General features: G+C 30.2%; 5 protein-coding genes across 6 annotated transcripts; 4 read left to right on the top strand and 1 right to left on the bottom strand.

Annotated features, from left to right (window-relative positions):
• Positions 1-2,397: 2,397 nt before the first annotated feature.
• Positions 2,398-9,345, top strand: LOC100240979 (NADPH--cytochrome P450 reductase). The gene is made up of 18 exons (XM_002270696.5): positions 2,398-3,394; positions 3,578-3,637; positions 3,725-3,801; positions 4,028-4,085; positions 4,175-4,258; positions 4,402-4,438; positions 5,375-5,444; positions 5,547-5,741; positions 5,828-5,920; positions 6,074-6,299; positions 6,406-6,489; positions 6,567-6,718; positions 7,278-7,374; positions 7,763-7,912; positions 8,007-8,084; positions 8,177-8,299; positions 8,422-8,535; positions 8,896-9,345. The coding sequence occupies exons 1-18, from the start codon at positions 3,056-3,058 to the stop codon at positions 8,974-8,976; spliced, it is 2,118 nt and encodes a 705-aa protein (XP_002270732.2). The 5' UTR covers positions 2,398-3,055; the 3' UTR covers positions 8,977-9,345.
• A 10,487-nt stretch (positions 9,346-19,832) lies between these two features.
• On the top strand, positions 19,833-20,773 carry LOC100244496 (auxin-responsive protein IAA33). The gene is made up of 2 exons (XM_002268780.4): positions 19,833-20,305; positions 20,420-20,773. Exons 1-2 carry the CDS (start codon positions 19,878-19,880, stop codon positions 20,496-20,498), a joined length of 507 nt encoding a protein of 168 aa, XP_002268816.1. The 5' UTR covers positions 19,833-19,877; the 3' UTR covers positions 20,499-20,773.
• A 6,558-nt stretch (positions 20,774-27,331) lies between these two features.
• Positions 27,332-37,463, bottom strand: LOC100246255 ((DL)-glycerol-3-phosphatase 2). Its single transcript, XM_002270550.5, has 7 exons — positions 37,263-37,463; positions 35,298-35,522; positions 30,614-30,674; positions 30,270-30,417; positions 30,018-30,097; positions 27,856-28,009; positions 27,332-27,568 (listed from the first exon to the last, which is right to left on the bottom strand). Exons 1-6 carry the CDS (start codon positions 37,408-37,410, stop codon positions 27,877-27,879), a joined length of 795 nt encoding a protein of 264 aa, XP_002270586.1. The 5' UTR covers positions 37,411-37,463; the 3' UTR covers positions 27,332-27,568; positions 27,856-27,876.
• Positions 37,464-43,024: 5,561 nt separating this feature from the next.
• LOC100254758 (replication protein A 32 kDa subunit B) lies at positions 43,025-49,366 on the top strand. Of its 2 annotated transcripts, none has more exons than XM_002268685.5 (10): positions 43,025-43,308; positions 43,898-44,008; positions 44,084-44,181; positions 44,281-44,322; positions 44,465-44,542; positions 46,532-46,610; positions 46,700-46,783; positions 46,868-46,944; positions 48,820-48,888; positions 48,976-49,366. In XM_002268685.5, the coding sequence occupies exons 1-10, from the start codon at positions 43,204-43,206 to the stop codon at positions 49,058-49,060; spliced, it is 828 nt and encodes a 275-aa protein (XP_002268721.2). In that variant the 5' UTR covers positions 43,025-43,203; the 3' UTR covers positions 49,061-49,366. The 2 variants fall into 2 exon arrangements, with proteins under 2 accessions (XP_002268721.2, XP_010656840.1); XM_010658538.3 differs by having other exon boundaries at positions 43,030-43,308; positions 46,694-46,783.
• A 4,445-nt stretch (positions 49,367-53,811) lies between these two features.
• LOC100259877 (AP2-like ethylene-responsive transcription factor AIL5) lies at positions 53,812-56,752 on the top strand. The gene is made up of 9 exons (XM_002268647.5): positions 53,812-54,037; positions 54,129-54,459; positions 54,574-54,656; positions 54,948-54,956; positions 55,094-55,182; positions 55,300-55,373; positions 55,468-55,518; positions 55,601-55,677; positions 55,770-56,752. The coding sequence occupies exons 1-9, from the start codon at positions 53,929-53,931 to the stop codon at positions 56,450-56,452; spliced, it is 1,506 nt and encodes a 501-aa protein (XP_002268683.1). The 5' UTR covers positions 53,812-53,928; the 3' UTR covers positions 56,453-56,752.
• The last annotated feature ends 15,337 nt before the right edge of the window (positions 56,753-72,089 follow it).

The raw sequence follows: 72,089 nt of genomic DNA, 5'->3' as shown, positions 1-72,089 counted from the left end.
TTTTATATTTAATTCCCCAAACAAATTTTTTCCCTAAAAAATAATTAAAATTATTTTTTGAATACCTTAAAATCTTATAATATTTTTAAAATGTAGTTCTTAATTATTTTTAAGAATAAAATTATATTTATGAATTCAAATATGAAAAAATAGTTTGCTTAATTTATTCTTCAAGTGAGTGCAAGTAGCTACCCATGTTTCTTATCCCAAGTTTATTTTAAAATGTCGCCTCATATTCCTTGTTAAATGTATAGGCAAAAATAAATAAGACATAGAAATTAAGATATAAATTAATGGGAGTCGGATACAAAATCATGAGATCCGAAAGTGTATGAGAGTTAGGTATAAAACCATGAGATTCGAAAGTGCATGAGACTCAAGTATAGGAAGTATGAGATTCGAAAGTGTGACAACATATTAAGAATATAAAAAAATGAGATTAAGATATAAAGTCATTTGAAAGTATAACATCGTATTAAAGGTATCAAAGAATGCGATTTAAGTATAAAGTCAAAAAATTTAAGATGTGAGATCCGAAAATGTAATACCATATTAAAGGTATCAAAGAATGAGATTCAAGTATAAAGTGGTAAAATCTCATTTGAATGTTTCTAAGAGTACTTTTTAAGGTAGAAAATTATTATAATCTAAGTAAAGAAAATGGTTTTTAACAACACTTTTCCAAAGAACCCTTTAGCATCTCACCCTTTTATATTATTAATATTTTAATATTTTTTTAAAGAAGCAATTTTCATACGTTTTGTGTTAGGTTGTGTAGTTAGAGCATGGGCATCCGCGGCCTAAAAAGGGACGTGCTCATTGCCCACGTGCGCCACACTTGCCGGTCCAGCGCAGCCAACCGGTTTCACTTCCACCCCACAAACTTTATTTCACACGTCGCCCGTGGTTTCACTTTACTCGGTCAAAAACCGCTTTTCTTTGACCATTTACAATAAAAATAATTAAAAAATATATATTTTCTCAAATTCACTTAAATATTAAATATTTTTCTTTAAGTTATGTTTAGTTTTTAAAAAATATTAAAAAATAATTTTTTCATATTTGATTTCATAGTAAAAAATACAATATATATAATTAATTAATTAAAAATTTATATATTTTAAAATTATTTAACTTTTATATAATAGAAAATAATAAATGAAATAAATTTTAAAAAACATATAAAAATAGTTTAATGATCTTAAATCTATTTTTTATTTTTATTTTTTTGATATGGAATCAAGAATAGTTGAAATCTAAAAAATAATTTGAATCTATCTATTTCAATTATTTATCTTTTTTTTAAGCATAAAATAGATGAGTAATTCTTATTTATTTATTTATTTTACCATATTTTGATCTTAGGGTATTTAAAGAAAAATAAAGAATCATATTATAATTATACCTTTACCACTTTGTAATTTTCTTTAGTGTAATTTTTACTAATTATGGTCATTTATCTAAATATAAAGAGAAAAAAAAAATCTTAATGGAATATCCTGCTAGTCTTAAATGCTTGTTTTATCCTACATGTCATTTTGTTTGATTTTCCTTATTTTATATGACAGCCGACGTGACAATGCCGCCAAATATAAAAGCTACCCATTCAGTGATAAATGATGTCAGTATACTGTATACATCATGACAAGAACAAAAATAAATAAATAATAAAAATAAAATTTAATTTAATTTTAGAATAAATTATAAAAATCACTCATATATTTTCATTGCATGTGACAGTATTTATACTTTTTAGTAAAAGTGTTTTATACGGAAATATTTTGAAGAGAATTACTATCATGAGTTTGAAATGATTCCAAGAAGCATATTTAATTAAAAAAGTGTTTTTAAAAAATAAAATCATGATAAAATTTGGGAAATATATTTAAAATATTAAAAAAATAATTGTAGTATTGAAAAATCAATTTAATGTTTCTGAAAAACATTTTATAGGTAATTATTTTAAAAATATTTTTAGATAAAAAAATATTTCGAACAAAAACATTGTCAAAAATATTATAAATATTTCTCCAAAAAATATTATAAATGAATTTTTTTTTAATACTATAAGTGATTTTTTTATATTTTTACAAATATTTTCTAAATTTTATCAAATATTAAATTTTTTTAGGCAATTATTTTCAATCCCACCTGAATCTTATAGGATACATACATCTATGTGAATCTCATAGGATACATACATCTATCTTTAAGCCGTTGTGAAATCTACAATAGAAAACAATGACTTTAAAACTACTTTATAATAATGATGTAAAAATTTGAAACTCATAAAGTTCCATATCAAAATCCTTGTGTTGAATAACATGTTGGAAAATTTTAGATCCACGTGGGTGGCCCGTGGGCGTGCACGTGGTCTATGCGCTTGTTGGATAAAAAGAAAAATTGATATAATTAAATGAAAAATCTGGAAACAATTTTTATAAAAGGAAAGAAAATCCGGCTAAAATCCTTGGAAAAATTAATGAAAATTAAGATTCTAGAAATCATTAATTACACTCATCTACTCATGCCTTCGCTTTTCTCCACAATTATGATGGCAAAATATTTGGTGGAGGAGAAAGGGGCCGGGGGGCGGGGGCGGCATTTTCCAGAAAAATCCATTTAGAGAGAGGACAGAGGAGGGCAATCTTGGAATTTTGATTTCCGGCAGTGGTACTGGAATTTACCTTTTTAACTCGAGGGAAGTAACCATGGTTAAGGGTGGTGGTAGGTGGTTTTGACCAGTCTGGTTTGGTGGGCGTTGGGTTGGGACAGGCCTGTCCATAAAACGCTTCTCTTTCTGCTTCCTACTTCCTTCTTTGTAGGGAGAGCCTCTCAATTCAACTATCACCCACCTACACACACCCAACTCACCAAATCATTGCTTCAATTTTTGTTGTTCTGTGAGTTGGGGGGGCTCTCTCTTTTGATTCTTCCTCTCGGAAAATATATTTATCTTTTCTACAATTTGGATCTGTTTGGTTTGCTCCGATTCTAGTTTTTCGTTTAATAATTCGGGAGGATTTGGTGTTCCGGCGAAGCGTCCGGAATCATCATGCAATCGAGCTCTGTGAAGGTGTCACCGTTTGATCTGATGTCGGCGATAATCAAGGGAAGCATGGACCAATCGAATGTGTCGTCAGAGTCGGGCGGCGCTGCCGCGATGGTGTTAGAGAACCGGGAGTTTATCATGATCTTGACGACGTCTATCGCGGTGTTGATCGGGTGCGTTGTGGTGTTGATATGGCGGAGATCCGGCCAGAAGCAGTCGAAGACGCCGGAGCCTCCCAAGCCGTTGATTGTGAAGGACCTGGAAGTGGAGGTGGATGACGGCAAGCAGAAGGTCACCATCTTCTTCGGAACACAGACGGGAACTGCGGAAGGCTTCGCTAAGGTGAGCTTTTCTTTACTGATCCATGGAATTTATACACAAAAATTTAGGATTATAGCCATGAAATCGTTTCTTGGATTGGGTTGGATGAAATATTGAGTATTCGAATTAAACTTTTTGTGAGTGTATTCTTCCTTTTTCTTCCTTTTTGTCTTTTTATTGAGTGTGTTGATTCATGATGTGAAGGCCCTTGCTGAAGAAGCCAAAGCTCGGTATGAAAAGGCGATCTTCAAAGTTGTTGATTTGGTAGGTTTGATTAATCTTTGTTGACTTTTTTTTTTTTTTGGAATTTTATGGGGTTTTTAGTAAATAAAATTATTGAATAAATGACAGGATGATTATGCTGGTGATGATGACGAGTATGAAGAGAAATTGAAGAAGGAAACTTTGGCTTTCTTCTTCTTGGCTACGTAAGCTTAATCATCATGTACCTTTTCTTTTAGGGTCCTTTTGGGTGCTTTTCAAAACATGTTCTTTTCTTTCTCTGTAATGATAATTTGATTTGCAATTGGAGAAACCACTGATTGCTGGAAAAAAAAAAAAAAAGGATTTTTGAATGGGAAATATGATCGCAAATGGGCCCTTAATATTATACAATTTCGGGTTTTTGTTCTTATGACTTGGTTAATTGGTTAGGTATGGAGATGGTGAGCCAACCGATAACGCGGCCAGGTTTTATAAGTGGTTTGCAGAGGTAAATATGGTTTGTTTGACTGTGAATTTCTCATGTTTGGTGAATAAAAAATGGTGCAATTTGTTGATGTTTTTCACTCTTGAGTGTAGGGGAAAGAGAGAGGGGAATGGCTTCAAAATCTTAAATACGGAGTGTTTGGCCTTGGAAATAGGCAATATGAGCATTTCAATAAGGTGTGGAATTGCGTTCCGATTTATTATAAGGCTTTTCTTAATCTAGGAGAAGAAACTATGGTTTTAACTTTTATTGTTTCTTTTTCAATTATACATTATTGCGTTGGTTACGCCTGATTTATGATCTTGTCCACGGGAAACAGGTTGCAAAGGTGGTCGATGATATCATTACCGAGCAGGGTATGTTATACTTTTCCCTCCCCTTTGTAACTTGTTTTTCTGCAACTTCTTGTCTGTTTCTTATGTTTTTAAATAGTTTATTTTAATCTGATGTCATAATACTTTCTTGCTTTGGATGTCAAGTTATTATGACTGTAATAAGCTTCTTGGATATGGAAAATGTTGTCAATAGGCTCTCCTATGAGTTTTGTCTGTTTCACACCCAGTAAAAAAAGTTATCATGTGCCTTTTGTTGTCGTCATTCCCAAAATCTTTGCAATGGGATTTCTTGGATGACTAAAGAGTCTGTCACTTATATGGGTTCCTGTGATGTTTTGGAGGTGCAGCTCATCTTAAATTTATCAGCTTTCCAAGTTTACCCGCATATTTCTTCATAAACTTTGTTTTCTGGAATTGATGTTCTGGATTTTCTGGGCCTTGACTTTGGGTGGTCCAGATAATTTATAGAACTTGGAGAATTGTTTATATGAAGAGTTAACAAAAAAATTTAAACTGCCAGTTGTTTAATGGAATAATTTCAATAATGTCTCTGTTTTGGGTACAATTTTTGATTAAGTGTTTGGTGCCCCTGATTTAAAAATGTTCATTGTCAAATTGGTTCAAGAGTTTGAGAATGTTTTGTATTCTACTGGGCTGCTAATTGCTGGCAGTGAAATATCTGGATATCATTTTCCGGTATCAAATGGTAGTTTATTTATGGAATCAGGTGAAAAATAGTGGGTATCTGTCACGCCTCTTCAATTTCCAATAAAAAATGGAATTATATGATCATTTAGTCTAATTGGGTTTTGACCAAATACTAAATTAAAACACTCCTAGAGAATTGTTATCATCTAAGAGATGAAAAGATTTATTGCTATAATTAGCTTGTTGAGTTGTGCTTCTATTTTCATCAAATTCGTTCCCTTGAGCTGACATGATCTTTATTCATTTCAGGTGGAAAGCGCATTGTCCCAGTGGGTCTTGGGGATGATGACCAATGCATTGAGGATGACTTCGCTGCATGGTACAAAAATTGAATCACTACCCGGAATATACAATGTGTTGATGTGCATTCCCTTTTATATTAAAATAATCTTATATCTTATGTCAACTGTTGCTATTCTAGGCGTGAGTTGCTGTGGCCTGAGTTGGATCAGTTGCTTCGGGATGAGGATGATGCAACAACTGTTTCTACCCCTTACACAGCTGCTGTGTTGGAATACAGGGTTGTATTTCATGACCCAGAAGGTGCATCACTGCAGGACAAGAGCTGGGGTAGTGCAAATGGTCATACTGTTCATGATGCTCAACATCCATGCAGGTATCAAAGAAAGCTTTGCCTTGCAACTTAATTCTCAATTTTTTATTGTTTCTGTAATCTAAAATGATTGGCATCTCTGCATGAAGAGCTAATGTGGCTGTGAGGAAGGAGCTTCATACCCCTGCATCCGATCGTTCTTGTACGCATCTGGAATTCGACATATCTGGCACTGGACTTACGTAAGTTGCTTTTCTGAATCATTTCAATCTGAATATGTTCTTGTAATGGGGGTGGTTATGACATTTTTTGCTAATTTATTTTATTTTGTTGTTTATTGAAAACAAATGTGAATTCTTTAGGCATGTATTTACTCTTGGCCTCTTTGACCTCAGATATGAAACAGGAGATCATGTTGGTGTGTACTGTGAGAATCTGCCTGAAACAGTGGAGGAGGCTGAAAGGTTGTTAGGTTTTTCACCAGATGTTTACTTTTCCATTCATACCGAAAGAGAGGATGGCACACCACTTAGTGGAAGCTCTTTGTCACCTCCTTTCCCACCATGCACTTTAAGAACAGCACTAACTCGGTATGCAGATGTTTTGAGTTCTCCCAAAAAGGTTAGTTTCTTTCCTCAAGTCAATATATCAAAATAATTTTTTTATTGATGAAATTTGAGTTCGCTAATTTTTTAGTACTAATTGTTTGAATGCGTTTATTTTCCAGTCTGCTTTGGTTGCTCTAGCCGCCCATGCTTCTGATCCCAGTGAAGCTGATAGGTTGAAATATCTTGCATCTCCTTCTGGAAAGGTTGGGAATTTTCATGCAGATCTTTGATATGAAAACTGGTTCCCTTGTTATGCCTCTCATGAGAATATGTTTTACAGGATGAATATGCACAATGGGTAGTTGCAAGTCAGAGAAGTCTCCTTGAGATAATGGCTGAATTCCCATCAGCCAAGCCTCCACTTGGAGTTTTCTTTGCAGCAGTTGCTCCACGCTTGCAGCCCAGATATTATTCCATATCATCTTCCCCAAAGTGAGTATTTCTGTCCTTTCAAATATTAGATCGCATCTTTTTGCTGTTAATACCTCTAGATGTCAACTGTGTAATACACTATGATTCCGTAAAACTGTAAATTGAATTCATGACACATATTTGGCCATGGGCAGCAAGAAAAAGATCTCTTGGGCTGCCATATTTGGTTATATGAAAAAACCAACTTAGCTTGACAGATGATCAGATGTTGATCCTTGTCACATAGTAGTTGGTTGCAGTCATTCAATTAGGCCAGTTTTAGATGAAAAGATTTCTAGAGTTGGACAGTTCCTTTGAATTAGGGCACGATGTGTGGCTACCCAATGATCCTTGTAGTAAATAAGAGAATATTTTTTTTCCCAAGAAAATATGGGTGTTCTTGAGGAGGATATGCTATAAAATTTTGATCTTCATCCTTTGAATAGGAGAAGGAACTGTCATATGAAGACTTTGGCACTTTTGTGGAAGGAAAAACTTCTTTTGGTGACAAAGAAAGCCACCAATATATCCTGTAAATGGATGTTATGTATTAATTACCTGTGATGATGTACTTTTACAGGATGGTGCCATCTAGAATTCATGTCACTTGTGCCTTGGTTTGTGATAAGATGCCCACAGGACGGATTCACAAGGGTATTTGTTCAACTTGGATGAAGGTACTGCATTTTATTTCTTTATTTTAGTTCTTTTAACTTATTGATGATAGTGTTCACATTTTAAAGAGCTAGGCAAGGTAACAGAAAATGATGAAGGAAAAAGAGAGGAAATAGGAAAGGTATCAGACTATTATGAATGAGGAAGTTACTTGAGCTCCATAAAGGTGGACATATGTTCTCAAATCTTACTGGCCTATATTGGGGTCATTCCATGACATACCAGGAATATCTATCCACATTACTGGAATCAAGAGCTCTTCTCGAAATTTATTTTTCACTGTTAATCTGATTGAACACTGTCTGGTTCAGTTATATGGCCATATCTCTCATGTCTCAGATATGTGGACTTTAACTTTCCTTTTCTAAAAACTTCCAATTTTTTTCGCAGTATGCTGTGCCCTTGGAGGAAAGCCAAGATTGCAGCTGGGCGCCAATTTTTGTTAGGCAATCCAACTTCAAACTTCCTGCTGATACTTCAGTGCCGATTATCATGATTGGCCCTGGCACCGGATTAGCTCCTTTTAGGGGTTTCCTGCAGGTTTTAATTGACAGACTTGACCATTTAGCGACTTCGGCCTTCTTACTTATTATTGCTTCAACCGACTGACCTGATTTATGTTTTCATTTCACAGGAAAGATTTGCTCTTAAAGAAGCTGGAGCAGAACTAGGATCATCCATATTATTCTTTGGATGCAGGAACCGAAAAATGGTAAGTCAGACCCTAATCTATTTTATGAACAAATGTGGCTATATTTTGTGTCAAATGTGAAACTTTAATTTTGTGTGCTTCTATCTTTGCAGGACTACATTTATGAAGATGAGCTGAATGGCTTTGTTGAATCTGGTGCGCTCTCAGAGCTGATTGTTGCTTTCTCACGTGAAGGACCCACCAAGGAATATGTACAGCATAAGATGATGGAGAAGGTACGGGACTCTCATTTCTCAGAAGGGCCATTCATCTGAAGTTTTTGTTTTTGATATATATATATATATGTATTATTGTCCATTTGTTTGAGATGCTAAGTGCATGTTTGCTTTATATCTAGGCGTCGGATATTTGGAATGTAATTTCTCAGGGAGGCTACATTTATGTCTGTGGTGATGCCAAAGGCATGGCAAGGGATGTCCACAGAACTCTTCATACCATCTTGCAAGAGCAGGTACGTTCATACAAATAAAATCAACATCCCTGAATCGACAAATGGCTGCCTCTACCTACCTTGATGAAATCATCATACCTAATGTTTACCACCACCCATTACAATATTTTTTATGGTTAGAAACAAAGAACAGACGTGCCAGGAGCGCCCTGCCCATGGTCCCAATCCTTCACCTCCAAAAATGTGATTGTGATGTTTCACATTTGTTGACAACTGGCACAAAAAGCCATTGGGTGTGTCTGGCAGAAACGCGTGAACACACATTTAATTTCTATCCAATGCTTTTTCCAACCGTTATTTTATGTTTTCGGAATGGAATTTAATCTAACTGATCACATTTACCAACTTGGTTGATTTCAGGGATCTCTAGACAGCTCCAAGGCTGAGAGCATGGTGAAGAATCTGCAAATGACTGGGAGGTATCTACGTGATGTGTGGTGATTACTCTTCTATGCAGGCTTCGGTAGAAAAAGGAAAATGAAGGGAAAAAAAATAAAATTGCGTAAAACATTATTTTACCGAGGCCAAATTGTCGGGATAAACCGAGTACATGGGAAGGCCTTGAAATCCTTCAGGCAGAAATTGCAGTTTGTCCCTATAGTGATTGGTTCTGTGATTCTTTTTACTCTTTCCTTAAGAGGAATTTTTTTGTTCATGTAATTTATATATATATTATTATTGATAATAATTTCTAGGCATAGTTACTGGACTTTGTAATTTTCCTTATATGAACCAACAAGAAGGTTCAAATGACAAACAAAGACTTCGATTTTCGGGTTCCTAATGTAATTCTCTTCTTGGGTTGATTTATTTTTGCTTGGGACAAACTATATTCACTTGTCTTGTGCAAAACTATTGAAATTAAGGGTCTTTTTGGATAGGAATAGGCTGTAATGAAAAATGAGATGTTAATGGAGAATTTTCCATTCACAGAATAAAATGTAGGTTTCAGTAGATTTCTATATCATTTCAATCATTGTGGTGATGGGTTTTTAAGTTTTTACTTCAGATTTGAGTACATGACTTGTTTGGTGACGGGGTAAATGCCTGCATATGATTTTTTTTCTTTCTTTGGTTTGTGTGTCTTTTAACGAGGTATTTAATTTTCTGTTTGGACGCTGAGAAAGTTTGAGGAAATGGAAAGAAAATGAAATCTTCAGTTCTTGAGACAACCTCACTGAGTTGAATTCAAGGGTTTTGAATGCTATAAGTGCTCCTTGCCAGCCACTAGAAGTTACTTCAGTAGTATTTCACAGATTAAAAACAGATAAAGGGATATTTGACCAGAAAGGATAAAAATACTTCCTAAATCAATCCTTATTCTTTGAGAAGTATGGACGATGGATCATTTATTAATTTTTTTAAATGGGAAGTCATTTTCCCCCTTTCTCTGATGATATAATCTTATGATCATATGTGTTCCTCATGAATCCATGTTCATAGCCAACCCACCAAAAATAATAATAAAAAAAAAAAAATCTATATTTATTATCATGAGCATGAATGAACCAAACCTACTTTGGTAGGTGGGAAGTGGATGTTGGCTTAGCCATTTTTCATCCTTCTATCAACAACCACCCCCTTCATAAATTGGTGGCAATGGATCAAGGTCCACCCATCTAATATTTTTGCAAATAAAAAGTTCATACAAATTTAGGTTTTTCATTAGTTAGAATGATTCTTTATTCAAAACCCATTTGATTAAAATTTCTTAATTATAATCATTGTTTTTCCTTTTTCTTTTATGTACTTGATTCGAATAATAAAGAGATTAAGACATGAATTTCGAATGAAAAAAAATATTATATTTATATGATATGCATAATTGAGGATATAATTAGGGTAAAATAATTTTAAGTAAAAATAATGAAGAAAAGAAAGGCTAGAAAGGGGGAAATACTGACCTTTGGAGAGGATTTGGTTGGTTTTCTATCTAATAGTTTTTTTTTTAAAAAAAATAAATAAATTAGTGTACAATAAAAAATGGGCAATTTGGACAAATCCAAAAAGTGGCCAAATCCATGGGGCCAACCGCCAACCACACTTTATTTATCAATTATGAACCTCATGCTGTGAAAGGACACAATCCCATCAGCCAAAAGAAGAAAGACAGGTGGGGTGGGAACCCTCCAAACACCACAAATATTTCAATAATAGGTTGTGTTGGGGGACAACTAAGACACCCCAAATATTTGGCAGCTCATCAGCCACTCAGATTTTTTAAAAATATTTTTATTTTTTGTCACCATTATCACACCCACTTGTACAGATTTTTTTTTTTTTTTTGAAAAATTTAAATTTTATTCCAATCAATATAATATAGTCTGTTTCGTATATGCTTTTTAAAAATATTTTTAGTTATAAATATCTTAAGTATAGTTTGAATCAGTATGGTATGGATCCACTTAACATGTGTCATTAAAAATATTTTTATTGATTTATTTATTTAGAATGTATTTTCCACATTTAGCATGAGATGTTACAATCTTATTTTCATCTATTAATAGTTGTTTTCAATATATAAATGGGAGTGGGTAGGTAATCCATTTGAGAGAAGTAGGTGTGCAGGAGCTTGAGTGTTCAGTTGGAATATATTATATCAAAGGATGTCCCTTACATTGATGTTTCATAAGGGTCCTTACATTGATGTTTCATATGGGTCTTAAAAGGGTATTTTGGGTCAAAATGGTCTTTCTTTCCTTGGCTAAATAATGCAAAATCTTGATAAAATTTAAAACATTTGTTCATTTTAGGCACCTAAGTATCATGTTGGTATGGTGTTTTTTTTTTTTTTTTTAATTTTAATTTTACTTTTTATCTTCTTTTTTTAAGTGAAACCATGTTTTCAAAATGCAGGTTTATAAAAAATTCATTTTAGCTCACTTATTTTTCACTGAAGTTGTAATTTTAAGTACAATTCTTAATTTTATCAAATGCATTATAAATCCATTTAAAAAATAATTAGAAGTTAGTTTTATATATATATATATATATATAGATATGACCAACGAGAAAAATAAATACAATAGCTAAATGATAATGAGTAATATCAATCGGTCATAAATTTTGTGTTTGTGGATGGAATCTATCAAGAAAGGTTAGAATGATAGTTTTTGTTCCTGACGCACCAAATAAATTATTACTTACACAAGATTTTGAATATAAGGACTCTAGTGGCCTATAAGTTTATTTAAGAAACAATTTCAAATTAAATTATTTAAGTTTAAATCATTCATTAACTTTGTATTTGGCAGGTACCCTTCTAAATTGTTCAAAATTTAGGAGTAAATTTCTCACTTGCAGAAAAAATATTTTATAATTTTTTTTATTTGGTTAAAAATTCCTTAAATTGCTTAGGAATTAGAGTAATGTTTTGCACAATAATCATTCAAATAATATTTATCAAAAATTGATTTAGCTATATAATAAATAGATCATTTTCCTTTTATAATGGACCGACATACTAAATTTAGTGCAAAAATGTAAATTTTTAAGGAAAAAGTATGTTCCACACACTCATATGAAAAAATCTATAAAATATCATATTTTATTTCTTAAAATACTGCATAAAAAAAACATATGAGAACACTTTAATTTTATTCTAGAAAACAATATATTTTAAAAATAAATTCTGAAAAATTATTTCGAGGCAATCAAAATGTTTTTTTAAAAGAAAAAACTGTTTTTGGCAACCATGAAAATTAACCTAGTCAATAAAGCCTGAAAAGAGTAACAACTAGTAATTCAATATGAATTAATTTAATTCAAAATTTGTAAACATAAATAAATAGAATTAATTTAAAGAGACACTAATAGCTTAGGAAAATATCAAGAAAAATGATTTTTTATATTTAATTTTGTTATAAAAAAATATGGAAAAAAAACCAAATATAACTGAAATTAATTTAAAATTTATGGATTTTTAAAATATTTAATTTTTATGTAAAAAGGTTTAAATAAATTAAATGAATTTAAAGTAATATATAAGAAAAAAATATTTATTTTTTATTTTTCTTTTATTGTACTTTTCATTTATTCGCCCTACTATTGTTGAAGCATGTAAGAAAAAGGGAAAAGAAATACAGATCGTTTGGGTTAGTCAAGAAAGTTGATTCGTTTAATCCACCGCCTAATCTTAACACTAAGAATCATAAAAATAGGGTATTATGATTGAAAAGAATACTTAAAAATTTAATGAGAAATAATAAAATGATGTATAAATTAACATTACTATAGAAAATAATGAAATGTTATGAAGAAAGAAAATAATATATATATATATTAATTATTTAATCTTCATATAAAATGAAAAAAAATGAAGTGAAATGAGTTCTAAAAAGTATGTAAAAGTAATTTATTAATTTTAAATATATATATTTTTTATTTTTTTCTTTGTTTCATATTCCTTGTAACTATGTTTGGTTTCCGAAAAATTTGAGGAAAATGTGAATGAAAGAAAATAAAGTGAAAAATTGGAAGAAAAGAAAAAATGAAAGAAAATAAAAAATAGATTTAAAATTAATAAATTACTTTTATATGTTTCTTCAAATTTATTTAACTTAATTTCCTCCAATATATAAAGATTAAATAATTTTAAAATGTATAAATTTCAAACTAATTTTAATTATATTTATTTTTTTTTTAAAAAAAATTTATAGTGAAATAAAAAATGAAAAAACTATTTTTCTTTACATGTTTTTTTTTCTTTCTTTGGTACTTTCCAAGAACATAACCTATATTTTCTCTTAAATGTTTAGAACAAATTTTTAAAAGCTTAACCTAATTCCCCCCATTTGTCCATCTATGTTCTAAGCCAAAGTTCACTTGCGGCCCTAAAGTCCAAAACAACAAATTGGCCCAATAGGCCAAACCAAAAAATTAACATTCCAAAGGCCCAAACCATAATTTGTTCCTTCTCTTTCAAAGTCGTGATAAATTCCCTAGACCTTTGTTTGGGGAACGGATTTAAAAATAAAAAATAAAAAATAAATAAAAAATTCCTTGAAAAGTTTTTGTTTTATTACAAGAATATAATTTCAATCCAAATTATTAACTTGAAATTATAATATTTAAAGTTCTAAAACAATCTAATTCATTCATCGATGACTATGTTTTGATTATTATTCTTTGATTGATCGAAGACCAAAATACATTGCGTAGAAAGTAAAAATATTGAAAATACCCAAGAAAGGATCACAAACCCAATTGAATTCCACCTTAGAAAATTCAAAGAAAACAAGCTCCTAATGTTGTCAAATCTCCTAGAATATTCCTCTATAAATCCTAAAGCAAAACAAACTTGTATTCTTGCTCTTCTTAGTAAGACGTACAAGGAAGTAACCAAGTCTCTCCCCATCTTTTTCTTCTTGCTTGGTGGCATATTCAATAGAATCATATGCGAAAAATGAGAAGTTTTAATGATATTCAAAACTCTTTCCTCCGTCTTAAAAACCCGCTAATGTCATGGACTTAAGCATTTTCTAAGCACCAATTTGTGTAAGATATGGTATAAGTCTCCCATGATAAATCGAAATTTGATCGCAAAGAAAAATTGGAAAACAATGAGAAATATTTTAATTGCCAAACTAACTGTTATTATAAGGCTCATAGATCTAAAAAGAGAGGCTTGTGCAATAATCTATCTTGGCTTCTTTCTTTTGGTTATTACCATTACCAATATTAAAAAAATAATAATTTTTATTAAATTCGAATGCAAATTAAATATAAGATGAGAATATGCATGTATTAGAACAAATTAATAAATGAAATTCATATATAGAAATTGTAATGTGCCTTGCCTATTAAAATTTTCTACCAACCATAGACATTTTTTCCTTTTTTTTTTTGGTTTCTATTTGTATTTAAGTAAAGTGGGATAGCTGAGTAGAAAATTAAGAATCCGTTTGATAGTACTTTTAATGTAAGAAAATGTTTTTGAAAAAAAATTGAGGTTATGTTTGGTTCTTGAAAATTTTAAGAGAAAATGTAAGTGGAAGAAAATAAAGAGGAAACATATAAGAAAATAAAAAGTAAAAGAAAATAAAAAGTAAATTCAGAGTCATTAAATTATTTTTATTTACTATTTTAAACTCATTTCACTTATCTTAACTCATCGATATAAAAATTAAATAATTTAAATATATATAAAATTTTAATTAATTTTAATTATATTTGATTTTATTTGGCATTTTTCATAAGACAACTAAACATGAAAAAAATAATTTTTTTTTAGTATTTTTTTTTCTTTCCTTAAGCTTTGTTTGGTTCCCAAAAAAATTGAGGAAAAATATAAAGAAAAGTAAAAGGAAAAAAAGAGTAAAGGAAAAAAAAATTAAATTAATTTGATTAAAGATTGTCAAGTATATTTCGGTGTTTCACCTCAATTAGTGTCAACAAGCTTAATACCTATTAAGCGATTGTGATGGTTTATATATTAATTTTTATTCATCGATTGATATATATGAATAACGTAAACTAAATATACCTAACCACCAATAAAATCTTTGAAATTGTATTCTATCATTTTTGTACCATATTTCTAAAATGTCATTATCAAATTTCAAAATAAAAAGTAAAAATGTCAAAAAAATCTTTGAAAAATTAGAAACAAAACAAAACCAACAATAGTTATACCTACCATGAAATACAAATAAATACTTGAATAAAAATAAATAAGGTAAGATGATTGAGATGCCTCATTAGACAAAAATAGTTAAAATAATAATTAAGATGAGACCTTGATTATTTAAATCAACGAGAAATCAACATCAAATCCTCTAAAATCAATCAATACTTGTATGCACAACAAATAAAATCAATCAAGATGATGTAAGTTGTCCAATTAGTGGACTTTTGACAATTGTTTCATAAAAACACACACAAGTGACAAATTAATCATTCTCATCCGCCAATGACATGATTTTCCAACAATATTTTGCTCGATTTATGCTCTAAAGTAGTCTCCAGCTATTTTAAGAATAACCTTGATTGTGATTTGGTTAATTTACTTAGGATTGATTCTCATAAAAGTATTTTTAATATCTAGTGGTAATGAAAAAAATGGTTTTTGGTTACTTTTTGAAATGCCCAAAATCACGATAAATTTTGATTGATTGTTTTACTAACAAATTCTTTGTTTCAAGTTGTGAATGAAACTATAAAAATGATAATTACTTTATTTTTAGAGTACAAATATCTTAATTTTTATTTTTACGAAGAAAATAGGAAAAATTCAAGAGAAAAATCTTTTTTCAAAAACAAGTTTTTTTAGGTTTTTCTCAAATAGAGAGAGTAAGAGATTATTATTATTATTATTTAATGTTTTATAAAACAAAATTCTATTTGGAAACCTGAAATGTTTTTAAATTGTTTTCTATATTTTTAAAATAACTTTTATATATAATGCTTTATTTTTAATTATTTTTTATATTTTTGTATAATTATTTTTTAAAATAACTCTTAGTAAACAACTAAAAGATGTCATTAGAAAACACCATGTTTTCTATTTTTAAGAATATAAAATTAGTTTTTTGGTTATTAAACGTATTTTCTTGTTTTTCTTTTTTTAGAAAACAAAAAACTCTTTTCAAAACAATTACCAAACATCACCTATATTTTTCACAAATTTAATAACTAAAATTGATCCATCTACAAAATAATAATACCATTAGACAAGCAACACCTTAAAAGAAATTAATACATTACTTTCCCTTTCTTAATTGCATGTGTTATAAGGGTTGATGTTGTCATATTCAGATTTAAGTTAATATTTTTTGAAAATAATTTGTTTGGCTAGCTCTAAAAGTATGAAATATATGGTTAGTATACAATTTGTGATTAGATAAAAAGTAACAAATAAATTGTGAAAAAGATTTAGTAGAAATGTTAATTTTGATACCATATTTTTTATACTATGGTTTTTAAAGTGTAATTCATTTTATATTTATAAAAATATTTTCTAAAAAATGCTTGAATTTTTTTTTTATAAATAATTAGTCAAATAAAAATCTACTCCTTTATATGATCTAATTCGCAGTTGAGGAGAGTAAAACCAGTTTCATTTGATTTGAAGCCGAGGAGAGTAAAACTAGCTCCACCCCTCATTAATATTGTTTGCTTTAAACCTAATGCATTTTCATAACTTAAAAATTTCTTCACTTAGTTAAGAGGAATCTACTACAAATATATTCTAAGAAACTTCTTGCTCTAACTGATATGGGATATTATAAGAACTCCCTATGCTAACTCAACATTATTTTCTTGTTCCTAATACTATATATGTTATGAACATTTTTTAGCTATATAAACACTTTTTAAAATTGTGATGTTCTGAGATTCAAAGTATCTATATGAGAGGGAGTGAGTTATTACAAATGATGTCAAAATCAATCATCAACCTCTGTATGAGACTCTAAATGAGTGTTTTGAGTAGTCTCAGAATCATTTGTGATATTACTGTGACATTATGTCTGTATGGGGTTAGTGAAAGGAATGAATGTAATATCCTGTATTGGTTTAGGGAAGAAATTTGTGATATTACATGTGTAATGAACTTGTATTAATCCCACAATTAAAATCATAAGGGTCCTTGAACTTAGAGTAGACATTAGTGCACGAGAGGAAACGAGTTAAGAAAAGACGCTTTCAATCTGGGTTTTTTTTAATATGTTACACACTATTTCATGCATAATTTTATAATCAATTTTAACAAATAAGGGAGTTGTTCTCCCAACATCTTTAACCTTGGATCGCTTGAAACACCCTTTACTATTAATTGGACAATGATACCTTCTTTGTCACTCAAAATAATACTTCTTAATGTAGACAACTAGCCACTTGCCAAAGCAATTTAAGTCACCCATGATTTATGAACTTATTCAATTTGGTGAAAAGTCCTATCAATTTATCTCAAACCACTCAATGTTGCTAACCCAAAAGTTGCTCCCATATTTATGATATTGATTTTGTCACCCAATTTTTAGTAGTTAGTATCATATTGAACTTTGAGATTTGAACCGTTCAAATGTACGAAAAAATTTGAATCTTCAACAAGAGTATAAATATACGAAAACAAGATACAAACATATAAGATTATGATAAATAAAACTATAATTCAAGATAATAAGACTCAAAGGTATAAAATATCGAGATCTTATAACATATTTGATATTTTCTTACACAATGCGACTTTTTTAATAATAGTTAAAAACATTCAACAACTTCACATGCATGCGAGCTAATGCCAACCTGCACAATCTTGCGTTTATGGTACCAATTTTGCCAAGACTCAAATCTATAGGTTAGGGTTAGGTTATTAGGTTATTAGGTTTGAGCCGATCATGTACTCCTCCTATGTGAAAGCTATTTATTACTTGTAATATATGTTCATTAATAGCGATGTTAAAGACACAATACAACCGAAGTCAATTTGAGAAAGGGGAAGATAAATATTAAAAGATTACTTCTAGGTAAGTGTGAAAAAAATAGTCCTATTAATTTAATTTTCCTTTTTTTTATCTTTTTGTATTTTTTAAACTTTGGGAGAATCATATAAAAAATTATAAAGGGTAAGAAAAATATATTGATTGAAAATGTAACGAAAATAAAATGTAGGGTAATTTACAATCAGTTTGATAGTGATTTTGGAAAATAGTTATCGGAATTTAGGTTTTGACAACATATCTTAAAAACATTTTTTAATAATAAAATTTTTAGAATTTAAATATGAAAACTTACTATTTATAAATTATTATACAACTATGAAAAAATATGATTTTTTTTTTAAAATATTCTTTATAATACTCCAAAAATAACAAAAATATTGACTTATTTGGAAATAGTTTTTTAAAGCACATTTATATTCTCTAAATCAAAAAATACAGAAAATATATTTAATAACAAAAAATATAATATTTTTAGATAATATCTTTTAATTTTTTTTATTATTTTCACTTATTTTATAAGAATTGTTTAAAGAAATAATTATACAAACATGTGAAATAATTAAAAATAAAATATTAAATTTAAAATTTATTTTTAAAATATATTTAAAAATATTAAAATATGTTAAAATATTTTAGGTTTTATATAAAAATAGGAGAACAATTTTTAAAAATTCTTTTAAAAAACAGTTACCAATATGGGCATTGAAATTTGTTTTAAAAAAAATCACCTAATGATATATTTTAACGTTTTTAAAATAATTTTTTTGGGAAATATTAATAATAAATTGAAATTGGAAAGAACCCAAAGAGTAGGGCAGGGTTTAACGCATGAATAAATGCAAATGGTGTGACGGTTGTATACAGTTGGGAGGTTCATCATCCTCCATAGGACGGCAACTTTGCTACCGCTGGATCAAAATAAAAAAAAAATTCAGCGTTGACCTTGAAGTAATCTAGAACCTTTAGTGACGCAGCACCATGGCCGATCATGCTGTGTCAAAGCCGGTGATACCACCTCATGCGAGATACCAAGCAAAAAGACCAAAATAACCATACACATGGGGGTGTGATTGTAATTTCAAAATATATAGATAAAAAATTGGAGACGATGACGTGGCGCACCCGACCGAGTGAGGGTCAAACTCGCGAGGCGTTCGGCGACCGCAGCGCCCATGCATTTCAATTTACAATGTTTTTTTTTATTTTTATTTTAATTTTTTAAACTTTCAATTTTTTTTTTAATACTTTAAAATTTTAATTTATATTTTCAGCTTCCTTTTCCTTCACGCAATTACTCACCATCCCCATAAATATTATTAAAAAATATAATAAAAATAATACAAATTCAAAATAAATAAATAAATAAGAGGCTCTTTTGCTGTTGCAAGAAAACATACTCAGTTGCTTGTAGCCAGTTGTTGACTCTGTCTCTGTGTTTTTATTTAAAGGTAAATAAAAACAGTTTCATATAATATTTTAATTGATTATTAGCTATTAAATAAAAGTATTTTCTATATTTTTTAATATATTTCAAATAATAAGGAAGCTGAAAATATAAATTAAAATTTAAAAGGGGAAAAATGTGTTTCAATACCAAAAAATTGAGTTATTATCTTATTAAAAGTATTTAAAATAATTAACATTTCATGTATTTTTTTTATTAAAAGTATTTTACGAAATTATCTTTTGAATTATTTTCAAAGGTTATTATTATTTTGAAAGAGTTATTATTTAAAAATAAGTGCGTGGAAAGTGGGTATTTTCCAAAATTGTGATTCCCATTTCCCACACATGTTTGGTGAACCCCACCAAAAGGACCAAACTAGCTATGAGTATTTTCAGTGCTTATAAGTCGAAGCAAATCCTTTTTCACTTTCCTCAGCCAAATTCTCCTCCGCAATGAACACCTTTCGCTTCCAACATCAAACCCAGGACTCCTTCGATTCAAGAAGATGGTCTCAAAACCACCGTCCCTCTTCCGCCGGCTTCTACGCCAGGCGGGCCGCAGCGCCTCCGCAGCCCTCTTCTTCTTCCATCCAAACCTTCCCAGGCCTCGCGGACGATGACCTCGTCGCCGCCGTGGTGCCGCCGGTTACCGTCGTGCTCGAGGGCCGCTCGATCTGCCACCGCATCAGCCTCCACAGCCACGCCAGCTACCAGAGCCTCGCCAGGGCTCTCCGCCAGATGTTCGTCGACGGCAGCAGCGCCGACGTCGGCGCTGCTGGAGGCGACCACGAGCTCGATCTGTCCAACGCTGTTCCCGGCCACCTCATTGCCTACGAGGACATGGAAAACGATCTTCTCCTCGCCGGCGACCTTAATTGGAAGTACGTAACAATAACAGTCACCTTTTCCTAAACCCTCTAAGACTTCAAACAAGAAAACTAATTTTCCCGATTATAAAATCCATTATCTAACAACTTTACGTTTTTATGATTCAGAGATTTTGTGCGCGTTGCCAAAAGAATTCGGATTTTGCCGGCGAAGAGGAATTCAAGGAAGGGAAGAGGAGGGGTATAGGCAGCTGCCTGAGCTAGGAAGGTGATGGTGGTGGTGGAAGAAGAGGAAGTTATAAACTTACAACGAATCTAAATCAAGAAAAGTGGGCATTTATTTGTGTAAAGTTTTTGGTTGTATCACTATTCCTTGTACGATGAAGAAAGATGAAACATTTCTTGGCTTCTGTTTTTTATTATTTCTATCTAATCATCCTCTACTAGTGTTGATGTAAGATGATTTTTTGTGAAGACAATATGAAGATCAAGATTATTGCAAAAGTTGAGGTGATGAATAGAGCTATGAAAAGTACTGAAAGTATTATATATATATATTGAATATCATCAATCTTATTATGTATCATGTTATTTTCTCAATATCTTAATAAAAAGCAGATGAGTGATAGGTACTTTTTTTTTTTTTTTCTTTTTCATGCATGCATGCTCTAATTTTTGCATTTTTATATATGGGAAACTTTCAATTACTTGATAACTTTTGATGTTTGGAAATTTTCTCCAAGCACTAATTGATTGGAGAGAAATCAAACGATATGTTGGAGAGTCTTAGGAAGAGATTGATTCTTGAATGGTCTAATGATGCAACAAGATGTATTTGTAGCAAGAATCCAAGAATCTAAGACAGCAAAATAATCATTTTGTAGATCCTTTGAAAAGTTTTATCAATTGTCTTATTGTTGGAATATCCATCTAGGTTTGTTAGGTTCTTGTGTAGACTTAGATAAAACGTATAATGTACGCAACAATGGTAAAGAAAACATATTAATTGTTTTTTGTTTTAGGTATAGACGATTATTTGATATGAAAGATCTAAAAGAAGGAAACCACATTTAAAGTCGATTTTTTGCCAAATTGCAAGAATAGAATGATAACGTGTAAGTGAGACTTGTAATACATATTTTGAAAAGAAAGGACTTTTGATCACCATAAAACATGAAATTCTTTCTTTCTCTTTTAAGGATCAATATGCTATAAAACACTTGATGGAAGGAGGAGATGCGGGAAATCCCTCGATGTTGGGCTAATCGGAAAACCTGGTCTATATAACCTAATTTATGCACTAGACCAATATATTTATCATGTAGTTGGCATGACAATTAGATATCAATTTAATTTAGACCTAGATCATGGATTCTTGGAAAACATACTTTGAAATATTTGAGAAAAACTAGAAATCATATGTTTATTTAAGAGATGAGATCAAGAACTTGGTTAGAGGTAGAGACATGGTATGGCTCAAGAAATTTGCTTTCAAGCTTGGAATGATCTCATATTGAACTTAATGGCCATCTTATCATGGAGATAACATAATTTAAAGATACGAAATAATTATGCTAAGATGGTATTGGTGAAAATCTTATTGATGATTTCAATAAGGAAATTTTTTATATCAATCACGTATCATATATAAAGTCAAAATCAAACCTTGAAAAATATAACTAAATGTGAACGATTGACTAAAGGTAACAAAAAAATAAAATTTTTTTGCTAGGTGACCTTCTATGATTGAGTGACATTATTTGTGTGGTACCAATAATAAGATATAAATTTAAAATCAAAGTTAAAATTTAGAAATATGCATCAAATTTTTGTTTTATAAAACATGAGATGATATATGAATGAAGACCGACCTCTTGTATGTTAAAAGGACTATTAATTAATAAGATGTCGAAGTTCGTGATGAATGACAACTAAGGGAAGAATAGACATGAAAACTCATAGGTTTGTGGACCCTTTGGTAAATGGTATTGGTTTAAGGGCATGGGCCCTATCTTAGGTGGTGTTGGCTAAGGCATGAGTTTATTGTCTCTTAATGTGCATACCTTGCAACTAAGTCAAGTGACAAAGAAATGTGGTCCTCCTTTTCTTCCTTGCTAGACTCTACTCTTAATTACAATCATTTATTGTTTGACATTTAATCTCTTTTCTTCTATGCTATATCATAGAAAAGAATGGTGGGTCCTTTGAGGTCATTTTGAATCAATCTTTTTGCAAGAAAATATGGTTTTAAAGTTCAATAACAACTTTTATTTATATATATAATAACAGTGATTAACTATTTTCAAATTTATAGTAATTTATGAGATGTTAAGTAGAAAAATTATCTTTTAAAGAGATGATCTAAAATACAATAATTAAAAAATTATTTTCGAATTTATAATAGTTTATTAGATATAGAACAAAAAAGCGTTTTTTAAAACAAATAACTTTAGAGGGTGTTTAGTATATGAGAATAGGGAATGAAAAATGAATATTTTGTTTTTATTTCTATTTTTTTAATGAAAATAAATTTAATGATTCTATTTCTCTTATTTGGATAAACCTAGGAATTCAAAATTAGAATTATTATTTGTTTCTATTAAAATATTTGATAATAATAATAGGAATGCGAATGAAAAATAAATAAATTGACAATAATATTTTTTTTACTAAATAATAAGATTAAAAAAATAATCTTATTATAGGATGAAGAGGCACCAAAGTTTAATGAATGAAATCTAAGGATAAAATAATAATTTTAGTTTTTTTTTTTTTTTTATGGAATGAATGAATCAAAATACTACCTACTTGCGATGAATTAAAATCTCATTTATAAATGAAATTTGATTTCTATCATAATCATTTTTTATTTTATTTTTATATTCATAAAATTCATCCAAACATCATAATAAAGGAGAAAAAGAATGATATATTTATTCTCACTTCTCGTTCCTACGTAACAAACACCTTTTTAGTATAATATAATTATACTTATGGAGTCTTTTAGAGATATTTTCTACAGGGTGTTTCACAAGCTATCATAAATTTGAAAATAATTATGTAAGTCTTGTACATCCCAAATTATTATTGTAAATATTTCATTCAATAAGACCAATAAGACCAGTGTACAACCAAGAAATGCCTCTTAAGGGAAAGCAGCTCCAACAGCCAAGTGGGTGGGTGTACACCCTCTGAATGTGCCCACTTCATCCACTCATCATTAATACAAGTCTACCAACCTCTCTTTTTAGAACCCTATAGCATCAATGTTGTACAAGAAAATTTAAAAATTCTACTATGTAGTCACTCTCTTTGTACATATATATGATGTCATTAGGTGGAAAATAATGCAAACCATTGAAAATTTCATTCACAAATTGGCCACCACTTCACATTAAAAAAAACAATTGCGTAGGGTTGTTAATCAACAGTTCAAGATGTGGACATATGATATAACTCCTAGATATTGATGGTGTGGGAAGTGATCCAACCACCATTTGAGACCAATTCCATGCATTGAGGACATGATCCAAGTAGAATTGATGAAGAACCCTCACTTGGTTTAATTTTTTTTTTTAAATGTATAGAATGTTAAATCTATATTGGATAACTGGTTTGGAGAATAGTTTTTGAAAAACTATTTTTTAATGTTTTTTAAAATAAAAGTCTGTTTGAAAATTTAAAATATTTTTAATATGTTTTAAATACAACTAAAAGATGTTTTGTGGTTACTAAACGTATTTTTCTATTTTTTTTTTATTCTTAAGAACAAAAAATTGTTATAAAAAGTAGTTGTCAAATATATCCTAAATTTTCTATTTGGTTTTTTATTTTTATTTTACATAATTAATCCATTGATCCATATTCATGCAGCTTTTTTTATTTAATTTTTAATTTTTAATTTTTTATGTTATGAGCATTGAACTTATCATGGGAAGTAAACTAACTCTTAATTAAATGAAATGAGAATCATTTATTTATTTGGGTTTAGAATAAGGACTAATTATAATGTAAAAACTCACTTAAGAAATGTTATAATGAACTAATCACGATATTTTCTTAATTGTCAAAATGATTGTTGTTTGTACAAATTTCAACTCATGTCATTAATAGCTCATTTGAGAATGATTATGAAAAAGTTTTTCTTATAAAAATTTAAAATTATTTTTAAAATTATAGATAATTACTAAAACTAATTCTTGGATTAACACTTGATGGGATGCTTATTTAAAAAAAATAAATAAATAAAAATTTGTTACATAACTAGTTATTAAAAATAATATGAAAATACTTTTTATTTATTCTTATTCAAACATCTAAATATTAATTAATTCTCTATAAATATATTTTTGATAAAAAATTATTAATTATTAATAAAAATATTATATACTAAAAACACTTTTTCTCAACCCATGCTCCTAAAATAATCATTAAAAAAAATATCAGGGTTGCTCTCATTAGATTCTAGCATCCAACATGTCAAAAGGTTCTAATTATGCTATCATTCTCCTAAGCTTAGAAAATTACGGAACCCATTTTTAGGATATGGTTGCAGTAGTGGTACTACTATATATATATGATAGTAATAATAATAATAATTTGACAACTTTGGAGGATAGGATAAGGATACATAATAGTATTAAATGGCTAATCAATCCCCATCACTCATGGTTGTAAATGTCCTTTCCCACGTCCGCAACAGCTACACATTTTCACTCCTAAAGTCAATCCAATCAACCATTATTATTATTATTATTATTATTACCTTCATCTTATCATACATGTTGTTGGATTTTTTATTCAATAAAAAAAATTATAATATTTGATTTTTTTATTTAATTAAAATTAATATATTGATATCAATCGATATAATTAAATTTACTTTAATTATATTATTTTATATCGATTAAATCACTATCTTTCAGCTATTCTCGGAATGTCATAAATTTTATTATATATTTTGATGGATTTATGTCAAAAGTTTGAAATGATATCCAATCAATACCATAATTTTTTTTTATTGTTATATAATTGATCACTATTTGTACTATAGTAATGTCACTCTTTGAGAAATGATGGCTCAAAAAATAAATCCCGTGATATGAGTCCATATGTCTTTACATGAGATATATCGAGATTGCGCGTCACTTCAAAATGAGAAAAATATCGACTTTGGTTACGCTTGCATAATTGGAAGCCAATTATTTGTGGAATGAGATATCTAAAAACTTTAAATTAGAAAGAATCATTTAAATGACAAAGCAAGAATGAGTATCAAAGAAAATATTATAATTTTTAACCTTCTAAATTATTATTATTATTAACTCTATTATTCCTCAAAATGAAGTGCAATATTCTTGAAATGAAATAAAAACAAAAGAGGTTATATTAAAATTAAGAATGAAATTAAATTAAATCTCCATGAAATTTGGTAAATTATATTAAAATTAGTAGCAAATGTTTGATTAAATTCATCCATTATTGATTGATATTATAAAAAAGAATAAATACTCTTTTATATTTTAATTTAGATCGACAAGATTCAAACAAGATTCAATTCAATTATTGGGTGATATTATTAAAAAAAAATCAATAATTTTATATTCAATAAAATAAATATAAATTATAGACTCAAGTGGTTGGTGGTATATTTATTGTTGTATCTTTTATACAACGTGGTATGGTGGCGTTTTAGTAATTATGAGGAACTTGTATGGTTATTATTGGAAAACAGATGACGACCGGGATCTGATGCGTCACGTTAGTGGTATCAGATCCGCGACTCACGTGAGGTTGCCCTCAACAGCCGCCACCCTTTTTTTTTTCTTTTTTCTGTGGTGGCTCTATAAAAGGTTTTAAAAAATTCCCTCTTTGTCACTATGGGAATGATATTATTTTTATAATTTTGTGGTTAAAAGTATTTAAAATATTTTGAATATTAACTTGACCCTTAGAATATTTAGAAATCAATTCAATTAAATTTTAATTAAAATATTGATTTTTTTATTATATCATAAATTGATTTTTAAAAATATTAATTGATTTAGAGGCTTATTTGATGTGATCGTTGACTATTAATGACAAAAAATTATTAAGAAAATATGACAAAATATAATAATTATATTTTATTTTATCAGCGGTATTAGAATTCGATCCAAACAAAAAATTATCAAAAAACCACTAACTTTTTCATGATTGAAATTTATATATTATTAAAATTAATAATAATAATAATAAAATATATTATAAATTTAAAAATTATTTCATTTTTTTAATCATTTAATAGATTAGATTATTTTATAAATAAATAAATTATAAATATTTTAATTTTCTTAATTTTATTGACATTTCTATAAGTCCTTATGGCTAGTTTAATTGATTTGATAAGATATGATGTTGTATTTTTTAAAATATCATTTGCAATGAAATATTAAATCCAATGATATCATGGATGTGTTATTTTATACTTATAATCAGTAAGTAAAAATAATAAAAATATTATTTTTCATTAAAAAAAATCATGAAATCTCCCATGTATTTAGTATTATTTGATAATTATTCTATAATTTATAATTTAATAAATAAAAATATTACATAGTGTAATTAAATATACAAAACAATATGTATAATTTTACTATATATTTTATACATGTTATTTTACTTTTTTTTCTAATTACAAATTTGATTTTTCTAACAAAAAATCAATTTGGCTCTGAAGTTAAGGACCGGGTAAACCTCTGGGGAGCAAACCCAAGACCGGACCAACTGAGCTACCCCTCAAGATTATATTTCTATCATATACTTGTCTAAAATCAAGTGGGATAGCATCTATCACAACTTGACCTTCTATATAGATATTGTCTATTTGGAGTGATTAAACTTACTAGCCTTAAATTATAGCTCATGAGATAATCAATATATACATATTATCATATATTTTTTCATTACTAACAATTATCTGACATAGATATTGTTAGTTTTGAACGTACTAGCTTTAAGTAGCCTTGAATTAGAGTTCATGAGAGAATCAAATTATACATATTTTTTGCTAAAATTGATCATAGCATCTATCACAGCCAATTATCAAATATAAATATTGTTCGCTTTGAATTTATTAGCCTTCATAAATAATAAAAATGTCCTCATTTTAGAAAAGTCACCCAGCATTAAGATCAAACTGATACGAAATCTCACATAAGTTGAATTCTCAACAATTCAGGAATCATCAATTTGTTTGTGTTAATCAATGCATAGGATAGCAGGACTGTCCTCTCTTCTACAGCAATCCCAAATCCAGAACTTCTTTGAATCAATTGTCTGATAAAGAGTGGAAATGAAGTTAAAATGAAATCTGTTCTCATCATTAAAGAATCTTAAATTACATTCTCATGGTCATTGACAAAGAATCTACGACTCTTTCCAAATAAAAGTTTTTTTTTTTTTTTTTTAAATATTTCAAGAATGTTAATTCACATAGGCCACAGCAGAATGTTAGAAGAATGCAATTCTGGAAAAATTCTAATCAGGGTTTTGCTTTGAGTTTTAATAAGCTTAATAATCAATAGTTGCAAGTAGTTTTCTAATCTGCAGTACTTAAGACATACCGTGTTGATGGATCTGCAAGTTTAGATTGTGGTGTCTGGGAATGGAGGCAAACCCCAATCATTTGGATTGAAATCCAGTAGGGAGCTCAGAACTTGGTCTGCAGCTTCGTGAAAAGAGATATCAAGCCTTGGATCTGGAACCATAACTGCATACCTGTATGAAGAGGGATCAAAAATGAGAAACCAAGACTGCCCTTTAGAAGAAACTGCAGTCATAAACATTTGTCAAGTTAGCCTCTTCCAGCATAGAGGCAACCAGGATAACAAATAATGAGACAGAAACTTCCACTAATCTTTGGTCAGCCAAATTTTTGGAAAATGGCAAAAGCATTATAATAGCCTACCAATCTTCAGGATAACAAAATCAATATTTCTACCGTTTGAAGGCCTGGAAATATTTGTGATAACACATTTGAAAGCTACATCAGTTGGTATGACCATCAGAGCAATAAAGAATGTAAAAGCTCCTATGACATTTTCACCTTTTAATAAATGAAAAAGGCATGGAAATGTGAATAATTGATTATTAAAAGTTATGACTTTAAAGTTTTAAGATTTTAGGAATGCAATGCTGCATGCCAGTCCCCAGGCTGGATTCGGAAGAGAGAGGAAAGCCAGTTTAAAACCTTAAATGAAATCCCAAACAAAAGTCTTAAGCAATTATAACCCATCAATTGCCCATGATTCATGGATTGTAACTTATCAGAGTGTAGCAAATGAAGAAAAATCTAGCACTTCTTAAATATTGTAAACAACTGATGTGGCTCAGAAGCATACTATCATAAGATAGAGCCCACAGACCTTATGTAAATGGGAAGAAATTGTGTGTGTGGGGGGGAGGTTTGGTTTGTTGGGGTTGTGGCATTTTTTTTTCTTTTGTATATGGAGGGAAAGAAAATAAGGAAATGAAAAAAAAAAAAAAAAAAGGTGAAATACAGAATTAACTTAATGTTCAAAATTTTCTCATTATTCTCCAATTTTATTGTTCTCGTATGTTTTTCATGGCAAACAAGATAATTACAGGTTCTGTCACTTTTTCCCTTTTCCTTCTACTGACTAAATCCTAATGGTGCATTCTGGTTTCCAGAGATCAAAATAAGAGAAAGAGACAAGAACTCCATGACAAATTTTCTTCAAGAATTTCAGAGGATGTTTTTGCTTTTCCAATCAAATCTAATAATAACTAGCACAATGCAACAGAACACACCCCACACCCGCAAATCTAAACCGCCCAGCTCAGGAAGGATATGAAAATCAAACCATTTCTTTTAAGAGAGTAGCTAGGGATTTTACAAAAATAAAAAATAACATTCAAAAACAGAAATAAAGACTGCAATGTACCAAAAATAAATAAATAAATAAAAACATGATAATAAGATCTTACAAGAAAAAATACACAAGATAAGAAAAGGAAAAGAAAATTTTATCTGTCATAGTTTTGGGGGGAATTTTCAAGCAACCTAAACAAGGGTTTTTAGAGGAATACGTGATCAGGTGTTTAGAATTTGAAGGAGCACTAAATTAAGAGTTCAGAATGCAACAGAGCAGTATATAATATTCTCTCTAAAACTTTGGGAGGGTCACCTATATATATATATATATGTGTGTGTGGGTGGGTGGGTGCTTAGAAGGAATTTTTGAGCTACAGTACATTTCCAATAGAAATCAAAACTTTTTCTGTTGTATAATATGTCCAGCTCAACACCTGCAAATCCTCCCACACTTAAGATATGGGAGCTATGCAAATATTTACCTGATATGGGAGCTATACATCAAAAATCCTAACAATCAATACAATTAAGAAATGGAGCTATGCAAATATTTACCTGATTCCTTTGAAAATTATTCTGAAAGGACAATTTCTTCTGAGTTATATCCATGAATTGAGGACATGACACCCTAGTTACACTAAAAAATAAGACTGAAACCATACCCCCTGGTTCCTATTTCCTGTGTCTTAAATAACATCAATTACAGAATAGTTTTGATTGTAATACTAAGCTACTATGACACAAAGTTAATTCCTTAATCAGAGTGAAGATTTTTTTCAAATTTGTGCCATTAATTGACTAAATAAACAGTTCAAGTATATCTCTAAATTTCTAATAACACAATAAACAATGTATATGCATATAAAAGAATGGTCTAAAATAATTACTAACATCCCAGCATTCTTAGCAGCACCAACTCCAGAAGGTGCGTCTTCAAACACAAGAATTTTTTGTGAATCTACCGGACCACCCTGTTCATCCACAAATTTTCATGAGCTACTTACAACATCATTTGATATTGATATTAAAGAGCCAAGTAAGAACATAAAAGTAACAGAACCAACAAAAGATAGCATGAATAACCCAAGAAAAGTTACTATCATCAGTTAAACATAACAGAGAGCATCCACTAGACAATCCTACCTCAAATCTTCTGGCAGCTGCAAGGAATATATCTGGAGATGGTTTTCCCTGTTTAACTTCTGGATCATCACCAAGAACTACATGATGCATCAATGAAAAAACTTCACCATGTCTTTGTGTTTTCAATTCAAAATGCCGTCTGTGAGAACTGGAAATACAATTTTTCAGGTAAATAATGCTGGTCAAATTGTTTAACTTTACAGTTTCACCAGTAACATTTCAAAACTGGCAGGGGCAATAGTACTTATCTTTCTAGAAACAGGGGCAATAGTACTTATCTTTCTAGAAATAGGGGCAATAGTAAAGAAAAAAAAAGTAAGATATAAAATAACGATTAATTGTACCCTGTTGCCACACAAATCGGTATTCCACTTGCATGAAGATGTTTCACCAAACGGCTGGCCCCTATATTACAACAGAATCAATTACAGAAATGTGTTAAAAAAATAGTTTCAGAATATTAGAAACAAATAGTAATAATTAAGATAGCAATGATTGCTCTTAAGATTGTCGTGGGACCAAATAACTTGAAACATCAACTACAAGCCAATGAAGCCTCCATTTGTATCATTCAATTTATTCCTAGAGATTATACATAGTTTTAAATAATGCAGTGTTTTAAAATGCCAAAAGACATGCGTAGCAAAATTTTTCATCGCAAATCACCCAAGTAGAACCATCTCTTTTAGTATTTTATTGGCAAGAAAACCTTTTAAGATAAACACATTAATTACATCTCTTTTCGCTAGAGCAGACCCTTCCAACCCAACATTAGGGCATATTCAGATTTCTTTCAATACACACAAGCTCATGAATGCCATGCATGACCAACTAGTGGTATGCTTAATATCAAAGGCTGTCAATGCTGATCAAGGCAAACCAAATAACCCAATAAGGCCGGCTTGAGAGTTTCTTGAAAATTCAAGATTGAAAGGACATCCATCACACCCAATTCCTCTGCAAGGAGAACTCCCTTATTGCTTCAGGAAACTAAAGTTATTCCTTATGGATTACTGATCCGACATATGGATAATAGTCAAATTTGGGTAAAGTGGCCATTGATTTTTGCTGTTCCACATTTCGGTTTCTAGTTTTACTAACCCTTCATTGCTTGTGACAACACTTATAGAAGGCATCTACAGAACTTTAGCATTGCTGTCCAAATGCCTAAATTTAAACCCACCCCATCATGGGCTTGGATCATGGTTTCTCCATGCCATGAGGAGTGGATGATGCTAAGACACAAACTCAGATATGAGGAAGCCTCTATCCAAAGGCTCCAATTGAAATTAGTAGTTTATTTGATAAGGGGCAGTTTTTTGTAAGAGTCTATATATTTTTTTTTTATCAGAAACGAAGAAAAATATATTAATAAAAGATACTAAGAGTCTATATATATGCTTTGTACTCTTTTCTTGAGGAATGAGACACCCCTTTCTTGGGTGCATATAGATGAAATCAACCTGGTATCTAAGCAAGTTAGATCCGGAACCCCAACCTTAACCCTATATCCACTACCATGACACACTACAGTAATTTGCTACATTGCCTATTATAATGGTCTCCAGTACTAGAGCCTATGTGATTGGTTGTATCTTGTGATGCAAGTATAGTACAAGTATGTGTTAGCGCTGAAGGTATCCTAAGTTCCTAACACCCCTTTGTTTCAATGTTAAGTGCTATAGTCCCTATTTCTTTCTAAGTGCAAGTATGGTGTCTAGTAGCAATCATAAATTTGGAGATAGTGTTGGTATTTAGATTACTTAAATAAATCTTAGGAGACCTAATTATTTATTATAGACTACAGCCATGAGGATGTATATTGGGGCAAAAGGAAAACTAAAACATCTCATGGAAGATCCTCCTCCCCATGAATCTTAAAGTTTTGATGAGTGGCAACACGATGATGCCATGATAATAACATGGTTGTGGAATGGTATGGAACCCTATGTTCATGTCAATTTCATCTTTTTACAAACTGCAAAGCAAATATGGTATGTAGTTAAGGAGGCATGCTCTCAAGAAAAAAATATTTTGAGAATCTATCAACTGTATGAAGATATTTCTGGGGCAAAGCTGAAAGGGAAACCTTTGAGTGAGCACTATACATGCCTCAAAGGGATGTGGGAGGAATTGAATGCTATCAACCATTGTCTATTGATATTGAAGTTCAAAGAAGGCAAAGAGAAGAGTTTCAGGTTGCCAAATTTATTTCGAGCCTTGATTATGAATATGCTCAGAACAAACATAGTATACTTGCTAGTGATAAGTTACCATCTCTCAGCAATGTTTATTCTCATCTTCAACACATGGAACTACAGTCCTTTCCATCGGGGAATGGTATTAAGGATACTCCCGTACTTGCATCTATAGGACAAGGTAGAGGTGGTCCTCCTATTCAAGGTTAAGGACAAGGTTTAGGAGAAGGCAAAGGTAGAGGTAGAGGTAGAGGTAGAGGTAGAGGTAGAAGTGATAGGCAATGCTCACATAGTGGTAGGACTAATCATACCTCTAATAAATGTTGGGATAAGTTTGGTTGTCCTACATGGACTAATCAGGTTGTCTCCTCTTCCACTGATGTTGTTGATGTTCCTACTCTTATTCAACCTGCAAGTAGTAGTAGGGAGTCTATTACCTTATCTTTTGATGATTATAACAAATTGGTGCAATAGTCATCAAAGATTTCCTTGTGATCCAACATTAGTGGTCCTATTGCTACCTTAGCACATTCAGATACACATGCTCTTTTTACTTTTGGTTACTCTTCTTCTCCTTAGGTTATAGATTTGGAGCTTCTTGTCATATGACTAGAGAGTCCTCCCAACTTTCTCACTTAACTAAGGCTTCTAATTCATACTCAGTCCTTCTCATTGATGGATCTGCTTCTTCCATCCTTGGTCAAGGAGTGGTCTATCCCATTCCCTTGTCTTCTTTTAAAGTTAATTTTGTTCACTATGTACCTAAATTTCCTATTAATTTATTATCTATTAGTCAACTTACTAAACAATTTAAGTGTGTTGCTATCTTTTTTTTTCCTTCTCATTGTGTTTTTCAAGATCTCCACATGAAGTGGATGATTGGTGTAGGACTTGAACAAGATGAGCTTTATTATCTCAATAGTCAGTCTATATTCTAATCTAATGGTAGAAAGATGTCCAATGTTACTGCTCTCCCTTCGTCTATTACTCCTCTCCAGTAGCATTATAGATTAGGTCATGCTCCTTTTGAGCAATCACATTCCTTGGAATTGTCTCTAAAGTTGTCAAATGAGCCAAGTCAGTCGTGTGAACTTGGCAACCATCATAGATTATCTTTTCATCCAGGGTTAATAATAGGAGTCCTAGTCCTTTCACATTCCTTGGGCGGATCCAATTTCAATGGGAACTTGATGAGTCAATCCAGCAACAGGTCTTGCTTTTACTGCTACATCGGGAAGCAACTCCATTCTATTGTGGTATATAAACACACAAAATTGGAGGAAAAATCATTACTTATGAAATGTTGCTCATCCTATTATGTTTCATATGAAAGTCCCAAAATCTTATTAGGGGATGCTATTTTGATTGCATTTTATTTGATAAATCAGTTACCCTCCTCTATATGCATCAGAAGACTCCATCATAAAACAGGGGGATGCTATACTAAGCTGATGGATTTAAAAATTTTCAAATCTTTGCACCTTTTTTTCGAGATCAAAACTAAGAAAGTGGCATTTAAGCTTCTATGAAACGTGCCTTGGTTGAAAAATTCCCTAAAAAAACTCATCACCTCGAGCTTAACATAATCCCGATATGATTACCAAAAGGCCATAGTGAAACCATCTAATTCCCACACGGATTGGAAAGGGCAACAAAAACCTCCTTCTTTGAAAAAGGCTCCTTGAAAGTGGTCTTTCTAATCCTCACACATCCATTTCAAAGAAAATCCATATGAAATTGTTATATCCTATCCAAAACTTTAATTGGGACTTTCAACAAGGAGAAAGAATTAACTGGATGTTGCTAAGTGAAGCTTGAAAAGGTCTAGGAGACAGGCTTTATTTGATAAATCAAGGCACTCAGCAATTTCCAGCAATTTCTTTTCCATAATAGGTCCCAAAACTCAATCACACTAGGATTGCCTCCCTACAGAAGAGTAAGTTATACATACATAAAAGTTCCATGCCTTTAATTGCTTTTGTTGATTGGTTGGATTCTCATTGGGGGAGAGTAGCTTTTTGAGTTCCCTCTTGTTTGTTTGTGCCTTTTGGCAACTGTTGTATATGTCACACGCACTTTGGTGCATTATCTCTTTGGGCGTTCTTATATAATATACTCACTTTATTTACCTATCCAACTAAATAAATAAATAAAGCCCTAAATGAGATATAGATTGCTAGATACATTATTTTCTAAGAAAATACCCAAAAGCAGACTGTTGGACAAATTAATCTTCATACCCAACATTCTCTCAAAGAATTAAAGAATAAGCCCAAGATTTCTTCAAAATTGAATTATCATCAGAAGTTATTTCCTACATGGTTCATACTTGAAGATAATTTAGCCTCTTCATAAAATAAACTTCTTTTATAGGCATCTTTAGGAAAATAACTGTTGCAATTTAATTATCCAATGAGCAAAAATGGATGAAAACTTCTAGATATATTAATGCAATCAATAATAATTAATTGTGATATTGTCTTTTTACCATTTTTGTTATGTATTTTGCAAAATTTACCACACTAAAAATCATGATACACAAGATTGTTTGGCTTGTTGCTTAACAACAGTGTTATTTTTGTTTCCCTAGATGATCAACATTACAGGGAATAAAAAGGCATCATTTCTTTACATGTAGGTTAGAGAAGCAATTTTACAATGTCACTAAAGATAAAATAACAAAAACCTAGCATTGCCTTAATCATAATCTCTTGAAAGTTGCAAGACTTATCTTAAGCAGAGTGAGAAGTGAAAGCACAAAGTGAAATGAACTACAAAGCAGAGCTAATAGAGAAGTAAACATGGGATGTAATGCTCTAAAATCCAATACCTGGCATGAGCTCACTTGTTGGAAACAATTTCCGTAGCATCTCCTCTCTTTCCACAAGAAAGTCCTCAGCTGAAAGAGAGTCACTAATTCCAGTCTCTTCAACAAAGACCCGAGCAGCTTCTATTGCCTTCTTTCCCATCATCTTTGCCTTGAGGGACCAATCAAAAGTTTTATTATACCTAGCAAGTATAATTTCCTGGACCTCAGTATAAAACTTCTCTGTGTCTGCAGAAATAAAAACCAAATCAGCTCTTTAGTTTCTTTGCTAGAAATTTGGCATAAGCAATTAGTCTGTAGACAATTAATTAAACAAATCTCAGTCATAAAAGCAACATAAAACTAATTTCCAGATTTTTTTTTTCTTTGTAATGATTTAGACATGTTCATAACTGGAATTAATTGTATATTGGCATTATAGGGTTTGAATTGGTAGGTTTTAAGGATAAAAAATTGCTAGAATTCTGGAAATTAGTTGTTGGAAACGTGTGCAATAAGAAAAACTGAGCTTTGGGCTGAAGATAGGGATACTGTTGCGACTTGAGGAATATGCTAATTTCCCTTTTTCCTTATATAACAATTATGCCTTTTAGAAATTCTCTAAAACCAATGTGAAGTGATCAACATATTGATTCCCCAACTAAGAATCCTCTAAAAGCAAATTCTGTATTCACCTCCAATGCTTTGAATCAAATATCAAGAAAAAATTTATAAAGTTTTTGAAAGATGGATTTCCAAGGGGACCAATGAGTTTCCCTCACTAAGACATCAGCAACACACCCGTTTTCGGCTAACAGTAATTTGCTTTTTATCACAAAGTACTAAACCTTACCTTTGCCTCCTTTTTTCTTTTATGTATTTTTCTTTCTTTGGGAATTAAACCTAGAATCCCCACCCCAATCCATTGCCACTTGACATACCTTCATCTCTTGGAAACCTCCACAACTATTTAGCCTCTCTTTGTATGATTTGCATTAACAAACACTAGATCCCCTAGGACCCCACAAGTACATCAACAAACGATGTTGGACCTAAGTAGCCAATCAAAAAAAAATTGCACCTAAGTAATTGGCCTCTCCTGAATGCATCCCCTGATCATCTCAATTGTTGAGGTTAACTTCAACTGGAATTCAAAAGATGGACATGAAAAAAAAAATAAGGATGTGAACAAATGGGGCTAGATAGGGGAATTGTACCACCTAAAAAGAGAACTCCACGAACTCAGGGCCTTTTTTACTCAACCTAATGGAAGACCATGAAACATCAAAGATCACTCACTAACTCCTGGATCTAGGGACAAGACTAAACTGAAAAGAAGATAAGGTTTGCACATCAGTACCATCCACCATTGTAACATTGTTATTTGGCCAATGGATAAAAATTCCCCAAAAGTGCTTTCGAAATGCCTCAAAATTGCAGACTTAGATTCCCAGTGAACCAGCATAAATTTATCCATAAATCACTAAAACTTCTACAACAAAAGTAAGATGACTAGGGCAACGATCAGTATTATCTATCACTCCTATCCAGCAACACCATAAATCCAATGCAGCAATGCTGATTGCTTATTCGGATCCTATGTGGAAATCCCAATTGCTACCGTTGTGGTGACAGGAGACAAAATATTGGGAAACGGATTTGGTAATAGCATCTTCCAAAACAAATGTAACAAGTAAAACAACCGAACCATTTCTACCAATCACATTCCACCATAGGCCCAGCTAAATCCCACATAGGTGACGCAATCGACGCTCCTTCAACAATGAAACCTCACCATTCCTCTTCGAATATCTCATCACTCCTCAAATTGAATCCGGACAAAGGAAATCAAATTAAAGACTTCCAAATTTTATCTTCTTTACTTTCCTCTGTTTTCTCCGCAACCAAACGGAGCTTAAAAATAGAATATATAAAAATATATATATAAAAAAAAAAAAGGACACAGACTGCAAGAATGAGAAATGTTACCGAGCAAGAGGCCGTCCATGTCGAAGATGACATGAGAGATTGAAGTTTTGGGTGCCATGGAGAAAGCGATCGCCCGGAATCTGAGGGTTGGAGGACGAAAAGGTGTAGCGTTTCTCCAAACTCCAATTGGGATTCTGATCCCAAGCATCCACGATTTCCTCGACAGTATGACAAGCGCTTTCAGATGTTTTTAAATTATTAAAACCAAATACAAATAAAATACTTAGGGCATGTTTGGTTACCATTTGGAAAACAGTTCTTAACAGCAGTTATATCCGTTTGAAAATTCGAAATATTTTAATATGTTTTATAAATAAATTTTATGGCTAGTTTTTTTATTTTTAATCATTCTATATATTTATATAATTATTTTTTAAAACAACTATTAAAGGCAAGTAAAAACAACTAAACAATAAAATCTTTGTTTGATAATTGTTTTTTAAAACCGTTTTCTAAAGTTTTGTAAAATAAAAACCTGTTTAGAAATTTTACATGTTTTTAATTTTTTTCTTTTAAAAAATTAAATATATTTTAAAAATAATTTTTATATTCAATATTTTATTTTTAATCATTATACATGTTTATATAACTATTTTTTTAAATAACCATAAAAAAAACAGAAAAAAAAAAACACAACTTTAAAAACATCATAGCTATTTTTGGTTGCTACTTCTAAAATCTATCATGAAAAACAATTTTTAAGGACAGTTGTAGACACCCCCCCCCCCCCCCCCCCCAGAGGAGAGAAAGCTTGATTATTATCATTATTTTTTGTTGCTTTTCTGACTGCTCTCGGGCGGCTAGATGGGACGGGACGGACATGGCTTGGTGAGGAAGACACAAAGAGGAGAAGAAGAGAAAAGGAAGAGAAAAAAGGGAGATCTGCAGAGGAGGCTTTTCTGGAGACAGAGGACAAGGAACAGAGGAATAGGAGGAGAGGTGAAGGAGGGCAAGGCTGCTGGGAGAGGGGGCGGGAAAAAACACAGCAGTTTCCTTGCTCATTTTCAGCTGGAGGGAAGCCTTTCAGGTGCACTTTCTGGACCACATATCTATTGCAGTTGTTTTACTTGATATTGCTGTGACTGTGTTATCAATAATATGTGCCTTGTTCTTCATATGAAATTCATTTAAGAGTGACCTGATTCCTTTTTATCTCTCCATTGGATGCCTGAGTCATATCTTCGGGTCCTGTTTCAACCTGGTTTTCCCACCTGTACGTGAACCTTCTGACTTCAATATAAGATGAGGCTCATGCAATTGTTTTCTTGAGTTCATTTGGATCTGTTTTAGTGTTTGCTCATTTGTTGTTGATGCTCTGTTTTTTTTTATGGCCGTGCATACCCATTATGCCCAACACCACTCACGTCTCACATCTTTGATTCCTGCCACTATCCATTTCATGTATTCCCTACCCATTTATTGCTAATTTTCCCTTGCACCTGAAGCCCCACGTGCGCGTGCCAGTCTTACTCATCCAAATACCCATTAAGCTCATTGTTCATGTTCCCATTCCACCTTAACACCACACCCATATCAGTCTATACCATTCCTACCCGTATATATGTCCCCTAAACCCACTATCTTTAACCCGTTCATTACACTAGTGCGGTACCCGGCATTGCACCCCCACTTACATATTCGCCTCATTGCCAATGTTGGTTCCGGTGGAGGTGGCGCTCCCGTCTCTACTGCCGCTCTGCTGGTGGTGCTCCTGCTGCTGCTGTCGCCCCTGTAGTTGAGGAAAAGAAGGAGAGCACGTGGACGCGCCAGGAAGAGGATACGCGTCGGCTGCCGTTCTCTGGCAATTTTTCCGACATGGTGGCATCGCCGTTGCTGCCGTGGGGAGGTGGCGAAGGTGCTGAAGCCAGGCGCGGGGGAGGGAGCCAAGCTGTGAAGAAGATTGAAGCTTGGGCTCGGGCTGGAGTTGGGGCACCAGGCCCAATGTTGTAATGGAAATGGCTGTTTTGGGGCTTGCCCATTGGTGGCAGATATTGGGCTTGAGAAGCAGCCCAGCCCTAGCAAGCTGATGGAGGGCCTTATGCTCTCCATGCCAGCCACCTCCAGGCCCAATCCCAATTAGCACCTCCAGGCCCAATCCCAATTTGCACTTCCAGGCCCGTTTTTGAAGTACAAGGCCCATTTTTGAAAGTCCAAGGCCTATCATTGTTATTATTATTATTATTATTATTGTTATTATTATTGTTACTATTATTATTATTATTATTAATTATTATTATCATTGTTATTATTATTATTATTAATTATTATTATCATTGTTATTATCATTATCATTGTTATTATCATTATTATTATTATTATTATTATTAATTCAACTCTCAAAATCTCATTATTATTATTATTATTATTAACTCAACTTTCAAAATCTATTTATTATTATTATTATTATCATTAATCCAAACTTTCAAATTCCTATTATTATTATTATTAACCCAACTTTCAAAAATCTCATTACTATTATTATTATTAATCCAACTTTCAAAATCTCATTATTATCATTATTATTAATTCACACTTTCAACATCTATTTATTATTATTATTATCATCATTAATCCAAACTTTCAAGAATCTCATTATTATTATTATTATTACCTCAACTTTCAAAATTTGTTTATTATTATTATTATTATCATTAATCCAAACTTTCAAAGTCCTATTATTATTATTATTAACCCAACTTTCAAAAATCTCATTATTATTATCATCATTAATCCAAACTTTCAAGAATCTCATTATTATTATTATTATTACCTCAACTTTCAAAATCTGTTTATTATTATTATTATTATCATTAATCCAAACTTTCAAAGTCCTATTATTATTATTATTAACCCAACTTTCAAAAATCTCATCACTATTATTATGATTAACCCAACTTTCAAAATCTCATTATTATCATCATTATTATTTCACACTTTCAACGTCTATTTATTATTATTATTATTATTATCAATAATTCAAACTCTCAAAATCTTATTATTATTATTATTAATTTAAACTTTCAAAACCTTATTATTATTATTATTATTAATTCAAACTTTCAAAATCCTATTATTACTATTATTATTATTAGTTCAAACTCTCAAAATTTTATTATTATTATTATTACTATTAATTCAAACTTTCAAAACCTTATTATTATTATTACTATTAATTCAAACTTTCGAAATCTTATTGTTATTATGATTATTGTTATTATTATTATTATTAATTCAAACTTTCAAAACCTTATTATTATTATTACTATTAATTCAAACTTTCGAAATCTTATTGTTATTATGATTATTATTATTATTATTATTATTAATTCAAACTTTCAAAATCCTATTATTACTATTATTATTATTAATTCAAACTCTCAAAATCTTATTATTATTATTATTACTATTAATTCAAACTTTCAAAACCTTATTATTATTATTACTATTAATTCAAACTTTCGAAATCTTATTGTTATTATTATTATTATTATTATTATTATCATTAATTCAAACTTTCAAAATCTTATTATTATTATTATTACAAATTCAACTTTCAAAAGTCTATGGTCTCGCAGTTCAATTTCCTAAAGTCCGTTTCTCATTTTCTTTAACAAATTTCGATTTAATCACCGGAGCTCTAATCTTCAAAATTTAATTCCAAATACTCAAATTTTCAAATAAGCTCCAATAATTCAGTTTTCACTCGAATAGTTTTTAATCACACTTTAGTTCCTAAATAATCTTCTGATCTTCTTGATTTTACATAAGCAATAGTGATTCCTTCATAATTCTAAAACACGGGATTTGTGAGATTAGCTCATGAGCAATAAATCGGGCTTTGTTGGGGGCCCTATGTTTGGCCCATTTTGATTGTCAATTATCGTGCTTACTGTATTTTGCTTGAGCTTCGTTTTGCACTCCGATATGTATGAGCTATAATTTGTATTTGATAATTTACTAATCTCATTTCTTGAAAGCGCATTGTGGCTCGTGGCCAAGGTACGCATATACTCTCCTCCTGATACTTCACTATACATGTTTCGATTCTCATATGTGCATGATCATTCAGGATATTCATTGATTTCCTCATCAATTGCCATGATTGTTTCATTTTATTAGTAGAGACCCGTTTTTAGGGACTTAGAGGGGTGCTACGGTCTCTACCGTACCTTCCTGATAAGTAACCTGACCCCCGAACTCGATCCGGTTTTTCACAGACCACCTTTTTCAAAACAAGGAGTCACACTTAGGGTTTTTCTTTCTTATTTTGTTTACCCTTTAAAAATAAAACAAAAATAAGTGGCGACTCTAAGTCATTTTTCTTAATCAATATAAAATCAATCTTTCAAAATTAAAATCGATTTCGCCATCGAGTGGGAAACGCATTGAGCCGAAATGCGGGGTCCACAACAGTATTTTATGTTTTCAGACAAAAAAAAAAAAAGTGTTTGTAAACTGAATTTGGAAAACAATTTTTGTTGAAGAAGTTTTTTAAAACAAGTAAAATAAAAAACCATTTTTTTTATTTTTAATTAATAAGTGTTTTATATTATAAATATATAAATAATTTTTGAATTAACACTTCATTTAAATTAAAAAATTATTCTATTTTAAAATTTTTATGGATATAATTTTTTTTTAAATTATTATTTTTTAAATATGTGTAATTATATTTAATTTCAATAACATTTTTATTGGTACAAATGGTAAACCCTTAATCATTTTGAAAACATTTATTTTAATCATAGATACATCATGTTAATACATGTTTTCATTTAAAAAAAATAATCCAAATTATATGGATACTAACACAATCAATATCAACACAAATAGATAGTTTGTTTGGGAAGTGTTTTTTAAAAACAGTCATAAAAAATAGCTTTTGAGAATAATTTAAAACAACAATATTTTGTATTTTTAGAAACGAGGGATTTAATTTTTAAAAATAGTTTTTTGTTCTTTAAAACAAATAAAAAAATGAAAACATGTTTTATTGAGTTAATAAAAATAAATTGATAAAACAACTAAAAATAAAAAACTTTTAAAAAGATTTTTTTTTAAAACGATTGTTTTCTACTATTAACTTGACGTTGTAAATAAAAAAATTTAAAATAGATTTACATTTCATTAAATTTTAAAAAATTATGTATTCATTTTTATTATATATTTACACCTCAATAATTAGCCTAAAATGCAAATCATGGTAGCATAAATAAACTACTACTCCACGGAGCCCCATTCAATTAATTCTTTTATTCTTAAAAAAATTGATGCAATAGTGATGGCTTCACACACTACCCAGAACATAAGTATATTTTCATCAAAAAATATAAAAATAAAAAATAAAAATTTAATTAAAAATATAAAAAATTATAAAATAATAACAATATAATATTAAATTATATATGTATATATAAATATTTTGATTTTTTTTTTTAATAATTTATCAGGAATTATAGATTTATAGGATACCTACCAAGTACAATAGTGATATATTAAAGAATTCCCTCTTTCAATATAATAGATATTTTAATAAAAACATTAAAAATATAACATGAATATTTTCTTCATTTTCTGAAAATAAATTTATTATTGTTTAATTTTAGTTCTTGAAAAATTAATTTTTCAATTTAATCTAAAATCAATTTTACATTTGAGTAGTCTTGTGTTAACATTTATCATGTTTACAAAGCATTGTTTAATATTAAAAATATTAAAGGTTATTTAATATTTATAAGGCATATTTCCGAAAATGCCCTTCTAAGGTTCTAGGTTCGAAGTTCTAACTCATATTTCTCCGAATCCCCGCTGGCGGTTCATTTTCCTTTTTCTAATTTTCCTAGGCGCCAAACAGGAGGAAAGGGAATTTGGCGGGAACCGTTCTTTTATGCAAACAGAGCGACTCCGATCCATCGGAATCTGATCTCACACTTCATTACAGATGTATTCCCACAGTCAATTCGACGGCAACGCCGCCTTCTCTGGCGGGGGATTCATGCCCTCACAGGCCACTCAGGCCGCCGAACCTGGTTTTTCTCCTGCCAGAGTATGGTTTCCTATCATCATCGTTCTCCATTTAGGGTTTTGTTTATTTTACTCTCTGTTTGGTTCCTGGAAAAACTGCGGAGTAGAAAGGAAACGACAATTTAAAACCTAGAATGGAGAAAGGGGGGAAAAATACTGGAGTGCATGAGGTCAGATAGTTGTACTAGGCTCGGTTATGTTGATGTTTATTCTCGTAAAATTTCTCATCAACCAGACAGCGTTGCAGCGGGCTTTTTTTTTTTTTTCATTTGTCTTTTACCCTCTGTTAGGTTCCCGAGAAAAAAACGAGGAGCTGAAAAGATAACGAGTTCTGAAAATCTATGTTCTCTGTCGTTTATGTTTATAATAAATGAAAAAGAACTGGAGCGAATAAGGTTAGGTAGTTGTATTATGCTTGGTTGAGTTCGTGCGTTTATTGTCTTTCATTTTTCTCATAGACCAAATGGAGTTCACGGAATACAGAGGAAAAGAAATAGAAAATTAAATTCTGGCAATTTTAGCTCATTTTGTTGTTCAGGCTGGTTAGATTGTGTTTTGCCTACAGTTTCTCTCCAACCAGTGTTTTAGGGTTTTCTTGTATTTGATTGCAGAATCGGGATACACAAGCGTTGCTTCCCTTGACCGTGAAGCAGATAAGTGAAGCTTTTCTCTCAAGCGATGATAAATCCAATTTTCTCATTGATGGTGTCGAAGTGAACAATGTAGAGTTCTTGCAATTTGATTTTTCTGGTCCTTGTTTGCTTCAATTTTGGTTTTTGAGTTTGGAAAGTGTTTAGGTCACACTTGTGGGGATGGTATTCAACAAAGCTGAAAGGGTTACTGATGTTGGTTTTATGCTGGATGATGGAACAGGGCGTATTGACTGTAACAGATGGTAAATTTCCTCTATTGGTCGCTTAATTATGACTCAAGTAGGTATCTGTTATTTTAATTGCTGATTCCACTCTAATTTTGCACATTCCTGTGTATTTAGGGTCAATGAAGCTGTAGACACAAAGGAAATGGAAGGAATTCTGTATGTTCCCAATATGCTTTAGTCACAGCTCTTTGCTCGTTATTGTAACCTAAATATCATGTTCCCTAAATTTTGTTTTAAGGAAACCTTTTTATTTTTATCATGGTTCTCATTTGTCTATTTGTTTTTTCCTTTATCTTAGAGATGGCATGTATGTTCGAGTTCATGGACACTTGAAGGGTTTTCAGGGTAAAAGGCATTTAAATGTCTTCTCTATTAGGTATTAATTAATATAATCTTTTAAATTTGAATTATTGTTGGATCATTTTGAGATTGGGTGCTTTCTATGTCCTTGAAATGAATTTTTCTACTTTATATAATCCTTAACATGGGTTCACCTTTTTCTTTCTTTATTATTTTTGCAATCTTTTTGTCTTGTGATTTGTGGGGCAGTTTGGTTTTATTTGATAGGTTCATGATATTGATTAGGAAATTTTGGATCAAATATTTTTCATACTTGCAATGATGCAATTCTCCAAACCACTTCCAGGTTGTAATTGTTTTTCTTTGAATTCATTTATGGTTTTAGGTGGTGTTTGTTTTTTTGGCTTTTTGCTGAAAACCATTTAGTTTTAGAATTTAGATTGTTTGTTTTTTTACTTTTTCATGACTTATTATAAACTTTTTACTAAATAGAAAAAGTCAGAATATATGACTTTTTCTAAATAGAAAAAATAATACAATGGTTTTTTTTACTTTTTAATACTTAATAGAAATAAAATACTACAAAAACAAATAACCTAATATTTAATACTATTAAGTATTAAGGTTCTATTTAGAATTAAGTAAAAAAACAAACGCCATCTTAGTGTGCCATGGGAAGACATATAACAAGTTTCATTATAAACCATTACTGAAGCATGAATAAGCCTCACACGATGCTTTTACTAGTGTTCTGTATCTCGTGGTTGCTTTTCTAAATTTTCATTTATAGTTTGAATCAATACAGCTGGGTAGCAAGTCAATTTGATATGGATTATGATATTGGGTCTTCCAAATATTACATCAATCAAACCACTTTTGTTAGAATCATTGTGTTTCATTTGAACTGCTGAGAAAGTGTGCCGTTGAATTTTGAAGTGATCATATAGGTGAATGATGATGTGTTATTTGTCTCTATAGGGAAGTTTCAAACCAATATCTAGATACAATTGAGAGCATTTTTCATAGCATCTTCAATGTAGAATGACTTTTGAATGCTGTGAAGTGGCATTTAGTTGCATATGTCAGGTGTGGCCCTACTCATTTAATTTTTCTTCAGAGGTGGAAGTGTTAGGGTTCTTAAGGAAGCACCTTCCTTTCTTCAATGTACGAACTCTAAACTTTCAATTGATGATTTTCTTGGGGCATTTTGTATTAGACGATGTTTGCTGCCAAAGAAAGATTAGATCAGGTTAATTGGTGTGCCTGTTCATCAGGGTTGCAAAGACATTTTTAAGGTTGTGGCAGATTTATTTGGGGTATCTGTGGTGTTAGTGAACCCATGACAGCTCTGAAGCGCTGCACAAGGTTGCCCATTAAAAGGTTCCTAGATTTCTTGTTGGCTACATTACATGAATATGATAAGACAAGAGTTTGGCTATAGCCCACCCTGTTTGATTGTAGACAACGACCATAGGGCAGTCCTACGTCACAATTCATCTCATTGAGCTAAGTTTCTAGGTTGGAAAATCCAAGGAACTGCTTTGGTGAAGTTCTGCTTCTAAATCAAATCAAGTTACATCCCAGTTCTGGATTGCATGTATGAAGTTGAACCATGAAGCTAGAATTAAAACTTCTGTGCTGCATGCATTACTGCAATATATATTCTGGGTGATGATAACGTATACTTGTTTCTTTGGCAATCTATATCTCCTTAATTGCATTAGTCAGTTATGAAACTGGCAATCTTGGAGAATTTTCACAATGTCGTCATGCAACAACCACCAGGATGTGAAGGTGGTAATTTAATACCATGTCATGTGAAGATGTAGAGGTTCCTGGTGTGAATTTATTTTATTTATTACAAACTTTAGCTGAATTTATCTGCATGATGGTGAAAGATTTGTAATGTTGACACCAATTAGAAATGTATATGGTGGATGCTGTGCTGGATATATTACCCTGTTCTATATTTGCTCTCTCAAAAGTATGCTGACAACTCATGTGAGTTTTTTGTGATGATTCTAAATCATAGTATCAAAACCTCAAACTTGGCTGTGGTTTTCAGGCCTGTGACTGACTTTAATGAGATTGCCAGCCACTTCATTGAGTGTATCTATGTGCATATCTACAACACTAAATCACGGGTAGCATTCTAAAACTATTGCCAGTGTGCTCTAATATGCATATTCATATACTCTTTTCTGGTTTGTGTTTATGCTGATAAAAGGTACAGGCTGGTGGCCCTACTCAGTCCCATGTTACAAATCCGGCCATTGGTACCCCTTTAAAGGGTTACCAAGCTTCTCAACCAAATCAAGTAAGAAACTTTACTGTTGGAATTCAATACCCGGTAATCTCTTGATTGATTTGTTTGCTGGCCTTCTGAGTTTTACCTTTCCAGTTCTCTGGGCAATATGGTGCTGGACTTAAGGGCGTTGATCAACTGGTCATAGATTATTTGCAGCAACCTCAGTCCCTGTGAGTTATCATAACTTCAACCCTTTAAAATATTTAGTGTGTTTTTCTCGTCCATCTCTTTTATTTCCTTCTAACCAGTATGACCCAACATGGAACACTGATAGCAAACTTCTAAGAAAGATGAAGAGATGTTGCCAAGAAGCACCCATAGATATATATTGATATCTATGTAATATGGATGTGAAAAGAGAGAAAAGGGAGAATCCCTAATTTTTGTTATTGAAAAACTGTTAATAATACACATTGGACTTGGGTATATATATACATGTTAGTGGGACCCACAATACAATAAGGAAAGAAAAGGAAAAGTAAATAACTGAAATAACTATACACTATCTAACAATGGACACTCCAAAATATGATATGTACGTGTGTCAGACATGATATAGCAAGAGTTTGTGTTATATATATGTCTGGCATGCCTATTGGTCTGGCAGATGTGTGATCAATAAAGGGAATGGACAAGTTGCTAGTTTATTTCTAAGTTACCTGAGACTTAGAATCTGTTTCTTTGTTGCATGGATGAGTGAAGAACCTATATTTGGCTTTGTATTTTAGATGTATGCTTCAATTTCGTTTAAGGTATGGCATGAGAAAAAAAAAATTAGGTTATTTAGACTGTGTTCTAGTGTCCTAAGGTCTGAGGATGAAATGATGTGACCTAGATGTACACTAGCACCCAATAATTTTGCTCAAGTTCATATAACATAGATACTTTATAATCATGCATTTTATATAAATATTCATATTTTCTTCTTCCATTTCTTTTTTCCTTTTCCTCTCTTGCTATATTTTCCCTTTTCAATTATATTCCTTTTTATGCTTGCAGAGGGCCAAGTTCTTTGCCTGTGGACATTGTGGATGACAAAATATAAAAAACAGAAAAAAAAAAAAAAAAAAAAAAAAGGAAAGACAAAATCATGTGGAATTAGAAAGATTCCTGCTTTTGAACTTCACGTTTTGGGATATGGCACCATTGTTGCCGAAGGACAAGAAATATTGGACCTTGGATGGACATATAAGAGTTCCGAATCAAATCATTTATTTATGAACAGTTTACAGGTTAATATGAGAGTCGAAGTACAAGACTGTCTTGTCTCATTGAGGAACTCATTTTAGAAAAGGGATTGATTTTCATGACTTTGGGACTTAATGTTTACAGGAAAATATGATCTTCCTGTGGGTGGGTGGGTGGGTGATGTTGATAATCTTTTTCTGCAATGACGATTTAGATCACATATATATTGTCTAATCAAATAGATGTTACCAAGAAAATGGATGAATGATGTGAAATATCTTTTTCCACAATGAAAATGTCCAGTGTCAATATTAGTTTATCTAGCTATTTTATCAAAGCAAGTAGGATCTAAATTGTATACACTGTTCCCACAATGACATATAGCTGATCAGAACCTTTGTTCATGGAGAAGTATGCTGAGACACCTATCATACTATCATAGCCATGTATGCATGCTGGCTATATTCTTTTCATCAAGTTCTAGATTTTTTCTATTATTTTTAGGAAGTTGTAATAATTTGGTCAGGGTGTTTCATCTTTAGCTGATAATCCTATATTCATTCAGCAATATCAGAAGATTCGTCTTTATATAAAGTTCAAGAATATCTGAATTGTGGCATTTGCCCAAAATTGTTAGATTTTGTCTATTTGTTTATTTTATTTTTAAAATGGTGAAACTTTTGATGCAATCATTATGAACACAAGAAAATCTATGATCGGTTTTAATTATTCCTGCTTTACATTTAGGCACGTTCCATTCTTACCTCTTTTGGCCCCTTCGTCTTTGTTTTGTTTCTGACTGAACTTTTAACTTCATGCCCTGCTTAGTGATATCTTGAGATTATCTCGTGTTTCAGGGCTCGAGACCAGGGGGTAGGCCGGGATGAGCTTGCCCAACAGCTAAATGTTCCAGTCGATAAAATCATGTATCTCCTTTACTAGCAATCTAGTCAGATTTATATTTACATCCACGACTTATTACTTATTATTATTATTTGATCTGGGTTTGACAGGGAATCTATTAGATCACTCGAAGAGGAAGGCCTGATTTACTCAACAATTGATGAATGGCATTACAAGTCAACTGGCAATGGTTGACGTCTCCATTAAAATGGGTTCAATATTTCCGATGCTCAAGGTGACATCAACCTGGTACATGGAATTCTACTCAGCAACCAGGTCATCGTGTATATTCCTTTTCTCGGTGCCTCCCAATATTGATCTTTTTTCATCTGTTTTCTTGCCTTAGATCAAAACTTTTTTTGCATGAATTCACATTATACTAGTTACTTGCTCTATGGATCTGTTTTTTGCAGATGGTATTAAGTCTGAAAACTAGTTTAGGTTCATAACTGATTTAAGGCATTTAAAATTTTAAATTCAATCTATGATTGTTAAGAGTCAGATTTGATACCGAGATTTTCATTCGAATGTTTGACCATGCCCATAAATAGTATACAGTTCCATTGAAAAATGGATCAAATTTGGACTTGATCTGATAGATAGCATAAAGAGTCCCATCGATTCACCAAACAAGTCATTGATTGAGTGAAATTGTAAAGCCAACCACTCTTTGTTTTTCAACTTGTTAGAATGTGGTTTTAATTTGTTTGAAAATTGCCTTAAAACCACCATCATAAAATTATTTTGAACCACATCGACTGATTATAGTTTTAAGGCAATTTTTGAAAACAATTCAATTCTTTAAATTTGTAATTTTTGATAATTTAGGGTTTAGGTCTAATTAAATCATTTTGACTTTGATGTTTGATTTAAGTCATCAAATAGAAAATATGTTTGGTAAAATAATTTAATATTATAATTTAAAATAAAAAAATAACTCTAAATATTAAGTTGAAATAATTATTTTATTGTTAATATCAAATCTTTTTAACCCATTTACCCATGTTTAATAAAAGTACATTAACAACTCTATTTAAGAAATTTATTATATGAATATTTAACAAATAAATTTAATATTTAAATAAAAATTAAGTAATTAATTTTAACTCAATAATTTAATTTAAAGTTTACTTAAATAATTAAGGAATAAATATTAAGTTTTAGCAAATGTTAACTAAGAAATAAATTTTTTAAATAAAATTATTCAAATAAATATAAATTTTTTTATTCAACTTAAAAATAACTTATTAGAAAAGTGGATGTATAGAAATAGAAGGAAGCAAGCAAAGAGAACATGTTAGGTCAGAGAAGATCACATTCAAGTTTTCAACACAATTCACATACACAGAATGTGGATAAATTTTAAAATATATATATAAATAAATAAAAGAGGTGGTCATGTGAGGGAGGAAAGGATGATGGAGTAATAATAATTAATAATTAATAAGTAATAATAATAATAATAATAATAATAATAATAAATAAAGGAGAAAAAAGACAAGAGAGATGAACGTGAGGAATGATTCCTTTCACTGACTGCAAATCCCCCCATTGCTTTTAAACCATGGTTTGACCGTGGAATGCCCACACAAAAAGCCACCCATTTTCCAACTTTATTTTATTTATTTATTTATTTTTAACTATAAAGCAAGCAAGAGAGAAAGAAAAGTGAGGGAATCAAATGCAAACACACTCCCGCCGATTTCTCTGCCAATCTCTTTTATCCAAATTTCTTTTGGGTTTCAGGCTTTTGAGGTCGCTTGGTGTAAAAGGGTTTTTAGCCCTATCCGCCTCTCAAGCCTCTGCCTGCTGCCTAACTCTTTTATTTTATTTATTTTTTATTTTTGTTGTTATTTTCATGTGCACTTTGCTTTGATATTGGGACTACTTCTGAGTCACTGAGTCACTGTACCTAACTTTTCTCATCTCCCTTTCTTGTCGGTGAAGTTGGGTTTCTTATTTCCCCAGTTTTGAGCAAAAACAATTTATTTTAAAGAAAATATTCATAAAATAAATTCTCTTCTAAAATTATTTTTTAGTTTGAAAATAATTTTTAAAAACAAGTTTAAGAAAACATAGCTAATGAGTCTATGTTTTTCTTTTTTTTAAAAAAAGAAATGGTAAAAATAACTTTTATTTATTTTATTTTGTTTTTAAAAACTATTTATAAAGAATTACGATAAAATAATATTAAAAAAAATTAAAAACAGTTTTCTATTATTAAATCACATGCATGAACAAACTCTTTTCTTCCTATCTTTGTTTTCTAACATTATATTTGATTTTCAGCGCATTTGAGAAAAATAAAAAATTTTAAAGTTAAGATAGATTTAAAATCAATATTTTTGTACTATTTCAAATTTATTTTATTTCATTTTTTCGATTAAATAATTTGAAGATAAATGAGTTTTTAATAATTTTAGTTTTACTTATTTATTTTTACATTTTTTAGGATAACCCTTTTTTTTTTTTTTTTTTGGGGTTACTTTCCTACGATTCAACATAACTAGATTAATTTAATGGGAAATCATGTTGTACAAAAAGATACTCTACATAACCATTGTACGGACAATATTTAAAAAAAATATCTTGTAGTACACGTGGCATGGACGGGGTGGGGAAAGAATAATATATTTATGAAGGGGTTGTGACAGCACAACATGGTATCCACAGCATCTACTGCCACGTGGGCATGGGTTTACTAATAATTATTAAAAAAAGTACAATTATACTGCATGGTGCACGTGTCTTCTATGCACGTGGGTGCCCATTACTCTTACCAAATCTAATGCAGCACCCTCTCTCCATGCCTCCTACTCTAATCTCACCCCTGGGTTCATCAACTTCTCTACCTCTGTGTTTATCTTCCTCATATAAGAAAATATATTCATCACTCATGTCAAATCACACAATTTGTTTATATTATTTTCTATGTAATTAGAGTCATGATTTTTTCAAAATTTTTTTATTAAGGTTTAAATTGAATAAATTATATGTATGATTGATTGGATGTAAATTAATTTAAATCTTAAATCTAATTTATTTTTTAAGACAATAAAATCAATTTAAATTTAAGTTTTAAAATACATTTAAAATTTTTAGTTTGAAATAAATGTGTTCAAAAATTAATTTGACCATGGTTTGATAATAATAAATTATTTTAATATGTTTTATATAATGCATGTAATATTGAATATACAAAAAAAATTATTAAAATCAAATAAAAAATATAAACATTTTAGAATTCAAGTTTAATTCAATTTTAATAGGTTACAAAGCATAGACCAAGAAATGAAAAATGTACTCACAAAATTGATTATCAAAATTTTCAAACCACAATCCTTCTTTATATATACTCGTTAAAAATCAACCCTATGTGATGGACTACCCTTCTGTAAAATAAAAATATAAAAAAAAAGACAAAATTTTTAATACGGTTCGATGATTAATATGGTCCTTATATTCACAAGGTACATCAACACTCAACAATGTACTAATAAAAAAAACAATGAGAAAAACCTCTCAATTACGATTGCTCACTGAATAAAAAATAAAACCCTAAATATAAAATAATTAAATATATAATATGGATAAACTTGTCAATCATCACATAAAAAAAACAGGGATTATTCCTTTTAACTCCTACAAGTTTACTAGATAATTGGACCCAACATCCTGAGTGAAGTGCAATCATACTGATTCAAACTTCATAATTCAATAAATACAAGAGTTTGACTCTAATATAAAAATATATTATTTTAATACATATAAAAAATATAGCCATTAATTAAATGATATCAAGTATATATTTTCAAGTTTTATTATCCGTATATTTATACTTTTATCACATTTGTTCTAAGGTTTTTAACCGGTTGGATGATCAATGTGATCATATTGATATTTATGTTCACATAGTATACCAATACTTAACAATTGATTAATCAAAAGGAATAATAAAAGTAACAATAATGAAACTTTTGAGAAAAATCTCTCAATTATGGTCGCTCACTCTATAAAAAATAAAACCCTAATCATAAAAATGGTTAAATATATTATATGGACAAATTATCAATTATCACATAAAATAAAATTAAAATAAAATTTTCGGGACGTTATCCCTTTTAACTCCCACAACTTGACCCCAACATCTTAAATGAAGCGCAATCATACTGATTCAAGTTTCACAATCCAATAAATACAAGAGTTTGACTTTGATTAAAAATATATTTTTTTCAATACATATAAAAAATATAGCCATTAATCAAATCATATCAAATATATATTTTCAAGTTTTGTTATTCGTGTATTTATACTTTTATCACATTTGTTATAAGGTTTGCATAATGACATTCAAATTACTCTTTTTCTATTAAAAACAAAGTTTGAACTATAATATAAAAAAAAATATATTTTTATATTTATAAAAGAAGAACCATTAATCAAATGATTTTAGGATATCCATTAATAATATTTTTATAGTTTCGTTTCGATCATCTCATTTAAACGTCATAATAAATATTTTTGGGAATTTTATTTTGTAGTACATTGGTAAACTTAGCATTTTCTAAAAATATAAAATAAAATAAAAACGTAGAATTGGGGCAAAAGAAATGACACGCGGCAGATGGATGGGCCAGCAGAATGATTTCAAAGTCCTCTAAGTGGGTCAGGGTGTCTCCTCCGCCACCCTCCTGCTTCCCCACAAACATACACCCAAACTCAATTCACACGCTCACACCATCTCTCTCTCTGTCTCCTCTCTTTCTCTACCCATTTTGGTCAAGGATTTCAACCCACGACCGCCCACTCATCCCATCAAAACCTTCCACTTGCCTCTCTCCCTCCTTCTCTTCAATTAATATATTTTGAATTTTTTTTTTAAAGTAGTATTTTCCCATGCTAGCTAGCTATCACCACCTTGGCCCTTGTGCACAACACCTCTCCTCTCTCTCTCTCTCTCTCTCTCCCTGCCTCTATATTTGTGTCATCTTCACATCTCCTTTTCTTCTCATTGTTTCTCAGCACTACTTCCCAAGTAGGAATCACCTCTCTTGCTTTTCACCATGGCTTCTAATCACAATTGGCTCGCCTTCTCTCTCTCCAACAACTCTCTCCCTTCCGACTCCTCCCAACTCTGCCTTTTCGAAGCCCTCTCCGCCTCAACCCATCACAGTACGATCTTCTTCTACACCTAAATAAGCTCAACAGCTTGAATTCCATCGTCTTTTTTTATCTTATTGTTTTATTTTTTTGGGTTTTTTAGATGGGGGTGTTGATAGAGAGCAGGGTTTTCCGGATCGTGGTGGCAGTGACCTCATCGGCGGCCCCAAGCTGGAGGACTTCCTCGGTGGAGGTGGAGGTGGAGGTGGAGCGGGTGCAGGTCTCGATCAGTTCTCGGCTAAAACTCCGGCGGGTTTGTCTGATGCTGAGATATACGAGTCCGAGCTGAAGACCATAGCTGCGAGCTTCTTACGTGGGTTTTCTTCAGAGCAAAGCGAGGCTCAGAAGCAGCTGGCGCTGACGCCGGAGCCGTCGCCGAAGAAGTCCGTCGACACCTTCGGCCAACGGACCTCCATTTACAGAGGAGTTACACGGTGATGTGAAAAATGATGATCTCCTTCCCTGAAAACCTCGGGGAAAATTTTTTATTATTATTTTTCTTCTGAAAATAATAATAATAATAAATTATCTCAAATTTATATTTTCAGACATAGATGGACAGGGAGATATGAAGCCCATCTCTGGGACAACAGCTGCAGAAGAGAAGGACAGAGCCGGAAGGGACGACAAGGTAAGAGAGACGACAGATTTCTAACGTGTGCACCCACGGCGTTGTGGCTTAACCTGCACCAGAATATCCGGGTTTCTGTCCTTCTCCATGAGAATCTCAGCGCCTTGGATCTTCTGGTCACTTACGCCACCAGCGCGATTTAGATTTCGCCCACTCTTTTTGCTACCATGCGCATTTTATCAGCTTAAGAGGAAGATTCTAATTTTTTTTGGGTGGTTTCTTTTTGTGGCATGTACGTGGGAATGATTGCTGCCATGGATAAACAAATGATCACCATTGTTTTCTTTTCAGTTTATTTGGGTGAGTAGGATCTCATCTCGTGGTCTTGTCCTGAATCATGATTTTTCACTGTTGAATAAAAGATTCTGATATTCCTTCAAGTTTTAGATTCTCATTTTGGATCAATTTTTATTTATTTATTTATTTTTTGTTTGCAGGTGGGTATGATAAGGAAGAGAAGGCAGCTAGAGCTTATGATCTCGCCGCTCTTAAGTACTGGGGTCCGACCACCACCACTAACTTCCCTGTAAGTTTGGATTGTTCTATGAAATTTAGACGCTAATGCTTCATTTTCGTCAAAGTTTTAGAGACATTAACCTTTTTTTCTTTTGGGTTTTTTTTTTTAAATTTTTTTTTGAAAAAGGTTTCTAACTATGAGAAAGAACTTGAGAATATGAAGAACATGACTAGGCAAGAGTTTGTTGCTTCACTCAGAAGGTAAACAATCACTCAATTCAAATTTTTGCATTCTCTTCCTTTTTATGTCAAGCCATGCATTCAAAATTTTTTCTGCTTTTTTTTTTCTCTCCAGGAAAAGCTCTGGATTCTCGAGAGGAGCCTCTATTTACAGAGGAGTCACCAGGTAGGTTTCTAACCTCCAACCCACAAATATCCCGAGACGCCATGAATAAATACTCTTAATATTTTTATTTTTGCTGTACCAGACACCATCAGCATGGGAGATGGCAAGCCAGAATAGGAAGAGTTGCTGGGAACAAAGATCTCTATCTTGGAACATTCAGTGAGTTTTTGTTCCAAACATTCATGAAATTCTATTTTTCTTATGATGTGTTTTCGTATATGTGAATGAATGTGTTGTCGATGTTTTTCAAGGCACTCAAGAAGAAGCAGCCGAAGCCTATGACATTGCTGCAATCAAATTCAGAGGCCTAAATGCAGTAACCAACTTCGACATGAGCCGATACGATGTCAAAAGCATTGCCAACAGCAATCTCCCCATCGGAGGAGCAATAACCACTGGCAAACCAAAAACATCTCCCTCTGATTCTGCTTCCGATAGTGGAAGTCGCCGGTCTGAGGAGCAGGTTCAGGTTCTCTCTGGCCCATCAAATACACTCATTTTTTCCAAACCCCTCAAGCAAGATCACCATCAATCGGTTGATTACTGGTCCGTACTGGGGTACCAGGCCTCCACATTGAACAGTGTTGTGAAGAACCCCATATTGGAATCCTCCTTTCCATTTCAGACTTCTAGCAACTTGACCATGGATTTCTCCACAGCTTCTGCAGGCTTCCTCTGCAATGGTGGTGGGTACATTCAACAACAACAGAGCAACAGTAGTAGCAGCACTGCTTCAAGTTCAAACTCAATCCCATATGCAACACCCGTTAATGGTTTAAACAGCAGTACTAGCTATGAGGTCTCTGGGTACAACAGCTGGGCTGCTGCGACTGCTGCCGCTGCTGCTGCTGCTGCTGCACCATCTCTTCATTCATTCCAAGCTGCAAAGCCCAGTCTCTCAGTGTTCCAAACCCCGATATTTGGCATGGAATGAGGTCCTGGAACAGGGTATTGAAGGGCAAATCATGAAGTTGGTAAAACATATAGTTTTGGACAGAGGAGAGATGGACTGACAATGGTTTCACAGATGAGGTAGCTAGCTACCAGAGCTGACTGGAGAGAGAGAGTAGTACTAACTGAGGTTTTTTGTGGAGTTCATGCTTTGTTTTCTTTTGTCTTCTTCTACTCATCTTGACTGACATGATTTACAAAATGGGTATAATGGGAAACAAAATCCTTTTGTAATCCTTCATATATTTTTCTCAGTATGAATGTGAATAGTACTCTTCCTCTATATCATATTTCTAATATTCTATGCCCTTTTCATACGCCTTTCTCACCATCTTGTGGCTAAGATCGAGAGTTTATATATATATATATATATATATATATGGAAGATCATAATGTACTCATTGATGCTTTGTGGCACAATTTTATATTTGGAGACATCTTCACTACAAATGGAAAATAAATATATGGTATATCCCTTTTTTAAACATAATTTTTTGTTTATTCATTATTGAACTAGTATGTGAATATTTTTATCATCCTTAGTCCATTATTGCTTACCATCCTTAACAAATCCACACGACCCCATCTTCAAAATAGTTATTAAGGCCTTATTTGGGAATTGTTCTTGATGTTCTTGAAAGTGATTTTTTTTTTTAAGAATAAAAAATTGGTTTTTAATTTAGAAAAGATATTTGAGAAATTTTTTAGAATTAATTAGTTAAAAATGATGAAATAATTTTATATTCGTGAATTTAACTTATTTCATGTTTTTTTTCTTGAAAAGTAATCTATTTTTTATATAAATGTTTTTAACTATTTCAAGTATTTACGTATAAGTTTTAAAATAAAATATTATTTTTGAAAGAAAAGAATTAGAACATTTTTATTAAAATGTGATAAAAAAAGATGAAATGTATTTTTGAAATTGGGTGCCAATGACCCTTTTAATCAAATAATCCAATTTTATTTTTATTTATGTAAAACAATTTTTTTTTTAAAGAATTTGTTATGAAAATATGTTATTTTAAAAAAAAATTTTTTTTTGATGTTTTAATTGTATTTTTTTCTTTTACAATATTATGAACAGTATTTGAAAATAGGGAGAATCTGAATCCTTTCAAAATTTTGATATTATTCAGGCAAGACAATTGTTTTTATTTGAGTTCTTAAATCAATATTTTTTACAAGTACTATTTTCAAAAATTATTTTTAAAATGTTTCCAAACTTTACTTTTTCGTAGAGAAGTAAACTATTACTATTTTTTAAATAATTTTATATTTAAAAACTATATTATCAAAATATTTTTATTAAAAATACGAATTACTTTGACATATTTTAAATAATACTCAATAATTTAGAAATTATATTTAATCTTTAATAGTTGCGTTGAAGAAACTCTTTCGAACGGGACTTGTATAATTATTTTGAAATAAGTTGCAAGTTAAGAGAGATACTCTACTCTTAAGATTGCATGTAAGGTAGAAATTTTCATACTACATTTAGAGATATTACATCATCGAGAATTAATTAACTTAATCACATTAAGAAGTAGTCACATTTAGGTAGTAACTTGTTTAGTATTCGAAAAAGTTTGTTTAAGGTACTTTCATACTATAGACAATTAAATTAATCTCATGAAAAAGTAATTTGATTATATCCAAGAAATAAGTTATCAAAAGTGTTTGTCCTCTAATTGTTAACTTTTTCGAGCCCGTTTAATAGTGCTTTTCAAAAGTGTTTTTAGTCTTAAAAACGTTTTTAAGTTAAAAAAAAATAGGTATTTGGTAATATTTGAAAAATGCTTTTGAAAATTTAGAGTGCGTTTGATAGTAATTTTAAGAAGTATTTTTAGTTGTTTTAATACTTTAAAGATAAAAATTTTCAAGTCTTAGAAAGACTAAAAATATTTCATAAAATTACTATAAAATGCACTATTAGAAAAACACTTGAAGTGTTTTTTGGAGAAGCACTTGAAAGATGTTTTCTTAAAAAACTTTTCAAAAAAATTCATATATTCCTAAAATACTTTTTCCCGCTATCCTCTATTTTCTTTTCACTCTTTGCTTCCTTCTCACTCTCCTATTTCTCTTTTACTCCCCTTTCATAAAAATAATTTAAAAAACATATAAATGTTTATATATATTTGTAATACAAGTTTTCAATTTATTATAATATATTTTTTTTAATAAATGTCATTTTTAGTAATTTACTATTATTAAAAGCATTTTTGTACTTATACACTATATTATCAAAAACAATATTAGAATCACCTTTTTAAATTATCATAAAAGTGTTTTTCACATAAGTACTGTAAAAATACTTTTAAAAAAAATACTTATACTAAAAATAGTACCAAATGAGCTCTTAATTACATTTAGGAGTAATATAAATAAGTTTGAAACGTAAATTATTAAGTGTTTGTTTAAATATATTTTTTGTTTTCTATTTTTAAAATAAAAGTTAATTTTTATATAAAATACAAAATTTTTTAAAAATTAAAGAATAACAAATTTTTAATATCCCAATTTTTGAAATGTTTGAAAGAAATTTCTAAAGACATAAAATTAAATTTGTACTGTTATACATGATGTTCTACTTTTATATAAATACTTCTAATTTTAAAAATAAAAATAGGAAATATATCATTTGGACCCTAAGGCTATATTTGGTAATTGTTTTTTAAAACAATTTTAAAAAATAATTTTTGAAATTTTAAAAAACAATTACCGAAAATTGTTCTTTGATATTTTATGGAATAAAAATCTATTTAGGAACCTGAATATTTTTAACATGTTTTAAATATTTTAAAATATGTTTTAAAATATTTAGAGCTTTATTTTTAATCATTATACATGTTTGTATAATTATTTTTTAAAATTGATTTTCTAATTATCAAACTTGTTTTCTAATTTTTTATTCTGAAAAATAAAAAATTGTTATCGAAAACGTTTCTCAAACGTCTTAAATTATTTTGATATTTTCAAGTATTATCCTTCCAAATTTATCTATTAAGATTTAATTTTAATCTCATTCAATAATAATAATAATAAAAATAATAACATATCTTTATGTATGATGCAGTAGAATGTTAAACCTCCCTCTTGAATGAATTATTGTGCCAAGTTTTACTAAAGGACACAAAGAGTACATTTAGTTATGATGAAAATAGTGGTGATCATTTTCTGTCATAGCTCCCCAACTCTGAGACAATTTTTCTTTCCAATATTGCATGGACCCAATCCTGAGTACTGATGAAAAGCAACACCCATAAAAGCATTTAGAGAGAAAAAAAGATGAGCTTCAAACCCTTCTGCCTTAATTATTTGAGCTGTAAAAAGAGAGAGAGAGAGAGAGAGAGAGAGAGAATATCCAAACTAGCTCTTTGTCATTTGAATTTGAGTTTGAGAGGAAATTAAAAGGAGCTTCTCTGTTACGGGTAATCAAGATATAATTTCAAATTATTATATAATATTACTTTAAGTTATTGACCAAAAAGCCCATTTGAATTAAATAATTGCCTGTTAAATTGATTCCAATAATGAAAATAATATTATATATATATAATCTTTTTATTTTTTTTAATGAAAGGATTTTTCCGTATTTATACTAATATCATTCCAACCCATTTCATGAATAAAATGTTATAGATTAATCTTTTATAAGAGCTCACATTGATGAGAAAGTTTAACACCTTGATATCGGTTTTTTTGCCATCAGGGACATGGGCTGTAGTATGTTCCAAGAGTTGGATTATTCGCCTATTACTCATGTTTATCATTTTTACCATTTGTTAAATGAAATGGTTATACAAAAAATTTTCATTTTAAATTTCTTCTAAATACACTATGCCACCTTTGTAAGTGGCAAAAAGAAAAATGCTAATTACACTATCATTTTTTGCTCACTTTATATACCTTGCTTAGGTAGTTAATCATTTGGAATTTTTTTGTATTTAATAAATACTAACTGCTTTTTATGACATCAAACATTATATAACTTATAAATGCATATTAAAAATATAATAAAATTAATGTTAATCTTCTGATTGAGTAATTATTGGGTTTCTCCATTTTACCATGTCTAAGATGGTGGCATAATATAACTTTTTAGTTAAATTAAGTTGTTCGTATTTATGAAAGAATGATTAAAATTTAATAAAAAGTTTCAAAAGCTTATTATTTATGCATAAAATAAAGTTTTCTTACCTTTTCTTTCTTTTCTATTTTTTTTCCTTTTTCCCTAGTGAATAATTTTCTAACTTAATACTTGTTAACAAGTATTTTCAATCATTTTTTTATTCAATAATAACTTTTTGAATGGATAAATAAGAATTAATTTTAAAAAAACTATGAATATATATATATGTAAAAATTTAAAATGAATTTGAAATTATTTTTTTTAAAAGTTTTTTTAATGGAAAAATGATTGAAATAAATAAAGAAAGAGATGTAAATTTGTGTACTTTTAAGTGCCCATTTTTTTTTAAATCATAATACATGCACTAACACTTCTACCATCAATTTTACTATCTAGTTATATTATAAGTGTTGATGGAGGATGTAATAAAAGGTAGGCTCCATTTATTAAATATAAAAGTTTATTAATATTAAATTATTACTTTTCATGGGATAAAAATTAGAAAAATATTGAGATACCAAAATTGTATCTATCGAACATGAGATCTGAACTATTGAAATATGTATGATAAAATTTAAATCATTAAATAAATATACAAATAAATGAAATTAAAACATAAAGGCACAAATAAATGGAATCAGATTACAAATAATAAGACAATAAATTATATACGAGACATATATGCATTTTTTTAATTATTTTTTAGTATATTTAAAACTATAATAAAATTAATAGGGATCACTTCATTATTTTTTCTTCACTGTATCTTTCTTTGACTACCATTGATGAACTCATCAACTTAAAATAAAAACCAAAAAAAGAAAAAAGAAAAAAGAAAAAGCAAAATGATGAAGGAAAAAAAGCACAGTAATAATGCACACATTCAAATTTGGAAAATGACTAGGCTAAAAATCTTGATCAACAGTAGCCTGCACCAAAACAAAAGATGCGGTAGACACTCTTAACTAACAAAGAGAGGGAAGGGGTGGGGGGGCCAGTGGCAGACTCCTTTGACCAAACCAAAGAAGAAAGTGAGATAAGAAAGGGGCATGTGAGTGGTCCTATTAAAATGAAAATTAGAATGGGACAGAAACAAAAACCATGTTGCTGTAAAAGTGGGAGTTTTTATTTTTATTTTTTATTATAATATGGGGGGTGTCCTTTCCAAACTCGAGAGGTTCAAGTGAAATGCTGTCTTTTCTTGTCTTGTTGGATGATGGCTGTTCCCTTCTACCTTTCGGCGCATATTCACTACATCAAAACCGCCACCACCATCTCCACCACCACTATTTGCTATTTTTGCTCGCTAGCTATACTTATATGGCCACAAGTTTTGACTATCAAGGGGAAGAGATGTGTGATGGCCAACTCAAAATAAATTATCTTTTAGCTTGTCTCTTGAGTTGTTTAAGTGTTGCATGAGTTACTTTGGAAACATCTGAGTTCGTGACATATATCGTTGATATAATCTTTAAGTTGCATGTGCATCTTTAGGTTGAAAGATATGATCTCTATTTGTTTTGAATTGTTTATGTGTCTAATGAGTTATTTAAGAAACACTTGATTTTGTGATGCAGTGATCTTTAATATAATCTTAGTTCACATATTGTTTTTCATAAAAAAAAATATTAAAATTTTCATGATATTAAGCATGATATAGACGTGTTTTATTTGATGTTGTAATATTTATCTATTAAATCACATGAATTTTTTATCGATTTTTCTTCAATTTTCAATAAAAAAAAATCTTACCAAAAAAAGAAAAGGTTATTTGGACACTACCTAAAATTGACATGGTTTCATTTACGACCTAAAGATGAAGAAAAGATTTTAGAATTTTAATTTTAATTTTTTATAATATGTTTAGTTGAACTTTATGCTTTATATCGTGCCGTAGAAGTTGTGGTTATGACAAAAGAACTTTTTAGTCATGAAGTTGACTAAAAAGAGCTTTAAGCTTTGAATCTTTTCTACTTTAAACTATTTTAATATGTAATTTAATTCATTTTACCTTAATTATAATGTTACCTTCTTATGAAAAAGTACTTTTAATAAATAATATTTTCATATTTAATGAATTTTTCTTTTCAATTTAAGTTTAATAAGAAAATATCTAAGATTAACGGCAGAATTAAGAAATTTGTTTAACGGAGATTGACCAATCATTTTATTGCTATAAAATTAAGTTTAGGCAATTCTACTATCTTCTTTAAAAAGGATTTGTTTTTTTTCTAAGAGGGATGATTTTAGTGAGCTAATTTATTTTTATTTTTTCAAAGATGAATATTAATGTACCATAAAATTATTGAAGAATTATATTACTTAATTGAAACATGTAAGCTTAGATGAATAATGTAAAAATTAATGTAATGCAAAAGGGGCTCAGGAAGATATATCCATGCACATCTAGTTGATCCATGTGATGCCTTATCTCCATGTGGGTCTTCATCCACTAGCCGCCCTATTGAGCTTCCTAATTGTCTTTATCTCATACACCTAGCTTGTCAAGAATATAGACCCTTGTTCATTTTATATATCCTATGTTGTTGAAAAATTCTAGAATAATGTGAATTAAATGAAAAATCTTCCATACGGATCTTCTTATTATGTTAATTAAATTAGTTGTTTCAATGATTATTAGGTAATTGTTACGATAATTTGAGTTTGTTAGTCTTGTATATGTCTATTATTAGGTCATTATCTAACTAATTAAAATTTTAAGTTAAATTATTAACTTAATATGTCAAAATTTCCATTTATTGACTCACGTGTAATGGGATATTAAGGTTATATATTTGTTTAGTGTATGGTCTTGATATTTACTATTGGTCTATTTTCTAATAGGTTGATTACTTTTAGACTAAGTTGATCACTCGAATTCTAATATAATATATAATTATGACATATATTATTATATACTTAGATATCGTCCATTTTTAGGGTACTAATATCAAACATTTATAACTTTAAGTATGTGTATAAATTTAAAATAATTCACCTTTTATAGATATTATAAACTTTTAAAATTTTAATTTCTTCATTACATAATATTATAATAGTTATTGATTTAAACCCACCAATGTTCATGTCTTTAAAATATGATTATATGATAATTAAAATAATATGTATATATATATATATATATATATAATTTTAGAAGATAGGTAATGTTGTCACATTGAATTTTCACTTAAATTGTTATAAAACATTCATAAGGCTTTATCTTTTATCATAGGTCTCTGTGTTATTTATTGATCGATCAAAGTTATAAAATAATATTCTTTATAACTATATTGACTTATTCATAAGAATATGACTTTACATTCGCATTTTTATGAATACGATCTAATGGTTGTATTCTCAAAACATGAACTCTTGATCATGTTTTTGAGAACACGACCTATCAATGTTTCAAGATGACTAATTTATAGTTGATTATATTCACTATAGTGTCCATCTCAGGTATAATTATCGAATATTTAATACTCATAAAACAAAGTGAATTTTTTCCCCATTTTTTGTATATTTTTTTTTGGGCTACAAAACATAAAGGTCCCAACCACATGCTACTCTCCAAAAAAGGCCAACATTTAAAATGAAATGGAGCTAGTATTAGTCAAATGTAATGCTGCAAAAGCTCAACCCTTTTCCTTTTCTTTAGTCTCTTTTAAAACTTGTGGGGACCCCCTCTCATCGTCTTTTCTTTCTTCTTTTGTGAGATACAGTTGAGTCCTAATCCATGTTCCCTCACTTTTCCTTTGCTCACCCCCCTTATAATAAAAATGCATGTCGGCCACATCAATTCCCCTTTCCTTTGACTGACGACTAACTTTATTTTAAAGACTCAGTGGTTAATTACTAGTAGTGTCCTAGCAACCCACCAAAGAAAAATAAAAAATAAAGTTAATTTTTTGTTTGTTAATGATGGGTCTTGTGGGATGTAAACAAGGAATCGTAAATCAAGGACACTCCATGTTTCATGTTTGTAATTTTCTTTTAAAAAAAAAAATTATTTTAGGGTTTTGATTTATGTGGGTAAGTGTATGGTTGGAATTATTATAATGATTTAGCAATAAGCTCACATGTTGTGCTGAGTATGGTGGTGGGGGAAACGTGTGGTCGAATGTTGGAGTTGGAAGGAAGTGTCCTCTCTACTCAAAGGAGGACTCGAAAGTGGTCTCCCCAATCATGTGAGCTCCCACGTTTGATCCGAAGTTGGATTTTCTTAAATGTGTAAATGTATTTTAAAAATAATCATACAAATTTTAAACTTAAAATAAACAAGATTTAGATGAATGATATCATGATCACTACTGATCCAACGTGAGATTTATCCTTTAAAGAATGATGATTATCTTAACAAATTAAGGGTGTTTGTTTGTCCGTTTTGCTTCATAAAAAAATATAACGGTTTAACTTTTTATTTTAATGATACCGCAATAAAGATTAAAAATACAAATGATCTTCTTATTTAAGTGCGCATTAACTCAAAAAATGATAACATCTCTACCAAAGTTTAAGTGATCTTATATTTCTAAAGAAGCAAGTCAAAGTATAATTTAAGAACAAGATAATATTTAATAAAAAGATTTGAAAAAAATCGAGATGAAGGTCTTAATTACAATAATTTTCAGTTTTTATGCATATAGGCTAAACGAGGTGCTTTCCTTGTGGATGACAAGATTTTACTTAGCTTAGGATATCACCTTAATGTTGGAAATCGTTTTGTATTTTTAATAAAATAAAATAAAAAGTTTTTTTTTTATTTAAATTGTGACTCATTTAAATATTATTTTCCCTGAAATAAATGAAACGTAAGGTCACATCTCTTATGGAGTAACCACTTATGTTTATAGATGTGAAACATACTACTCGGTTGAAAACTATCCTAAGTTTTCTTTGATGGGAAGAAGAGAAAAGAAAATATAGATATATAGTATTAATACAAAAAATTGGAAAAAATGTCTTTGATCTATAAGAATAAGTCTGTAAGTTTCATCGATGCATGAATATAAGGTTTTATAAGAACTAGCCAACTAATCCCTATTTTGTGTGAATCTGATTGTCATGACTAGATGTACGATATTGAATTTTCATTTTATTACTTGTAACTTTAAAGATTTTTATATTACACTTAAACCTTAAATTTTACATAAAAATCATTTTAAGGTTATTTAAAAATCTTAATAACTTAACGGACATGCTTTACACTTCAAAAGTACTTATAGCACTCGGTTAAAAGTGTTTTAAAATTTTATTTATAAGTGTTAAGGGCCTTAATATCAATGATTGGAGCATCGAAATGCAAGAGGGAATACATGTGGTCACCCAGGTGGACGTCCACTTGTCCTGTTCCTTTTGTTGAATTTTGAAAAATGGATGATTTAACTATAGTCTAACATGCGAATGTCTAGGTGGACGTCCACATGGTTATGAGGTTGTGTAGATGGATGTCTGCATGTACTTTTTTAAGCCTATAAAGACTCTTTTCCATGTGTTGATGGACGGTTCTGCAAACATCCAGCTCCGGAAAACTTTGTGTTTGGCAACTAATTTAACTTCAAAAGCTATCAATACAATGCTTTACCCACATTTAATAGAGATTTAGCACTTACAAATTATCTCTACTCCATTGAAAATCATCTTATTCAAGAATAATTTGATACTAAAGTGTAACCCTCGTTTAAAATGCTTGTACTTGAGTATTGAAAGTGTATATCTACTCATTATGAGAGTGTTATTGTATTTTTTTTAATTGTAATTTAAAGTGTATTTGATAGTAATTATAATAAATACTTTTAATATTCTAACACATGAAATTTTTTATTTTTCAAACAATAAAAAAGTTAAAAACACTTTTTAGAATTACTATCAAACGAACTCTTAGTGAGATTAGGAGAAAGGCGCATTGATGACATCTTGAAGTTCTTAAAATTGTAACTATTCATTAAAATCCAAGAAATCCCAATGTAAAGAATATTAAGAAGAGTTTTAGTTGAGAAAACTTTTGATATGGTGAAAGCACCTCAAGACTTATCAAAGAGTTTGAGCATGTGGATATATGCAAGTTGCCGAAGCATGAAAAAATGAAAGAAAGTTAAAGGAAAGGGAACGAGAACTAGAGTTTTGGATAGGATGAGTGAAGTTTATACAAGAAGGTAATATGATCATTTCATGCACTTTTCGATTAAAAAGGATGCATATATACTTAGTACAAGAGAGTTGAATTCCCTTTAGATTTTTTATTTTTTTAATTAATTTCAAAATTATCCTTATTTTTATAAAAATATTTTTACAATTACAATTTCCAAAAATAAAATCACTGAAACTACAAAAGTAGTTATTTCCACTTCTATTTCTTTTATTACTACAAGATGAAATAACAAATTAGTCCAAATAAACTATGTGTAAAATTTTTTATTAACCTTAAAAGGGCACTTCTCATTTTAATAAGTTAATCCAAATGGGATATAATTCTATTTAAAAAGTAACTAAAAATTTATTAATGTATTTTAAATAGCGTAATTATATTAAAGAAAGAACATATTAAAATTTCTTTGCGCTCTTAGCCATATTTTAATCATGGTAAAAGGTAAAAATTAAAGAATTATATGGAATATGATTAGAGTAGAATAAGAAATGTTATGAAGAACTTGAAAATGATATTCTATTTATCGCAGAGAAGTAGAAGTAGAAGTTATGATTTCAAATAAACAAATATGACAACTTTACATATGAATTACTAAAATAAGGAAATGCTAACATCGAACCTATTTTTGTGTTTTAGTTCTTTTGGAAATAAAAAGAAGTTTTATTAAAATAGCCTAAATACAATTAGAAGCTCTTCTTGAGCTTAAATAATTGGTTTTGGTTTCTAAAAAGTCAATCCAAATAGGAACTTAGTTACTTTTTATCTTTATTATCGTATTAGGTAATCTACCATTTTATTTCCATTTTTACTTTTTGTAATGACTACTTTTAGTTGTATAGATATTATCCGCTTTAAATCTAAGGGGTCTTTACTTTAAAATGCATTCACAAGGTTAAAAGGAACTCATATATATAAAGTTTCATGAACTTTTTTTCTTATTCAATATATGATATTACAATCATCTCCTATACAAATACAACGTCTTTATTGTGTTTTATGAGATTATTGATATAATTTGTAACAACCTGCTATTAATTTTGTAAATATTGTCTAATTTGAGCTTAAAAGACCCTCACTGCTTTAAAATATATTTACAAGGTTAAAAGCAATCCACACATATATAACTTTTGGAACTTTTTCATGTGAGACATCGTACTTTTCTTCCAAAATTCAAAATTGGGCCAACTGTCATCCCAAGTTGGGCATTTGGCTGCCACTTGGTTTGTCACATTGGTCCAACTTTAGTTAAGCAATACAATGATTAGTTATTGCTGGCCCATTTCAAATCCAGGCCATGTGGTTCATTTGAGGCCCATTTCAACCCACCAAGACAAATAAAACATATTTTAGTTGATAATATTTAAAATTAATTAATTGATGATTAAGCTTGGTTGGATCAATCTTGAATTTGTCATAAGGTTGATAAAATCACATTCCTAATAGATTCATTTTGGGTGTGCAATGAGCTGGGCTCGGGTTTAGGCTTATTTGAAACAAGACTAGATGTGCTAGCCTTGAACTAGGCCCAAACCAATGTGGTTTGGGTCAAATCTTCTGGCCCAAGTGAAGTTTAACTAGCACTAATATATTCTGATAAAATATAATTGGAAATGACAGCTAGCAAAGTCACTAAGTGGATAAAGAGTCTATCTATTGCGTTATGAGCGGTATGCATTGGCTGCTATTATTATCAGAGCCCATTTATCTGTGTTTCTACCACTTCTAGCTTAAAAGTGTTTTGGAAAAAAAATTAAACATTTGGTAGAATTTAGAAAATATTTTTAAAAATTACTTATAGTTTTTTCTGAAGAAATAATATCAAATGCAAAAGTAATAACTTTCTTTGAGGTTGGTTTTATGTTTGGGAATTATATTTTAAAAAGGGTTTACTAAAATTAAAGATAATTTTGACATTTTTAATTTTTTTTAAAAATCTACTTCTTGCATTAAAATTGAAGAAAATTAGGGTTTCCTACTTTTCAAAAGCATAGAAAACTAAATATGTTTGAAAATTGCTAATCTTAAAATGCTACTCAGCATTCAAAAAGCTCTCTCAAGCTTGGTGGTACTAGGGTTTTATAATTTGTGTTTATTAGCAAAATCTTATATTGATAAAATTTGGTGGAAATATAGCTCATGATAAGGTTGAATAATGAAAAATTAGAATTCATCTTATCAACTCTAATAAGTTGAGATTAACTTATTTTAGATTTCATAAAAATCCATTTATTCTGGAATCCAAATCAAGATGGGTTTGACAATGGAGGTTGTGGGTTTGCCTAAGGCCTTCTCCCACTTAATCTTGTAAGATGGATATGAACATTTTAACATTTTAATAATTACTTTAATGAATAAATTATCTACTTTTAGAATTTTCAAAATTATTTATTTCTTAATTGAAAAACGATTTTTTTTTTTTTTTTTGAGTTTTTGATCATCTAAAAATATCGTAGAAGAAAAAATTTGCGACCTGCATATAACGAGTCTTGTTAAATAGAATGATTGAGTCAAATTTATAATTTGCTTTACACATGATTTTCTTAAGAGGTACTAATATATGTAAATTTTTTAGTCTTATTTATGATATTGATTATATGGAGATTTTATCTTCATTTAATTTTCATTACAGTGTATATACATAACTTGTTGGTCCATGGGGAAATAAACTTGGGCCTGTCCAAATTGTGACCCAATTGAAACAACCCAACCCACTTTAATGGGCCCAACTGATTTCTTGTAGAATTGGGCTGATTTTGGGTTGGAAAATAGAGGGGTATTGGCTTGGCCCACTGACATTCAAGAAGATAAGAAAATTAACTCCATATCTTTCACATTAAAGTAATCTAATTTGAAAATATAAAATAACTATATTTCGATGCATATAATTTTGAAAGTTTTGATATGAATGTATAAGTTAAATATTTTTTATTTTATTTTCTAGGAAAGAAAAATAAAATAAAATAAAATATTTTTTTTATTTCTTTCTCTATTTATAAATAAGTTATTTTTTTTTAAATGTCACTTAAAAGGACTTTTATATGAATTTACATTAATTTTCGAAAAATTCTTAAAGATAAATTGACAAAAATTTCAAATTTCCAACTTCAATCTAGCATGAGATAAGTATCTATAATATAAAAAATATATAATGAAGTCTAAAAGAGGACAAATGTAAAGAAATGATGAGATAAGAAATGGTAAAACTTTATGGCTAAATATAGAATATGACTAAAGTTGATTGGGTGGCATCCCCATTAATTATTGAGGCCTTGAACTTGAAAAAAATGGTGCCAAACTTTGCATGACTTTTGGGTTTAAATTGATGGTTCATCAAAGGCATGGACCAAGTCTACACCTACAACCCTAAACACATGTCGTTTATCAATTCAAATATTTTCATTACAACTATCATGACAAAATTGGATAAGTACATAAAATCTAAACCAATCACAATAAGACATATATCAACAATAGGAAACATTTCGGGACATGTACAACTCTAGATTAGGTACACTAAGATATGATTGTTAAGCTTATTAAACGTTCATTTAAGATAATTTTATGTTTTTTGTTTAATATAAAGCATCTTCTTGCATAAATCAAAATAAAATTTCCATAAGTAACATTTTTTTAGTTTTTATATTATCATTATTTAAGTCATAAGTTCTTTTAACAAAATAAGCTAAATTATACAAACTTTTTATTTAGCATAGTTAAAAAAGAAAAAAGACTTTTCAACAATCAGTCCAAAAAGGGCAAGAACATTGTTCCAAAAAGACAAAACTTTGCCTTAAATTACACTCTTTGCATGCCCTCAAGGAGAACGATTCTATGAAGTAAAGTTAGAATAAGTTGTCAATTTTCACAAAATTGCAGCACCCACTATAAGGTATTGTACCATAAAAAGTCCCAATATGTACCAAACTCACAAGGAAAATACACACCTTTCAGCCATCAAAAAATTAAAAAAAAAAAAATAGTCGTTCCTAAATTTTTGTATACTTACCTAATCATCATTCCAATCCATCCATGACCTAGTCAATATAGTTAAAATATATTTATTATCAGAATTAAACTAAAAATTCCATCAACCCACTTGTGGTTGAACAAATTTGAAAAGTAGGGTCAACTTCTTGTACATGTCCTAGTTATTGCTCCGTAAATGTAGAGCAAAGGGTCTTTGGACCTAACCAATCTGACCGAAATTAATGGGTTTTTGAGTGTCCATTTCTTGGACTCTTCTCAAGTCCAACCCTTGCGTGAAGGTAAGTGGTTAAGGGTATTTTCTGACTTTAATTATATATTGAAGTTGAAGTCAAAGACATATTTTCGATGTTGGTGTTATGATTTTATTTTTTCAAAAATCAATTTAAATGAAACTCTGCTTTAAAAAATTCATGCAAAGCACCAAAACACTCTTTGCATTCCCTCCAGGAGGCCAATTCTATGAAGCAAAGCAACCACAAGTCGTCAACTTAAAAAAAAGAATGCAGCATCCACCCTAAGGTGTGGTACCCTGAAAAGTCTTAGTAGCTACCAAACTGACAAGGAAAAAACACATCTCCAATCATTTTTTTTTTAAAAAAAAAAAAAAGGAAAAAGATAATTGTAAATTTTGTATTGACAATTTGACACACATTCAATCATCATGCTTTCTTGTTCATGACTTAATAATTAATATCATTAAAATATTTTTATTTAATTAATTGTTAATCATCAAAATTAAACTTAAATTCCCACCAACCCACTTGGTAAGGAAATTTGATAAGTAGGGTCACCATATTGTGCATGTCAATGGCATTGAAGATCCATAGATATCTTAGTAATTGTTCCATAAGTATAGAGAAGGGATGTTCGAGCTACCAATCTTGCTGAAATTAATGAGTCTTTTGGTGCCCATTTCTTAAATTTGTCTCAAGTCAACCCTAACTCGAAGATGAGCAATGATGAAGGACTTGTTTGAAACTATTTTCAAGAGTAATTTTAATTTTTTTAGAATGAAAAATAGTCTTCTAGTTTTAAAAATATGTTTCATAAACTTTTGATTTACAACCGTTGTTTAATAATTTGTTTTAAAAACAAATTTAAGATGTTTTAAAATTTTTTTAGCATGTTCTAAATAACAATTAAAAAAACAAAGAATATTTAGAAAATTTACTAGCATATAATACCATAACAAGAAAATTAGTTTTCTTATTTGAGTTCCCAAATGTAGTTTATTTATTTATTTATTTTTAGAAATGTTTTAAAAGACATTAAGTTCAAATTCTTTAATTGTGTGATTAATATTAGTTTATTACTTTAAATTATGATTTTTTATATTACCTTCTC

The sequence above is a fragment of the Vitis vinifera genome, chromosome 11 (genome assembly GCF_030704535.1).
Source record: "Vitis vinifera cultivar Pinot Noir 40024 chromosome 11, ASM3070453v1".
Taxonomy (NCBI): Eukaryota; Viridiplantae; Streptophyta; class Magnoliopsida; order Vitales; family Vitaceae; genus Vitis; species Vitis vinifera.
Note: the sequence above shows the minus strand (reverse complement) of the source record. Positions and strands in the feature narration are given on the sequence as shown.

What these genes read in the sequence shown, in the direction of transcription:
- LOC100246255 (XM_002270550.5), bottom strand. Translation starts at nt 37,410, where the DNA reads ATGCTTGGGATCAGAATCCCAATTGGAGTTTGGAGAAACGCTACACCT. An exon ending in AACAAGTGAGCTCATGCCAG is followed by an intron (nt 30,675 to 35,297) that starts GTATTGGATTTT and finishes GTTGTAATATAG; the next exon opens with GGGCCAGCCGTTTGGTGAAA. An exon ending in GCTGCTAAGAATGCTGGGAT is followed by an intron (nt 28,010 to 30,017) that starts GTTAGTAATTAT and finishes CTCTTCATACAG; the next exon opens with GTATGCAGTTATGGTTCCAG.
- LOC100259877 (XM_002268647.5), top strand. Translation starts at nt 53,929, where the DNA reads ATGGCTTCTAATCACAATTGGCTCGCCTTCTCTCTCTCCAACAACTCT. An exon ending in CTCCGCCTCAACCCATCACA is followed by an intron (nt 54,038 to 54,128) that starts GTACGATCTTCT and finishes TGGGTTTTTTAG; the next exon opens with ATGGGGGTGTTGATAGAGAG. An exon ending in ATTTACAGAGGAGTCACCAG is followed by an intron (nt 55,519 to 55,600) that starts GTAGGTTTCTAA and finishes TTGCTGTACCAG; the next exon opens with ACACCATCAGCATGGGAGAT.
- LOC100244496 (XM_002268780.4), top strand. Translation starts at nt 19,878, where the DNA reads ATGAACACCTTTCGCTTCCAACATCAAACCCAGGACTCCTTCGATTCA. An exon ending in GCCGGCGACCTTAATTGGAA is followed by an intron (nt 20,306 to 20,419) that starts GTACGTAACAAT and finishes TTTATGATTCAG; the next exon opens with AGATTTTGTGCGCGTTGCCA.
- LOC100254758 (XM_010658538.3), top strand. Translation starts at nt 43,204, where the DNA reads ATGTATTCCCACAGTCAATTCGACGGCAACGCCGCCTTCTCTGGCGGG. An exon ending in TCTACAACACTAAATCACGG is followed by an intron (nt 46,611 to 46,693) that starts GTAGCATTCTAA and finishes TGCTGATAAAAG; the next exon opens with GTACAGGCTGGTGGCCCTAC. An exon ending in TTGCAGCAACCTCAGTCCCT is followed by an intron (nt 46,945 to 48,819) that starts GTGAGTTATCAT and finishes CTCGTGTTTCAG; the next exon opens with GGCTCGAGACCAGGGGGTAG.
- LOC100240979 (XM_002270696.5), top strand. Translation starts at nt 3,056, where the DNA reads ATGCAATCGAGCTCTGTGAAGGTGTCACCGTTTGATCTGATGTCGGCG. An exon ending in TTTATAAGTGGTTTGCAGAG is followed by an intron (nt 4,086 to 4,174) that starts GTAAATATGGTT and finishes TCTTGAGTGTAG; the next exon opens with GGGAAAGAGAGAGGGGAATG. An exon ending in GAGGATGACTTCGCTGCATG is followed by an intron (nt 5,445 to 5,546) that starts GTACAAAAATTG and finishes TTGCTATTCTAG; the next exon opens with GCGTGAGTTGCTGTGGCCTG.